The 56,661-nt window shown below is 42.2% G+C and overlaps 3 protein-coding genes across 4 annotated transcripts in view; 2 read left to right on the top strand and 1 right to left on the bottom strand.

Moving 5' to 3' along the window:
* The window catches only part of stap2a (signal transducing adaptor family member 2a), an 11,445-nt gene extending 1,345 nt beyond the window's left edge, over positions 1-10,100 (top strand). Inside the window, exons 2-11 of one of the 2 annotated variants that reach the window (XM_062987852.1) lie at positions 2,980-3,051; positions 3,325-3,444; positions 4,839-4,895; positions 5,952-6,103; positions 6,482-6,613; positions 7,460-7,529; positions 7,639-7,741; positions 7,830-7,922; positions 8,423-8,551; positions 9,364-10,100. In XM_062987852.1, coding sequence (XP_062843922.1) covers positions 2,980-3,051; positions 3,325-3,444; positions 4,839-4,895; positions 5,952-6,103; positions 6,482-6,613; positions 7,460-7,529; positions 7,639-7,741; positions 7,830-7,922; positions 8,423-8,551; positions 9,364-9,419 — 984 coding nt within the window. In that variant the 3' untranslated portion in view covers positions 9,420-10,100. Of the gene's footprint in view, positions 1-2,979; positions 3,052-3,324; positions 3,445-4,838; positions 4,896-5,951; positions 6,104-6,481; positions 6,614-7,459; positions 7,530-7,638; positions 7,742-7,829; positions 7,923-8,419; positions 8,552-9,363 lie in introns of both variants that reach the window. The other variant, XM_062987851.1, reaches the window with a different exon arrangement.
* A 6,031-nt stretch (positions 10,101-16,131) lies between these two features.
* sema4e (semaphorin 4e) lies at positions 16,132-40,436 on the top strand. The gene is made up of 14 exons (XM_062987260.1): positions 16,132-16,234; positions 17,378-17,523; positions 18,170-18,232; positions 19,805-19,903; positions 23,207-23,306; positions 24,837-24,947; positions 27,432-27,583; positions 27,890-28,062; positions 29,857-30,010; positions 37,127-37,349; positions 38,555-38,667; positions 39,190-39,359; positions 39,508-39,557; positions 39,946-40,436. Exons 1-14 carry the CDS (start codon positions 16,132-16,134, stop codon positions 40,434-40,436), a joined length of 2,148 nt encoding a protein of 715 aa, XP_062843330.1.
* Positions 40,437-43,463: 3,027 nt separating this feature from the next.
* cactin lies at positions 43,464-55,827 on the bottom strand. Its single transcript, XM_062987968.1, has 10 exons — positions 55,314-55,827; positions 53,542-54,178; positions 50,655-50,750; positions 50,395-50,540; positions 49,837-49,999; positions 48,698-48,812; positions 48,155-48,347; positions 47,898-48,014; positions 45,711-46,087; positions 43,464-44,238 (listed from the first exon to the last, which is right to left on the bottom strand). The coding sequence occupies exons 1-10, from the start codon at positions 55,604-55,606 to the stop codon at positions 43,748-43,750; spliced, it is 2,628 nt and encodes an 875-aa protein (XP_062844038.1). The 5' UTR covers positions 55,607-55,827; the 3' UTR covers positions 43,464-43,747.
* Between the last annotated feature and the right edge of the window lie 834 nt (positions 55,828-56,661).

A 56,661-nucleotide genomic window follows, 5' to 3' on the forward strand; every position in this document is an offset into this window, starting at 1 on the left:
ATATCAGTCTGTCACACAACTAGGCACACTTTAGAGCAGACAGACAGACAGATAGATAGTATTACAGACAGACAGACAATACAGATAGATAGATAGATAGATAGATAGATAGATAGATAGATAGATAGATAGATAGATAGACAGACAGAGAGACAGATAGACAGACAGACAGACAGACAGACAGATAGTAAAATTGATAGATAGACAGATAGATAGATAGATAGATAGATAGATAGATAGATAGATAGATAGATAGATAGATAGATAGATAGTATTACAGACAGACAGACAGACAATACAGATAGATAGATAGATAGATAGATAGATAGATAGATAGATAGATAGATAGATAGTATTACAGACAGACAGACAGACAATACAGATAGATAGATAGATAGATAGATAGATAGATAGATAGATAGATAGATAGATAGAAAAATTGATAGACAGATAGATAGAAAAATTGATAGACAGACAGACAGATAGATATGTATTTGGATACATATCTATCAGTCTGTCACACAACTAGGCACACTTTAGAGCAGACAATACACCTTATGCATGGGAGGAAACCTAACGAACACACAGAGAACATGCAAAATTCAAAGCCAGTGACAGGAGGTAAGGATCAAACCCAGGTTCTACTTTTACAAACTGCTTCATAAGTGCATCAGTCACACATAAATACAGAAGACTGGACATATTGACCATATTGGGTGGCACAGTGGTCACTTCACAGCAAGAAGGTCCTGGGTTCGATGCCCAGGTGGAGCGGTGCAGGTCCTTTCTGTTTGGAGTTCGCATGCTCTCCGTGTGTTTGTGTGACTTTCCTCTGGGAGCTCCGGTTTCCGTGACTGTGTTTAACATTAAACTGGTGAACTGGTGAATCTTGTGACAGTCACGCATTGCAGATCGAGCATGAGATCATGCACTGACTGATGGCGTGTCTGCATGATTTACGATTGACTAAGTGTTACGACTGAGGCATCAGCTGGCGCTTAAATAAAACATAATGGAGATGCTGCCAGGACAAAGAGAACCGGCGTCCGTAAACCGAATATTCAAGGGACCGAGGGGTTCAGGTGCAGTGGGGATGGTGCCTGTGGGTGTGTTTACATGTAGGGATAGAGGGGTGTGTGTCGAGGGGGCCTGATCGGTTTCAGGACAGCTGTGCTCCGTGATGCCCATGGGGGGTTTAATGCTCTTGAGAGCTATGGATTTGGTTGAACGTACTGGAGAGAATTAGGATAAGGAGGATCTCTGAGCTAGACATCACAATCAGGATTGTAGGAGGGCAGAAAACATTTGTTTGTATCATTTTATGTTTTCTTTCTAATTATTTTATTCATTTAATTTAAAATGTGCATTAAAAAGCTACAGGGAAGAGCCCAAAACAATGAATCTCTAATGAATAATGACTCTTAGCTGATCCCATTAAGGGTCACCACAGAGGATCATTTGTCTGCATATTTGATTAGGCACTGTTTTATGCCGGATGCCCATCCTGATGCAACTCTTCCATTTTTACAGGCTTGGGTCTGGCACTAAGAGTGCATTGATGTCACCCCCCAATATCTAGGCTTACAAAATGCCTTGTGTCTGCTGTATTTTTGAGCCTAGTCTGGCAATTCGAACCCCCAGGACTGCAGGACACCAAAAACACCCCAATATTTTAAGAAAAAGAGCTTCAAAACACTGTAGGACAGTGAAGTCCTAGACAACGTGACCCTAGCTATTCAGGGAGACACATATCAGTGCACCTTTAATGCCGGTTTAAGGTCTGGATAAATACTAGAGTTGCACTGAGATCCACTGAGGCGAACCCCTTAACCGAAGCAGCCAATAGGAATCATTTTTTAATTTTGCATTTGTCTGAATCGATCCTTTCTGGGGATGTAACGATGCACCACAATACAGTTAATAACCGATTCAAAAATTCCACGATTCAAATCGATTTGACATGTTAAATGAATCGATATTCACTTTAAACAGCAGAGGGCGCTGGCGCTATACACCTCGCCTGGTTGACGTCACTGGTGCTATACGCCTGGTTGCCAAATTCGGTGTTTTTCAGCCATAGTTTGTACCTACCTCAGAAATAAAAGGCGGCCGCTCAGGTGGCGCAGCGGTAAAAGCACACGCTGGAACCAGAGCTGGGATCTCGAATACATCCTATCAAATCTCAGCTCTGCCTGCCGGCTAGGCTGAGCGGCCACGTGAACGACGATTGGCCTGTTGTTCAGATATGGGTGGGATTAAGCCGGATAGGGTCTCTCTCTCATGACTAATGCAATTACGATTTTTTTGCTCTGCTGGCTGATTGATGGCGCCTGCACAGAGATGAGAAAAAAGTGCTGTCAGGGTGTGTCTCTCCGTACACAGTGCTGAGCTGCACTGCACTCGTCAAAGTGTAGGTGATAAGATGCATACGGCTGCTGCCCACGTGTCGGAGGGACGTTAAACGTCCTAATAAATTATAAAATAACAATTGGACTTTATCCCTACCTACATTTGAGCCAAAACTTCACCATGCTTCTTCAGACTTCTTTTGTTCTGTTTTATTTATGCATTTTTTTGTCTTCTGCTGCTGGGGGATCTCTGATTACAGTCAAGGTGGGTATACTGCTGCTCACACCTCTTTCAACCTGCGCACAGCCCTTAGCGGAACCTTTTTCACTTATGCGTACTGCACAGGTGCCTCTCTATCTGCTAATCAGGGTCCTAAACAGCATTTGAAGACCCCACCCATAAAGTCCGGTCATCCCACCCTAGCAGAAACGTGTCTGCTGCAGGCACTGCCAATTATGCCCGCTAGATGGCGCCCAGCCGACCCGTGGCAACAACGAGTTTCGAACTGAGGAGTTCAGAATCTCGGCGCTGGTGTGCTAGCAGAATATCCACAGACCTCTGAGTCTAGTTGGGCTTGTAAAAGTACAAAGATTTTCAACTGACCAGATTTCTTCTCTTGTTTTTATGCAGGTATCACGACGCCTGTGGACGTGCTTGTGCGGCAACACTTTATACTTCTTCAACAATGGGAAGGACACCCATGTAAGCACCGTGTGAATTTCCACAATGTTTTTATTACACTGCAGTGTAATTAGAGCAGGAGCATTAGAGAAGATTAAAACACCACTAGGTGTACTTCGTGTAATCTTCCTGATTCGTGCTTCTGGCAGACATACAAATACAAACATTAGTATTATGAGCAGGTAAAGATTAGATTACAGGAAGATTTATAGGCCAGGATGAACTCTCTCGTGGACAGGGCTGATATGGTGTTTGTGTCATTTATAAATGCATGTTTGTTTCCTTAATTTGCAGTATGTGGAGAAACTGGACCTGAGTGGGTTTGTGTCTCTGATTGATGACTGCAGTCGAGACAGAAATCTGGAGGCGGCCAGGATGAACCTACGCATGAAGGACGGCGAGATTAAACTTACCGTGAGTCTCGTTCAGTTAATTTACATACACTGATCAGTCATAACATTAAAACCACCTCCTTGTTTCTACACTGTTCATTTTATCAGCTCCACTTACCATATAGAAGCACTTTGTAGTTCTACAATTACTGACTGTAGTCCATCTGTTTCTCTACATACTTTTTTTAGCCTACTTTCACCCTGGACCTCCACAGAGCAGGTATTATTTAGGTGGTGGATCATTCTCAGCACTGCAGTGACACTGACATGGTGGTGGTGTGTTAGTGTGTGTTGTGCTGGTATGAGTGGATCAGACACAGCAATGCTGCTGGAGTTTTTAAATACAGTGTCCACTCACTGTCCACCTTATTAGACACTCCTACCTAGTTGGTCCACCTTGTAGACTTAAAGTCAGAGACGATCGCTCATCTATTGCTGCTGTTTGAGTCGGTCATCTTCTAGACCATCATCAGTGGTCACAGGAAGCTGCCCACGGGGTGCTGTTGGCTGGATATTTTTGGTTGGTGGAGTATTCTCAGTTCAGCAGTGACAGTGAGGTGTTTAAAAACTCCATCAGCATGCTGTGCCCGATCCACTCATACCAGCACAACACACACTAACACACAACCACCATATCAGTGTCACTGCAGTGCTGAGAATGACCCACCACCCAAATAATACCTGATCTGTGGTGGTCCTGTTGGGGGTCCTGACTATTGAAGAACAGCACGAAAGTGGGCTAACAAAGCATGCAAAGAAACAGATGGACTACAGTCAGTAGTTGTAGAACTACAAAGTGCTCCTATATGGTAAGTGTAGCAAACAAGACCCTGATCAGGATAAAGTGCTTGCAGTGGAGAATATATGATGAATATTCTAATATGCTAATGCAGTTTATCAGGGGGAGTGGGAGGAGGTGTGAGGCCGGGCTGGGTTTCAATTTGCATATTTATAGTATCTGGATTTCTTGATAAGAAATTGTAAATGGTTCTGTGTGTTTCTGTTGTATAATGATTTATTTTTCCAATCCGTGAATGTTTCTTCTAACACAGGGGTGCCAATACTTTTGTAGTTTGAGATCTGCTAAACAGTGTAGGTCACATAAGGAAAAATGCAAAAATTGTGCAAACTGGCTACTGATGAATGAAAACTTTCTAGATTTACAGTGCTTTAGGCAGGCTGAGGCATAGCTATGGTACCAAACAGCAATTTAAAGAAAGAGTGGCCACATTAATGTCAGTCATGTTGACCTGTTTGAATGAGGTGTGATCAATGTATTGGGCACCCCTGATCCAACACATTTTAGGTGTTTTAAAATCTGTAATTTAATTTTAAAGCTCGCTATTAAAAATAAGAGCCTAATAGTAGTAGATTCTTTTTCTTAGTGTTTTTGTTTGTCTTTATCACCTTTTGCAGGCTCCTAATTTGGAAGCACGTGAGCTGTGGAAAGGCTTTCTGTACTCTGTAGTGGATGTGAGTAAACACTGAATTATCTGACTGTGCAATGCTTTATATCCTGATTTTTTCATCACTCCTACTTGTTGGTTTAATACCTCATTAAAGGGTATTATTAGACATAGAAAAGTTGGGGCCGCTCAGGTGGCTCAGCTGTAAAAACACACACTGGAACCTGCCGGCTGGGCTGAGCAGCCACATGAACAATGATTGGCCTGTTGTTCAGATAGGGGTGGGACTAAGCCGGATAGGGACTCTCTCATAACTAATGCAATTACGACCTCTGCTGGCTGATTGATGGCGCCTGCACAGAGATGGGGAAAAGAGTGCTCTCAGGGTGTGTCTCTCCGTACACAGTGCTGATCCGCACTGCACTCGTCAAAGTGTAAGTGTAATGCTGCCCATGTGTCGGAGGGGGCATGGGTTACCTTCGTTCTCCTCAATCAGGCGCTTGGGTGGCAGAGTGCAAGCTTTTTACAAGATTTTAAAGTGTGTTTGTGGGGATTTGTGCCCATTCAGTGTGATCTGATGTGTTTTATCCCAAAGCTTGTCATTGGGGTTGAGGTCAGGGCTCTGTGTATTTTACTGAGGTCCTTTACACGCCTTTTTGGAACGCTCTTTGTGCACGGGGTGTACAGTCATGAGTCGATGGTGTAGTAGAATATCAGTAAATTTCAAATGCATTTGTATAGTGCTCTTAACGAAGACATTGTCTCTAAGCAACTTGGACAGATTTCAGGTCCAAAAACCCATAATTTAGCAATGAGGGTGACAGCGGCAACTCTCTAAATATTACAAGAAAGAAACCTGGACAGGAACCAGACTTGATCAGACAGTAGGAAACAATAAAGAGAATCCCTATCTGACTCCTTGCCCCAAAGACACGACCGAGACTGTCGAGCACCCACCCAGGTTGGAACAATGCTGACTTCTCCGAAATGATGGCCTAGCACCTTTACTTTGCCCCCTGTCTCAAATTTTTGGATGGAGAGAGCCATTATTTAAGCCAGTACTTTAATATTTGAGAATTCTTGTGCAGTCGTGACTAAATCATTGCATTACTCTGGTCCTCAGCTGAAAGTACCCACTACTCTTACCCTGCTGCCCGGGCAACTGCACATGCTGAGGGAGGTGGTGGTGAAGGAGAGGCAAAGAAGAAAAGCTCGCTCACTCTCCAGAGCCCCCTCATCCCCTCTCTCACTCCCTCTAGTAGGGGAGATACCAGCGTGAGTATTTTTGCTCCTTGTAAATTTTTTGCTAGGACGCCTAGGACACAGGTTTTTGGTAGGAAACACACACTAATAATAATATTAATATGAATCATAATGAAATACATTAACAAAAATATTAATTAGAGATGCAATAATTAAGTCTTTAGTGTCTTTGCACTGATAGTCAACCATCAATCACTGCAGGGCCTTGGCCGTTATTTATATTATTTATATTTTTTAATTCTCTTTATTTTCGTTCCTATTCAATTGCTGGTTTTAAGGACTATTTAGGGTCTCTTCGTTCACCATATCCACTGATAATAATTACAGTCTGCAACGAACTTCTTGCTTTGTTTTGTATATGCTGGTGAATCCATCTTTTCTCTGGACCAGGTGTTTCAGACCGGTTTCTCGTACGGAAGCTGAGGTCCTGTTAGAGCGTCACCCTGACTGCGGGAACATGCTGCTCAGGCCAGGCAGAGACGGGACGTCTCTCGCCGTCACCACACGACAAGACCTTAATGGGTACGATTAAAAAATTATCGAATTGATGCAGTCAGGAGCTGTGTGTGTTTGACCTGTGATGGACTGGCGACCTGTCCAGGGTGTTTCCTACCTTTCACCCTGTGAATTGTATCCACCACGACCCTGAATAGGATAAAGCTGTGAGAAAGCAGAAAATAAATGAATGGATGATTCCAAGGGTGATTAACAGGCTAACAGAAACCATTATATTACACGTAGGAGCTAGGGTAATGTTTGCTACTTCTGTCCTACAATAGCCTGATTGATTTTCTGTTTATTTTGCTTACATTAGGTTAACATTGGTGGAGCTTAAATTGAACCTTTTCCAACAGAAGACCATGTCTTTGGGTGCTCAGGTGGTGCAGCGGTAAAACACGCTAGCACACCAGAGCTGACATCTACCGGCAGGCTGAGCACCTACACAAACGACAATTGGCATGTTGTTCAAGGGTAGGTGCCTGGAGGAGATTCCTCATAACTGATGCAATTACGACCTCTGCTGGCTGATTGATGCTGTCTGCACAGAGACGAGGGATAATGTGATCAGGGTGTGTCTCTCTGCACACAAAGCTGATTCTTTCACCTCATGCAGGTGAAAAGATGCAGTCGTGTGCGGTACTGCACACGTGTCGGAGGGGGCGTGTGTTAGTCATGGCTCTCCTCAGTCAGAGTGATGATCAGCATCAGTGGAGAGGAAGCGTAATGCAATCGGGGAATTGGATACGACTAGATTGGGAGGAAAATTGGGGCAAAATGCAAAAAAAAAAAAAAAAAAAAGTCCATGTCTTTACTACACACTCACTGTCTTTGTTAACTACTTGTATCTTTCACACAATCTGTTTTTAGGTCAGTCTTCAGACACTATCGGGTTACCCAGAAGCCTCAGGGAGGCTACATCATTGACGTCGAAAACCCAGTATGTATGGATTCATGGCTCTGTCTAGTGAAAACAGAGCATTATGATAGGACAGTGAGATCAGTGTCCAGACTAGAGGAGAATAATGGCCTGGTCTGTCTCTCGCCAGATCCCGTGTCCAACACTTCATGATGTCATCAATGCACTGGTGGAGAAGACGGCCGGGACGCTTCAGCCTTTCTTACTAGAGGAGCCTTACGAAGAGAATATCAGTATGCCTGCTACACACACACTGTTATTGACTTAACCATCACTGCATGTGTTTATGTTCAATGCTGAGATTCCTTATCATTTGTCCAGCTTACATTTCATCTAACGATGAGAATGGAGAGCGAATACTGCACTGTGCACCCACCAGCACTTTCTCAAGTGGGCCATCATTACCCCCAAAAGGTAAAATACTACATAACAGTCTGACAGTTGCAAAATCTGGCATGTTTATTATGTTTATCATTTATTATAATAATAATTATGGGGGTTTATAAGCACAAGGTCTAGCAGCAGACAACAGGAACACTGAAGCTACTAAGGTTGGAAACGGACTCTCCATTGAATGGCATGACTGCCAACTCATTCGGGATATGCACTTGATCCCTTGTCGTGGGTATAAAGTGCATGAAAAGGATGGTTTGATACAGGCTCCTAGAGGCAGGGGTGAAGTGGTGCAAAGTTAGAAGCTAGAAGAAGTTTTGGACCATAGGATTGGACCGTAGACTACTGGAATAAGGTCGTCTTCTTTGAGTCTAGTTTTTAGCTTGGCCCAAACACCTTGTTGACTTAGTTAGACCAATCTATAAGGTGGCAATCTAGCACGTTGTAATAATACACAGTTAAATGATAATAATTTTCTTACAATGATTTCGTGTGTGTGTGTGTGTGTGCTTACTAAGCAGGAGCAGACAGATGGACACTAAGGTCACAATCAAAATCCCCCAGCCCGTCCAGCAGATCTCTGAGCCCTCCAGGTTCACCCTCCAGCCCTATGAGAAGACTGGTACTCGCACCCTCGCCACTCGCACAGAGTAAGAGTCGCAATGTAGAACCTGCATGCACACACTAACACACACAAAGATACACACAAATACACACACATTACAGCTTAATTTATTGTGAGATAAAATGTAACAGTTAAATGCTCAGCACTTAGTTCAGTCTATCAATAAACAATACGGAAATTATGAAACTACAGCCATACTGCCTAGGTCAGGTCATCAATCCAGCTGTCACTCCTGTCACAAGCTTCTTACATAAAGTTCCGAAAGTTTTGTGGTCTGACTGGATTTAAGTAGAAAATTTTAGCTTCAAGCAGAATGGTTAGCAGAGGTTTATATACATTCTCACAATTCCACCTAGTACCTACTAGTGCTATTTTTCTACAGCGATCATCCTCACATCTGACTCACCTACTACTAAGGTTAAAAATTGACTCTCCATTTTTTAATGGGTTGGGCCAACTCATTTGAGAGTCATTTATTCTCGTAGGACGACATCAAGTGACCTACAATGGTATATGCACTTGATCCCATGTCATGGGATAAAGTGCATGAAAAGGATGGTTTGATACAGGCTCCTAGAGGCTGGGGTGAAGTGGTGCCAAGTTAGAAGCTAGAAGAAGTTTTGGACCATAGGATTGGACCATAGACTACTGGAATAAGGTCGTCTTCTTTGAGTGTAGTTTTCAGCTTGGCCCAAACACCTTGTTGACTTGCAGTTAGACCAACTATATACAGTATATACATTCTCACAATTCCTCCTAGTACCTACTAGTGCTATTTTTCTACAGCGATCATCCTCACATCTGACTCACCTCTATTCATCCTTTTCTGTCCATCAGCTTTCACAGACGAGCTCAAACAGAAGCTGGAACAGAGGCGGACCAGTCAGGACTAATTCCCTTCTTTTCCTCGGACGATCAGCAGTGCAGCCTCACCACCTGGCCTTCTGATACTGCCAGTGCCTTGTGATACGAGTCGCTGCATACAGACTTTGTCTCATTTCTGTGGTGCTTCATTACTAAACAGAACAAAAAGTTCCTGCTTTGGAATGTCAGAATCGACCACGGGAACTATAAAAAATGGAATGGAATTTTGATTAGTGTTTCTGCTTACTGCATTTGCATCAGGTTTTTATGGGACTGGTCACTAAATGCATCAACACACATGAGCATCAGACCACTAAAAATGTCTTATTGGACTGACAGTGAAACTGTACAGTTATGTGTTTTCTGATGCACTGTACCTGTAATACATGTTTAGTGGGTTCCAGTGAATTTACTTCAAATCTTTACTGTTTGGTGAGTTCTAAAGAAAACTATATGTTTTCAAATTCGTATGATGCTACTTGAAATGAGATTGACTCATACTGTCAGATCTGCCACATGGTGAGATGTGTATAGTATTTGTGTAGAGAATAATGTATTTGTGTTAGTTTTCTCAGCTGACTACTGACCTGTAGTTGTCGTTACTGGGTTGTAAATGTGCATGGTGCTACTGTTTGTACATAGCTCTCAGTTCATGTGAGTATCACTTGGTTTTTGTTATATTTATTGGAAGTAAAGGGATGTTTTTTCAATCCAGGTGTCAAAAGAACTGTTTGTCACATGTTGCTACGTTCAATTCATTACATTTATTTTAAGTGTTGTTAAATTAATCTAGGGCGGCACGGTGGCTTAGTGGGTAGCACTGTCGCCTCACAGCAAGAAGGTCCTGGGTTCGATCCCCAGGTGGGGCGGTCGGTGTCCTTTCTGTGTGGAGTTTGCATGTTTTCCCAGTGTCTGCGTGGGTTTCCTCCGGGAGCTCCAGTCTTCTCCCACAGTTAAAAAACATGCAGTCAGGTTAACTGGAGACACTGAATTGCCCTATAAGTGAATGCGTGTGTGTGTGTATGTGTGTCTGCCCTGCGATGGACTGGCGTCCCATACAGGGTGTTACTGTGTGCCTTGCGCCCATTGAAAAGCTGGGATAGGCTCCAGCAACCCCTATCCTATAAGAAGCTAATTAGCTTAGCTTGTTTTGATCAGTGTTTAGTGTTTTTTATGGACATCATAAAAACGACTATGCAAACATCCAAAAATAAGTAAATAATAGAATTAAATCATATTAGAAGCATTTCTAATTTAGGGTGTTTTCTTTGTTTATGGTGTTTTCGTGTTTTATTGGCAATGTATTCTTTTATATAGAACATTTAAATAGATTCGGCTAATCTGGTTTGGGTTTTTAACGCAGCAACATCCTCAACTGTAATGTACAGCTATAACCACTAGATGGAGCCAGTGATCACAATGATAAATATTACTTTATACGTATTATTGATGTTTACCCTGTCACATTCTTGTTTAATTCAACCTATTTACTTAAATTTAAGTAGATTAGGGTATTTTGTACGTGTTTATTGTATATTTAGGGTAAAAAATTGTATGTATATGGTACAAGAAGTATTACCCCAGCCACAAAAAGGTGAATTTCACCATTGCTATTTTTGAAAGGGCAAAGATATACAGTAGGCGTCAGCAATGGATGCCTTCTTTGTATAAAGCATGAACAATTAATCTAATAAAAAATAGGTGCCCACACAAATACTACTTATGTGCCAATGATGATTTGATAAATAACTATATGGCAGTAACATTTAACAATCATTGGCTGGGTAAAGTGGGTAGCACTGTTGCCTCACAGCAAGAAGGTCCTGGGTTCGAATCCCCAGGTGGGGTGGTCCCGGTCCTTTCTGTGTGGAGTTTGCATGTTCTCCCCGTTTCCTCCGGGAGCTCCGGTTTCCTCACACAGACCAAAGACATGCAAGTGAGGTGAATTGGAGACACTAAATTTTCCATGACTGTGTTCGATATAAACTTGTGACCTGATGAACCTTGTGTAATGGGTGACTACCGTTCCTGTCATAAATGTAACCAGAGTGTAAAGCATGACGTTAAAATCCCAATAAAACAAACAATCATCAGCATTGGTAAATTGTGAGAACTCTACACTCCATTAATATTAGTAAATTATTCATTCACTTGGCTCCACCATTAATTAACCAAGTTAAGTTAAGAACGTCTTGAATTTCTCAACAGTACAGAGTACGTTGACCGAGGTTACGTCTTTTTGGTTAGATGTAATTCCATACATGAAACGGCTCTTTTTTAAGTACTGAAATTATCTATTTCCTTTTACACAGTAAAACCCAAAAGTTCTTGCAGTTCTCAATTCTGTGTCTCACTTCCATGTTCGTTTGGTTTAATATCTATTATTTAAAATCATTCTCTTTGTTGCAGAAAAGAGATCTTGTACAAATGAGCACCTGGGTATAATATAATATAATAAGGCAGGTTGTTAGGTAGCCCCCCACCACCACCACCACCACTACCCTTCTCTTTTTGTTTTTCTTTTTCTCCTTTCCTCGTGGAGTGACGTGTTTGTGTGTGTGTGTGTGTTTTGTGTGTGTGTGTGCAGCTTGTTGTAACGTGCCTATTCTCTTCAGTTTCGCAGGCTAAGGAATCTAACCGTAGCTCTTTCACACTTCACCAGGGCCCGAGCTGTTTGATTTCCACAGCAACAATGCAGCAAGCTGCATGAGCCACATTCACGCCAACCTGGAGGACAAACGGCAATTTATCCACATGACCTTGTAGTACTCACCCCTTCTTTAATCTTACTCAGATCTTTCTGTTTTGCATGAGACAAGTCAAGCGGAGTGTTTGATAGTGTATCAGGTGAAGAGCATCAAGAGGGACGAACTTAAGCTGATTTATATGGTAAGTCACTCATGCAAAATTAATGTTTCTTTTATGTTAACATACTGTTTCCATAAGGATTTCCAATTTTATTATTATTGTGCTTTTTTACTGAACATTTTGTTAAACTCTTCTTTGTTAAAAAGCTGCTATATGTATAAATTATATATATATATATATATATATATATATATATATATATATATATATATATACAGTATATATATAATTTTTGTGTTTAATTTCCACACGTTTAATTTACACATGCTTAGTCCAAACTCAAAGGAAGAGCCGAAGTATGATGTATGCATCAACATTATACATCTTACAGGCCCATAATTAAATAATACATATACTTTCAAGCTGTATTGAATTATTTGTGATTGATTAAAGAAGTAGAATTCTTTAGTAAGTAGAAACAATTATTCCCTAAAACACTGTATTCATGTTTTCAAGTCAATAAGAAACCCTTCAACATAAATAAATAAGTAGAGAATCATAAGTGCAGATTAAACATCTTAAACATCTGTAATGTCAACAACGTTTAACATGCTTCTGTCCCAACTACTGACATCCCAACTTCTCTAGAAACAGGGCCTGTGCGTTCTTGCTATTGAGGGTATTTCTGTAACAGCTGCTGTCTTGACATTTCATGGCAGAAAGGGTAATTTTGTAACATGACTACCTGTGTATTCATGCATGTGTGTGTTGTGTTGTGCAAGCTGGTGTACATGGTTTGTACTTGTAGTATGTCATAATACTTTATCATAATGACAGGGTTTGCTCAGTGTCTTCATCCCAGATGTCAGGACATTTTAGTCATTACACTCAACTTATTATTGTATAATTAACTCATTCTGTTTTAAATTATTTTAGCAGTTCATTTTTATATTAGTTTTAATTTCTAGATTTTATTTTCATCCTCTAACACATCTAAATTGTAAAACAATTAACATGAAGTACGTTATGTTGTATAATGACGAACACATTTTGAGACATTTGTATGTAGATGTTACATACAGATGTAGATGTAGCTCAAATTTGACCTGGTAAAATTTAAGTTTGTCAAGCTGACTATATGATCCCCACTGTTGACCCTGTATTAGTAAACCTAATACCAATTTTTTACACAGCGTAGCTTTCAGGAATGACTGTTATTGACTGGGTCCTTGTAAAAAGAACAAATGTACACATTTAATTTGGAAACTACCCTACGAATAACTGCTCTGGGCAATTCCACCTTAAAGTGCTTTCCGTAGGGATGATCATGACAGATTTCTCTGCAGCCTTTAGTTTACTTATATGTAGTTTTATAGTTTTTATATATGTAATTTTATTCAATAATATAAACCTCTTTCAAAACAATTCCACAAACAGTACAGTTCCACTGCCTTAAAAACCTTCCAGGGTTTGGTCAAATCTATAATATGAGCTCTTAAAGCAAACAAAGGTACAGTGAATGTGCTAAGGATTGTTTATTGGCAAGGCAAACAGACTAAAATTGACTGTAAAGGCCATCTAAATCACGATCACTTTTTTCAGTTCCTCTGAAACTGTTTCTGATCCACATACCAGATACAGTTTATACACATGCAGAACCCAACTTTTTTTTTTTAAACCGGGCTTGAGGCACTAAGAGCACACTGACAAGTGCATCTCCCACTGGCTAGGCTGTTTTGGCCATTCCATCCTCTTCCCCCATGGACATTATGTTTGTTCAGATGCTCAAACAACTGAGATAATGGAAAAAGGGAAAACTGCAATAAATATACATAATGTTGCAAAATGTCTTAGAATGTAAGACTTTGCCTTTAGCACTAGAATGGATTTTACAGTGTTTGGTTGCTAGGATTATCTAGGTGCACCTTACCAGCCAAATTGTATAACTGTGATGTTGTTCATGTGTTCTTATCCTAAAACTACAATATTTGCTAGAGGAATAAAAAGTTAAAAAAGTTTTTCATTGCTAATAAGCGACTATGGTTTGGAAAGTAGAAAGATCCCCCACCCCATTCCACCCCAAAAATATGCAGAAAATATTACACTTGGCATGTGAAAAATCCTTCTTCTCTCTGCGTTATGAAATGAGAAACCAACCAAGTGTTGAAATGTCACTGTGAGAGTGTGCACCAATGTGGTAAAAACCAAAAACTTAAAAGGAAATGTTCACAGTGCTAAGAATAATGTTACCAAGCTCAGGTTTAGCATTGTTTCCTAGTACTACTACAGACTACAGACCTCATTTCCAGAAAAGTTAGATTTAGATTTTGTAAACTGCAATCAAAAGGCCAATGAAAATATTTGTTCATTTTCTTGAATCTTTATTTAACTGAAGAAAGTAGAAAGAAAAGATCTCCAATGTTTTCTCTGAGCAACTTCATGGTAGTTTGTTAATATACATTGATGTCAGATTGATATGGTATGAGTGGTAGACAAATCTCGCTGTGTAGAATTCCATGTTTGCTGGGCTCTTTGCAGGAATCTGTCACTACAGCAGCCAATAAAAGGGGAGATGCAATAAAAACTCATAGACCTGTACATCTTCTTGCTGAGCATATCTAATTATAGATTGTTTAGTTAGATTGTTGCACTGTCCAAGGTGAAGTCCTGCCTTGTGCATCTAGCCTTGACCTTGGACCTACCGTCTCCCTGACCAAAAAAGGACTTACCAACGATGAATGAGTTTATTGACCTGTTTTGGCTTGCATACAAGCATGCATAAGAGCTTATTCATTGGAGACATCCCATGACTGGCAATGGTAGCTTTCCTGTAAAGATAACAGCAAGGTTGTGAGATCTCAGGACTTCAAGAAAGTCACTTTTTAGGGTCTTTGGTGACTCAAGAAAGTCACTTTTCTGGGTCTTTGGTGACTCAAGAAAGTCACTTTTTCTGGGTCTTCATTGACTCAAAAAAGTCACTTTTTCAGGTCTTCAGTAACTCAAGAAAGCCACTTTTTAGGGTCTCAAGAAAATAATTTTTCTGGGGTCTTCGGTGACTCAAGACAGTCACTTTTTGGGGTCTTTGGTGACTCAAGAAAGTCACTTTTTCGGGTCTTCATTGACTCAAGAAAGCCACTTTTTAGGGTCTCGAAAAAAATTTTGGGGGGTCTTTGGTGACTCAAGAAAGTCACTTTTTGGGGTCTTTTGTGACTCAAGAAAGTCACTTTTTCAGGTCTTCAGTGACTCAAGAAAGTCACTGTTTTAGGTCTTGATGAGAATCATTACCCTTACCTTCTGTGTTTTTAGAATTTTGGAATTTTTACTTGTGATTTAGTACTTATTCATTAACATTAGCTTCATTTGACAGTGACAGTGATAAATCTACAAATGTTCAGTTATCACCAACAGGTTTCAGATTTACACACCACTGCTTTAATTACTATTTTGGAACTCTTTTAAATCCTGTCATTAAATATGTTGCTTAAACATGCAAGGAAAGAACATCTAATACGATGCTTTAATTAAACCTGTATATGCATCAGCACAATCTTGTGTATGATCTGTTACCAGAGAGCCTTTTTACTTCCTGTCCTTTTTTTGTTTTCCACATCCTGTTACAGAAATGTTCACGCTTGCAAAAAGTCACAATTACTTCACACATGCAGCAACAGAATTGCTGTTGCCACTTTACTACCTACTACACTTTTTCCATCTCTCTCTCTCTCTTTTTATGTCTCTCTCAGATGGCCTCACAATGGTCCTGGCTCTTTGAAGAGGCAGGCTGCATGAATAAAGCCAGGTCATTTATCTCAGCATGGAGGCTGTTGTGTTGACGTAGTGAAATGTTGGAGTTTTGGAAGGCCAGAACAGTTCCAGTATTTTACAGAGATTTGACTGAGATTCTGACAGTAGAATTGTGGAAGAGCTACAAACATGTTGTTTTTTATCGTCCTGGTTTTCTGGGGTCCGTCTTTGTTAACGGCTGACCAGAACTGGCCTTTGTACAGTTTGCCGCGGAAAACCGTCCCACTTAGCAGTAAGTAAAGTGACTCTAATGTATTTTATGTGGCATGTTTAAGGATTTGCTTGCATTGTATTGTAAAATGATGTGCACAAATGTTGCTATGCAACTTTGTGTGTATTTGTTAAAGAAAAAATTTGATCCAGGTCAACAATATTCTAAAATCATGATGAATAAATAAATACTAAATAAATCAGTTGATGTTTTTTATGCAAATACTGTCAAACAAGTTAGTTTTACTTTTTAATGTTTAACATTTCGAGTTTCTTAATGGTAGCTTTTACTTGTTTAAAATTTTCATATACTTAAAAATAAAAGCAATCTAAGGACAAAAAAGTATATACAGTAATGAGAGACTTTAGGGTCACAGAGGTTAAAAAGAACCTTTGGCACCAGAATGGATGTTACAGAGTTTGGCTGCTATCTAGGATTATCTAGGATTATTAATTTTTTATATACTTTAAAATAAAAGCAGCCTAAGGACAAATAATTATATACAGTAAAGAGAAACAATAAAAAAATTGGTCACAGAGGTTAAAAAGAACCCAGTGGTGACTCAAAAAGAGCTCCAGGAGTCCGGTGGTAGGAGAACCTTCTTATTAATGTAAGACTGTGCCTTTGGCACCAGAATGAATGTTACAGTATTTGGCTGCTATCTAGGATTATCTAGGATTATTACATTTTTATATACTTAAAAATAAAAACAGCCTAAGGACAAATAATTACATACAGTAAGGCATAAAAATTGGGCATTGAGGCAAAAAACCTTGGCCACAGAGGTTATAAAGAACTCAGTGGTGACTCAAAAAGTTATGAGAACCTGTTGGACAGACAACCATCTCTGCAGCCCGCCATAAGTTAGGTCTTCATGGCAGTGCCAAGACGGAAGTCTGATCAGAGTTTGCCAAACCATTTTAAAATAGGAAGATAATGTTCTCCGCATGCAAAGTCAAACTGGGCCGACAGTTTACCTTTAAACACAACATTGACCCAAGAAACGGCTATGCCACAAGTCTCTAAATAGAGAACAGAGTCTCAGAAAGAGGAAGCGTGTTCTTAACTTTGGCTGTATAGTGATATGTACTCTGTGTGTGTGTGTGTGTGTGTGGTGTGTTAACTATTTTGACTTGTTACTATTTGTTGCATTGTTGCTGATAGGTATTGGAGGGAGTGTGTTTCAGGAGGATGGTGTGTGGAATTACACCATCATGCTGCTCAAAGAAGACATGGGTGTTCTTATCCTTGGAGCTCAGCAAACCATCTTTGCCTTGGATCTTACCAACATAACACAAAAGAAGGCTATGGTCAGGAGAATGCTGAATATTATGATTTTAACAGCATGGTTTATTTATTATTTATAAATTAGCAGGCACGGTTTCATTTAAAAACATTGGGTGAGAGGCAGGAATCCTTCACAGGGTTTCGGACATCCCCCACACCCTTAGACACAGCCAATCAGTGGTCCCCAACCTTTTTCACCCCACGGACCGGTTTTATATAAGATATAGTTTCATTATATTATATATAATGAAAGATATTTAAAATAGAATAAAAATACTACTCACAAATGATGGAAAATCAGTGGGAATCCTGAGCTTTTTTCGCTGCAGTGAGATGCTGCTCCCATCTAGTGGTGATAGGCAACAATAACACCTGAAGTGTGTTGGAAATGAAAGCAGTGTTTTCATTGCTTTTGTAGCGATCTCTAATTATTTGTTCTTTCTGTGCGGCCTGGTCAGTGGCCCAGTGGTTGGGGACCACTGGTGTAGATGCCTGGCTGGCCGATTGCACTAATGAGATTGTAATCTGGATCTCAGGAGTGGTGGGCTAATGTAATAGAATGCTATGCCACCCGAGCACCTTTATTTATTTATACTGTATATATGATTCTTTTTGTACTGTGTGTCAGTAAAATGTGTACCTTTAATTCTTGTTGTATACTTTTTATAGGTTAAGTGGCAGGTGCCCCAAGACATGCAAAGAAAATGTTCAGAGAAGGGAAAGAATCTGAAGGTGAGGTTTCAGTGGTTTTACAGACTAACAAAATGACAAATCAACCACATTACAAGACTAACAAGCACGACAAGATACTGTGTAGATAGTGTAGATACTGGTGGTAGATGGTATGCTGTTCTGGCATAAAAAATCAGAACTGTGAAGTGCAGCGTTGCACTGTAGTAAAGCACAACATTTCCTGTTTTCTTTTTTATTGACAAAGCAGCAGAGCAGTGTTGATAAGGACTATCATTTTATCGGTATTTACTCTGGCTGTATTTGATCCATTAACTTGCTACTGGGGTTGCGGAAGCACTTTGTTTGCACAACTCTGACCAGAATGAAATTTCCTGAATTTTGTCATGCCACAGGCCCCCAAAGTATTTAAATCTTTTTATTTGAATTTGCTTTACATATATAGAGTTAATAAGACAAATCAAATCAAATCAAAGGAAAATCATTTCCTCTTAACATCTTAATTTTAATGGACTGCTTAATCATTAGGTAGAGCTTAATTGGGTAAAAAATAAGCTGTATTTAAATAATCTTATTTGAGTCATATCTATCTTGGTTGGCACGTGTTAAACTAAAAAAATATTGATAGGGGATTTTAAGAAAACAGCCTTTCTAACCTATATGTACACTTGATCATCCATGAAAGTTGCATAATATTTGTGATCACCTCAACTGTTCCTTAAAAATACTGTGTGCACTAGTAAAAAATATTAATTGTTTGTTGTTAGTAGTGCAGTCCCAAGTAACTAAAAAATGATTTTAAAGATATTTTGACTGTTTGATAAACATTAATGCAGCGGTCCCCAACCATTTTTGCACCACGAACCGGTTTCACATAAGATATAAATTCACGGACCGGCAAAGGCAGGAGGATTTAAAGCAGAATAACTACAGAATGGAAAATCAGTGTGACTTCTGAGCTTTTTTCGATGCAACGAGATGCTGCTCCCACCTAGTGGTGAATGGAGACAATAACACCCGAAGAGTGTTGGAAATTGCTTTTGTAGCGATCTCTAATTATTTATTCTTTCTGGGTGGCCCGGTAATAAATGACCCACAGACCGGTACCGGTCCGCGGCCCGGTGGTTGGGGACCACTGCATTAAGGAACATTTTTATTCTGAAAGGAGTGGTGTCTTTCAGGGTGTCAATGCTTCTATCCTTGAGCGGTCACTACATAGTTTGATGAGTATGAAAGCAATGTAAATCTTATAATTAAGCTTTTACAGTCACCATAACTTAGCCAGAGGACCAAGTACCCAGAGGACCTGTTTTGTACCAACATGCTTGAAAAGCGCTGCCCACCATCAAACGACAAATCAGGAAATTTTATTTGGAGTGGTATTCCACCGCTCCAGTACAGTTCCTTACACTTATGTTGGTTTCCATTACATGTATTATTCAAATGTATATATGTGTGTATGTCCACTGGAATAAGCCCACATTATGTCTACATTATGTTATCGTTCAGCTTCTTATGCATGTCGTTCTCATCTTTTGACCTAAAATAACTGTTTAACTGTTTAACATTTGTTGGTCCTGGTTTCTGTCCTCCCTTTGTTTACTTTCCTTGCAGCTTGAGTGTCAGAATTACATACGGATCCTTCATGAAATGCCAGATGGAAGAATGTTTGTGTGTGGGACCTATGCTTTTAGCCCCACATGTGACTATATGGTACGTATCACTTTTATTTTTTGTTAATGTGTTAACGTGTTCTCATATTTTACTGGGACAGGTCTGAAGTACATCCAGTTAAAGTGCCACATTGAAGTGTAGGTTGGAGGTGCTGCTCTTCACAAGAAAGTTCTGTTTTTATGGAAATCTCTAAAGACGTGGGTGATACACAATTCTCTCCCTAGCTTTAAATAGAAACTGGTTTAAAACCTTTAAGCCCACATTTAAAGCCCTTGCTTCACTATGAAGAGTGTTACCAATGTTCCAGCAGCATTAAGTCATGACAGTCATGTTTTAGTGGCTTTTGGCTCTGGTACAGAATAGTCACCAGCTGTAGACTATCATAATCACTAACAGAATAAGTCAAGTTGGTATTCAATTGTATTTCAGTGTGTCTTATAATATATTCATGTTATTATCATTGTATAAGTGTCAAAAGCAACCCCATTAATTTACATTAGTTTAAAATATATGCAGTTCCAGAGGACCATGGAACACATTAACAGGTTTCCCATACATACGTTGAGTGTCAAGGTACCACTGTATGCATTTTTGTGACCAAGCAGATATGAACTTAATATAGATCTTCAATATATTTATTTTTAATTATTTATTATTTAATTATTATTATTTTAATTAGTTTGTATGGTTTCAAGCTTAAGTGGACCAAAATATTCATTGGTTTGGAACGGAAGTTCAGAACTGACAAGAAAATTGAATTCACTGTTGCTATTAGAAATATCACTGCTGCTAAAGGAAATTCTACCATTCAGGCCTTCACACACCCTTTTCATCCTGGACTGTTAATCATTAATGAGTGTGTTCAATAGACATAGAAGTACAATATACAGTGTATCACAAAAGTGAGTACACCCCTCACATTTCTGCAGATATTTAAGTATATCTTTTCATGGGACAACACTGACAAAATGACACTTTGACACAATGAAAAGTAGTCTGTGTGCAGCTTATATAACAGTGTAAATTTATTCTTCCCTCAAAATAACTCAATATACAGCCATTAATGTCTAAACCACCGGCAACAAAAGTGAGTACACCCCTAAGAGACTACACCCCTAAATGTCCAAATTGAGCACTGCTTGTCATTTTTCCTCCAAAATGTCATGTGATTTGTTAGTGTTACTAGGTCTCAGGTGTGCATAGGGAGCAGTTGTGTTCAATTTAGTAGTACAGCTCTCACACTCTCTCATACTGGTCACTAAAAGTTCCAACATGGCACCTCATGGCAAAGAACTCTCTGAGGATCTTAAAAGACGAATTGTTGCGCTACATGAAGATGGCCAAGGCTACAAGAAGATTGCCAACACCCTGAAACTGAGCTGCAGCACAGTGGCCAAGATCATCCAGCGTTTTAAAAGAGCAGGGTCCACTCAGAACAGACCTCGCGTTGGTCGTCCAAAGAAGCTGAGTGCACGTGCTCAGCGTCACATCCAACTGCTGTCTTTGAAAGATAGGCGCAGGAGTGCTGTCAGCATTGCTGCAGAGATTGAAAAGGTGGGGGGTCAGCCTGTCAGTGCTCAGACCATACGCCGCACACTACATCAAATTGGTCTGCATGGCTGTCACCCCAGAAGGAAGCCTCTTCTGAAGTCTCTACACAAGAAAGCCCACAAACAGTTTGCTGAAGACATGTCAACAAAGGACATGGATTACTGGAACCATGTCCTATGGTCTGATGAGACCAAGATTAATTTGTTTGGTTCAGATGGTCTCAAGCATGTGTGGCGGCAATCAGGTGAGGAGTACAAAGATAAGTGTGTCATGCCTACAGTCAAGCATGGTGGTGGGAATGCCATGGTCTGGGGCTGCATGAGTGCAGCAGGTGTTGGGGAGTTACATTTCATTGAGGGACACATGAACTCCAATATGTACTGTAAAATACTGAAGCAGAGCATGATCCCCTCCCTCCGGAAACTGGGTCGCAGGGCAGTGTTCCAGCATGATAATGACCCCAAACACACCTCTAAGACGACCACTGCTTTATTGAAGAGGCTGAGGGTAAAGGTGATGGACTGGCCAAGCATGTCTCCAGACCTAAACCCAATAGAACATCTTTGGGGCATCCTCAAGCGGAAGGTGGAGGAGCGCAAAGTCTCGAATATCCGCCAGCTCCGTGATGTCGTCATGGAGGAGTGGAAAAGCATTCCAGTGGCAACCTGTGAAGCTCTGGTAAACTCCATGCCCAGGAGAGTTAAGGCAGTTCTGGGAAATAATGGTGGCCACACAAAATATTGACACTTCAGGAACTTTCACTAAGGGGTGTACTCACTTTTGTTGCCGGTGGTTTAGACATTAATGGCTGTATATTGAGTTATTTTGAGGGAAGAATAAATTTACACTGTTATATAAGCTGCACACAGACTACTTTTCATTGTGTCAAAGTGTCATTTTGTCAGTGTTGTCCCATGAAAAGATATACTTAAATATCTGCAGAAATGTGAGGGGTGTACTCACTTTTGTGATACACTGTACACTGATTAAAACCACCTCCTTGTTTCTACACTCACTGTCCATTTTATCAGCTCCACTTACCATATAGAAGCACTTTGTAGTTCTACAATTACATCTGTTTCTCTACATACTTTTTAGCCTGCTTTTACTCTGTTCTTTAATGGTCAGGACCCCCACAGGACCACTACAGAGCAGGTATTATTTAGGTGGTGGATCATTCTCAGCACTGCAGTGACACTGACTTGGTGGTGGTGTGTTAGTGTGTGTTGTGCTGGTATGAGTGGATCAGACACAGCAGCGCTCCTTTTTAAATACTGTGCCCACTCACTGTCCACTCTGTTAGACGCTCCTACCTATTTGGTCCACCTTGTAGATGTAAAGTCAGAGATGATCGCTCATCTATTGCTGCTGTTTGAGTTGGTCATCTTCTAGACCTTCATCAGTGGTCACAGGACGCTGCCCATGGGGCGCTGTTGGCTGGATATTTTTGATTGGTGGACTATTCTCCACCAAAACTCCATCAGCGCTGCTGTGTCTTATCCACTCATACCAGCACAACACACACTAACACACCACCACCATGTCAGTGTCACTGCTGTGCTGAGAATGATCCACCACCCAAATAATAAAGCATGCAGAGAAACAGATGGACTACAGTCAGTAATTGTAGAACTACAAAGAGCTTCTATATGGTAAGTGGAGCTGATAAAATGGACAGTGAGTGTAGAAACAAGGAGGTGGTTTTAATGTTATGGCTGATCGGTGTATATTTGTACGTATATATTTGGTACATTTCATACAACATACCCTGTGTTGTGTTCTATCCTTCAGTTATATAAAGACGGCAAATTGACTCTAGAAAATAAAACAGAGGATGGAAAAGGAAAGTGTCCGTTTGATCCAGTCCAGAGATACACCTCTGAACTTGTTGGTATGTACTGCAGGTCTCTTAAATCTTTCCAATACATAACAAGACTTCTCTGAGACAAAACAGAACAAAGAACACACTGTTTATTTAGAGACATGCTGTACATGGATTTAAAGGAAAAGTGCTGCCACTGTACTCCATCTACCAAGACAAAACAATGCAAATAATGTGGGTGTTAATGACTGGTAATAAAATGATTCTAGTATTAAATATGACTGGATTTATTTACAATTTAGTACCCACATCAAATCAGCTATAAACTGTAGCCTGCATTATATAATGCATTAGTGTGTACTTCTACTTTTAGTTAATGTGTAATTACAGATTCAGATTGAAATCACTGGTTGGGTTTAACTATGATTATACAGCTGCATAATTGGGGGTTTATAGTCGTAACAAAGAAAGAAACACAACCTGCCTGAACTAATATCGCAAACAAAAAAGTCTTAATTAAAAGACTACATTATATACAGTCGCAAGAAAAAGTTTGTGAACCCTTTGGATTTCTCCAGTACTCATAAAATGTAGTCTAATCTTTATTCAAGTCATGATGATACACAAACAGCTTCTGCCCAAACATAAATAATAACACAAAGAATAGTACTTAAAGTAAGATGCAAAATGTATATACATTTTAATTAATTGTGATTAAAGAACCAAATTAATCAAGATTAATTGACTGCAAAAATAACTAAATAAAATTTGAACAATTATACACATTTTTATTGCAGGGAAATGTTTACAAATAAAAAATCAAATAAAAAATATGATAAGATTCTTAAATCTAGGCACCCAGGTGGCACAGCGGGATATTCCCCTAGCACACCAGTGCCGAGATTCTGAACTCCTCGGTCGGCTAGGCGCCATCTAGTGGGCATAATTGGCAGTGCCTGCAGGGAGGGATGGCCGGAATATGTGGGTGAGGTCTTCAATCGCGAGTTAACTTAAGCTACTCATCTTTCAGCCAGTTTGTACTGACAAGTCTGTTCACATCATCTGGCAAAAGTGAGGATCTTTTCCTGTTAACTATGAACCCTGCCACTGGAAACAGATGCTCACAGGGTACTAAATGAACCATTTCAACTGATTCAACCTTCTATAGTACCAATAACAGTTTCTGTTGCTGCTGACCAAACACACACAGCATTGAGAGGGAATTTTGGTTAATTCTAGTGTTTCTAATTTTGCTTAAATGGATTTTGATAAGTACATGGCCTGCATAAAAAAAAACCTTCCCCAACTTTTAGAGAATGTTACTCCTAAGCTAACATTGTAATTCTAAAGAAATAATCTATATAATTAAAATAGGCATTGAAAGTACATATTGTATGTGTTATTAGCGTAAGTACTATTTTTCTTTACTAAATGTCATTTTAATAAGTAATTTAGAAATTCTTACATTTCCAGTGAGTTTTTTTAGCACCTGCACATTGCTCCTAGACTGGTAATCTTTTTTATTGTTTTAAAGAAAGTAACAGGGCTTTTAGATTTACATCTTAACAGGCGATTTAGATTCCACCACTTGTTTTTCAGAAAAAGATTTGTACTCCGCGACAGCTATGAATTTTATGGGATCAGACATGGTCTTGATGCGTAGCTCCACAGAAATGATACGGACTGAATTCAAGCCCTCCTGGCTTAAAGGTTAGATTACATGCACACACACACACTCTCTCACACACACACTCACACACATGAAATGATACAATCTTAGCTTTGCTACCGGTCAGCTGGTTGCCCCCTAGCAGGCACTAGTCTGCTGTGTGGGAAATGACTGGACTAAAAGGGGGGTGGGGTCTTAAACGGGTCTTCAAGAGGACACTGGCTGGTGGCCCAAGGCACCTGTACAGAAGTGGTGAAACGAGGAGATGTGTGTGTGACTCTCCAAGCTCGAAACCAACCTCACGGGTCAGTGGACTGCTCATATGTCGAAGGGAGCGTGGGTCAGGTCATTACATCCTACTCTGATGCCATCAGGGTCCCCAGCAGTGGAAGACTAATTGGCTAAACAAACAAAAATACAAAATACAAAAATAAATGACATCCCAGTCCTATCCCTAACCCTAAATTTTGCGTTATCCTGTTCATTGGTACCATGCTACACAAAACACTGGGAGCAGGTGTGGGTAAGTGTGGATATTCATCACTGACTTACCTCCATGAATGACCATGGGGATAATATTCTTCTAGACGTAAGCCATGCTAGACAAACTGCTGATCCATATGGCTTAAGAGTTCCAGACTTGATTCGTCACACAATGTATATATATATGGGGGACAGTGGTAGCCTAGTGGGTAGGGCTTTGGGCTATCAACTGAAAGGCTGAGAGTTCGAGTCCCAGCTCTGTTGCCATGCAGCCCTTAATCCTGACCCTGCACTCTAACAAGCTGGGATATGCAAAGAAATTTAGTTGTACTGTATATGTATATATGATACATACAGTGTATCACAAAAGTGAGTACACCCCTCACATTTCTGCAAATATTTTATTATATCTTTTCATGGGACAACACTATAGAAATAAAACTTGGATATAACTTAGAGTAGTCAGTGTACAACTTGTATAGCAGTGTAGATTTACTGTCTTCTGAAAATAACTCAACACACAGCCATTAATGTCTAAATGGCTGGCAACATAAGTGAGTACAACCCCCAGTGAACATGTCCAAATTGTGCCCAAAGTGTCAATATTTTGTGTGACCACCATTATTATCCAGCACTGCCTTAACCCTCCTGGGCATGGAATTCACCAGAGCTGCACAGGTTGCTACTGGAATCCTCTTCCACTCCTCCATGATGACATCACGGAGCTGGTGGATGTTAGACACCTTGAACTTCTGCACCTTCCACTTGAGGATGCGCCACAGGTGCTCAATTGGGTTTAGTCCATCACCTTTACCTTCAGCTTTCTCAGCAAGGCAGTTGTCATCTTGGAGGTTGTGTTTGGGGTCGTTATCCTGTTGGAAAACTGCCATGAGGCCCAGTTTTCGAAGGGAGGGGATCATGCTCTGTTTCAGAATGTCACAGTACATGTTGGAATTCATGTTTCCCTCAGTGAACTGCAGCTCCCCAGTGCCAGCAACACTCATGCAGCCCAAGACCATGATGCTACCACCACCATGCTTGACTGTAGGCAAGATACAGTTGTCTTGGTACTTCTCACCAGGGCGCCGCCACACATGCTGGACACCATCTGAGCCAAACAAGTTTATCTTGGTCTCGTCAGACCACAGGGCATTCCAGTAATCCATGTTCTTGGACTGCTTGTCTTCAGCAAACTGTTTGTGGGCTTTCTTGTGCGTCAGCTTCCTTCTGGGATGACGACCATGCAGACCGAGTTGATGCAGTGTGCGACGTATGGTCTGAGCACTGACAGGCTGACCTCCCACGTCTTCAACCTCTGCAGCAATGCTGGCAGCACTCATGTGTCTATTTTTTAAAGCCAACCTCTGGATATGACGCCGAACACGTGGACTCAACTTCTTTGGTCGACCCTGGCGAAGCCTGTTCCGAGTGGAACCTGTTCTGGAAAACCGCTGTATGACCTTGGCCACCATGCTGTAGCTCAGTTTCAGGGTGTTAGCAATCTTCTTATAGCCCAGGCCATCTTTGTGGAGAACAACAATTCTATTTCTCACATCCTCAGAGAGTTCTTTGCCATGAGGTGCCATGTTGAATATCCAGTGGCCAGTATGAGAGAATTGTACCCAAAACACCAAATTTAACAGCCCTGCTCCCCATTTACACCTGGAACCTTGACACATGACACCAGGGAGGGACAACGACACATTTGGGCACAATTTGGACATGTTCACTGTGGGGTGTACTCACTTATGTTGCCAGCTATTTAGACATTAATGGCTGTGTGTTGAGTTATTTTCAGAAGACAGTAAATCTACACTGCTATACAAGCTGTACACTGACTACTCTAAGTTATATCCAAGTTTCATGTCTATAGTGTTGTCCCATGAAAAGATATAATAAAATATTTGCAGAAATGTGAGGGGTGTACTCACTTTTGTGATACACTGTATATGTATATAAATACATTTGACTTACAAGCCACCAGTTGAACACCAGTTGAAAGTGACTTTGGAAGACATAAGTTGTTTGTCTTTTTATTTTAGAGCCAACTTTTGTTGGTATGAAGCATGTACCCGAGGGAGAGGGAAACTCGGAGGGAGACGATGACAAGATTTACTTATTCTTTACTGAAACAGCTGTGGAGTTTGATTCCTACACCAAAGTGGAAGTGTCCAGGGTGGCACATGTCTGTAAGGTAAAAATAATAACAGCGACTTTTAATGAAAGAATTGTTTTTAGTGGAAGATAACAGTTATACAGCTAAATAAACAGATTTAGAGACACCTATTTCTTTAGTGTTTCCTCTTGAAGCTGTAGCCCAAGCTGTTCAGAACACCTTGTGCTGATTGGTTAAACCGTGCCTGCAACCTGTGCCTTATTTCTTTTATTTACACTTCTAAAATATACTGTATGTCCAAATTTATTTTAGCCAACAGGTCTATGTACCAAGTGGGCAACTAGTCTGCTTTTGGCTTATTTTCTCACTTCCATTGCTCTACAGGGGGATGTGGGTGGACTGCGGACACTGCAGAAGAAATGGACATCTTTCGTAAAGGCTCGACTGGAGTGTCCCGTCCCTCAAAGCAGACTTCCTTTCCTCATACAGGATGTGTTTCTCTTCTGCCCTGGAAACTGGACCAGCTGTGTCTTTTATGGTGTGTTCACTCCACAGGGGTGAGTATAGTTTCATTTAAATATGCCAAGAGAACAGGTTTTAATGGTTGTTACGAAAAGCAAGTCCCAGTAAGGCTGTTTTGGGGTTTCCGTTATGTAAGTATGTAATGGCAGGGCAGTTTCTTCCAGCATTTGTCAGCTTGATTACTAAAAGCAGCCTCATCCTGTTTGGTTCTGATTCTGGGCACCACAAGCTGACCGGTTCTTAGTGACTGAAGAGGTCTATTGAGTTTGAATATGTCGAGCAGATGTAATGCAATGTATTTTGTCCCAAGGCCATTTAGTGATTGAATATAAATCAGATGTTCTTTAAAGTTGGTTCTGTAGTTGACTGGTAGCCAGGGCATTGGCTTAGAAGATGAAGAAGATATACTTTATTTGTCATTTATACATATACAGATGTACAGTACAATGAAATTCTTTCTTCGCATATCCCAGCTTGTTTGGAAGCTGGGGTCAGAGCGCAGGGTCAGCCATCGTACGGCGCCCCTGGAGCAGACAGGGTTAAGGGCCTTGCTCAAGGACCCAACAGTGGCTGCATAGCAGGGCCTGGATTTGAACCCCCAATCTTCCGATTGATAGCCCAAAGCTCTACCCACTAGGCTACCACTGTCCCTACTTAGGATCTGGAATAATAGGCTTGAACCTCATAGCATTCTAGAATAAGCATGATAGGTAGCCTAGTGGGTAGAGCTTTGGGCTATCAACTGAAAGGTTGAGAGTTTGAATCCCAGCTCTGCCATGCTGCCACTGTTGGGCCCTTGAGCAAGGCCCTTAACACTCTCTGTTCCAGGGGCGCTGTATGATGGCTGACCCTGCACTCTGACCCCAGCTTCCAAACAAGCTGGGATACGTGAAGAAAGAATTTCATTGTACTGTACGTCTGTATATATATATGACAAATGAAGGCATTCTATTCTATAAAGTTACGTTAAAACCAAGCACACCATTGTTTTTCTTGTGAAATTCTCAATAAGTTTGATGTGTCACATGACCCTCTTCCCATTGAAAAAACTAAAGTTGGATCCAAAATGGCCGACTTCAAAATGGCCGCCATGGTCACCACCCATCTTGAAAAGTTTTCCCCCTCCCATATACTAATGTGCCACAAACAGGAAGTTAATATCACCAACCATTCCCATTTTATTTAGGTGTATCCATATAAATGGCCCACCCTGTATTGCGATTCAGCGGTAGCTATCTGACTGTTGTCTATGTCTTTGCATGGCATGATATTTTAAGTGTTTTATTTTTTGTTGCAGCTAAATGTATGTAGCAATTTAACCCAACAAATGGTCAAAAACATTACCAGAACTTAACAGAGTAGCAGGGTGACTCACACAGCTTTTTTTTCTCTGCGGTTCAACACATTTTTATAACTTTTAGGAACTTGTGGTTTGTCAGCTTGTGGTTTCAATTAATAATTTGAAGTGTTGTTTTTATTTATGAACCAACTTACATAGTAGTGGAACCAACAACATGGTGGTGGGAGTGTCGCACAGCAGTGTGGGTTAAAATCCTTAATAAAATAAAAATCCTTTTAAGTCAGAAGTGAACTTGCGGAGGCCTCAAATATTTTTAGCACTCAAAATGGGTCACATGCCGGAAAACCCCTGAAATAGTTCAAAACTTCAAAATTTGAATATCAAAATATTTTGAAAATTGTATTGCTTATATTTGCAGTGCTTTAGAATTAAAGTGCTTAATATCTGAATATACTTAAAAGTCACATGTCAGGCCAGAAAGCTCCATGTCATACATACATTCATCTATATGCTGTGATTTCGTCAACAGGGACAGTTCTCAGTATTCTGCAGTGTGTGCCTACACGATACAGGAGATCAGGAAGGTGTTCTCTAAAGGCAAATTCAAAGCACCAGTTACTGTGGGAACAGCTGAAAAATGGGTGACTTACACCGACAGCCTTCCCTTTCCTCGTCCAGGAGCTGTAAGTTTACTAAATATTAACTATTGAGTTAATCATTTAAACAAGTTAGCAATAGAGGAACTACATATATCCTGGTGATTAAGGATAAAAATACATACATACACACACATACATATATATACATAAATACACACATATACATACGTAAACACACACACATACATACAGTGTATCACAAAAGTGAGTACACCCCTCACATTTCTGCAGATATTTAAGTATATCTTTTCATGGGAAAACACTGACAAAATGACACTTTGACACAATGAAAAGTAGTCTGTGTGCAGCTTATATAACAGTGTACATTTATTCTTCCCTCAAAATAACTCAATATACAGCCATTAATGTCTAAACCACCGGCAACAAAAGTGAGTACACCCCTAAGAGACTATACCCCTAAATGTCCAAATTGAGCACTGCTTGTCATTTTCCCTCCAAAATGTCATGTGACTCGTTAGTGTTACTACGTCTCAGGTGTGCATAGGGAGCAGGTGTGTTCAATTTAGTAGTACAGCTCTCACACTCTCTCATACTGGTCACTGAAAGTTCCAACATGGCACCTCATGGCAAAGAACTCTCTGAGGATCTTAAAAGACGAATTGTTGCGCTACATGAAGATGGCCAAGGCTACAAGAAGATTGCCAACACCCTGAAACTGAGCTGCAGCACAGTGGCCAAGATCATCCAGCGTTTTAAAAGAGCAGGGTCCACTCAGAACAGACCTCGCGTTGGTCGTCCAAAGAAGCTGAGTGCACGTGCTAAGCGTCACATCCAACTGCTGTCTTTGAAAGATAGGCGCAGGAGTGCTGTCAGCATTGCTGCAGAGATTGAAAAGGTGGGGGGTCAGCCTGTCAGTGCTCAGACCATACGCCGCACACTACATCAAATTGGTCTGCATAGCTGTCACCCCAGAAGGAAGCCTCTTCTGAAGTCTCTACACAAGAAAGCCCGCAAACAGTTTTCTGAAGACATGTCAACAAAGGACATGGATTACTGGAACCATGTCCTATGGTCTGATGAGACCAAGATTAATTTGTTTGGTTCAGATGGTCTCAAGCATGTGTGGCGGCAATCAGGTGAGGAGTACAAAGATAAGTGTGTCATGCCCACAGTCAAGCATGGTGGTGGGAATGCCATGGTCTGGGGCTGCATGAGTGCAGCAGGTGTTGGGGAGTTACATTTCATTGAGGGACACATGAACTCCAATATGTACTGTGAAATACTGAAGCAGAGCATGATCCCATCCCTCCGGAAACTGGGTCGCAGGGCAGTGTTCCAGCATGATAATGACCCCAAACACACCTCTAAGATGACCACTGCTTTATTGAAGAGGCTGAGGGTAAAGGTGATGGACTGGCCAAGCATGTCTCCAGACCTAAACCCAATAGAACATCTTTGGGGCATCCTCAAGCGGAAGGTGGAGGAGCGCAAAGTCTCGAATATCCGCCAGCTCCGTGATGTCGTCATGGAGGAGTGGAAAAGCATTCCAGTGGCAACCTGTGAAGCTCTGGTAAACTCCATGCCCAGGAGAGTTAAGGCAGTTCTGGGAAATAATGGTGGCCACACAAAATATTGACACTTCAGGAACTTTCACTAAGGGGTGTACTCACTTTTGTTGCCGGTGGTTTAGTCATTAATGGCTGTATATTGAGTTATTTTAAGGGAAGAATAAATTTACACTGTTATATAAGCTGCACACAGACTACTTTTCATTGTGTCAAAGTGTCATTTTGTCAGTGTTGTCCCATGAAAAGATATACTTAAATATCTGCAGAAATGTGAGGGGTGTACTCACTTTTGTGATACACTGTATGTATGTGTGTGTGGTTATGTACAGTGTATCACAAAAGTGAGTGAAATGAAATGTAACTCCCCAACACCTGGTTCACTCATGCAGCCCCAGACCATGGCATTCCCACCACCATGCTTGACTGTAGGCATGACACACTTATCTTTGTACTCCTCACCTGATTGCCGCCACACATGCTTGAGACCATCTGAACCAAACAAATTAATCTTGGTCTCATCAGACCATAGGACATGGTTCCAGTAATCCATGTCCTTTGTTGACATGTCTTCAGCAAACTGTTTGCGGGCTTTCTTGTGTAGAGACTTCAGAAGAGGCTTCCTTCTGGGGTGACAGCCATGCAGACCAATTTAATGTAGTGTGCGGCGTATGGTCTGAGCACTGACAGGCTGACCCCCCACCTTTTCAATCTCTGCAGCAATGCTGACAGCACTCCTGCGCCTATCTTTCAAAGACAGCAGTTGGATGTGACACTGAGCACGTGCACTCAGCTTCTTTGGACGACCAACGCGAGGTCTGTTCTGAGTGGACCCTGCTCTTTTAAAACGCTGGATGATCTTGGCCACTGTGCTGCAGCTCAGTTTCAGGGTGTTGGCAATCTTCTTGTAGCCTTGGCCATCTTCATGTAGCGCAACAATTCGTCTTTTAATATCCTCAGAGAGTTCTTTGCCATGAGGTGCCATGTTGGAACTTTCAGTGACCAGTATGAGAGAGTGTGAGAGCTGTACTACTAAATTGAACACACCTGCTCCCTATGCACACCTGAGACCTAGTAACACTAACAAATCACATTACATTTTGGAGGGAAAATGACAAGCAGTGCTCAATTTGGACATTTAGGGGTGTAGTCTCTTAGGGGTGTACTCACTTTTGTTGCCGGTGGTTTAGACATTAATGGCTGTATATTGAGTTATTTTGAGGGAAGAATAAATTTACACTGTTATATAAGCTGCACACAGACTACTTTTCATTGTGTCAAAGTGTCATTTTGTCAGTGTTGTCCCATGAAAAGATATACTTAAATATCTGCAGAAATGTGAGGGGTGTACTCACTTTTGTGATACACTGTACATACATATATACATAAATACACACACATACAGTATATATATATATATATATATATATATATATACATAAATACACACACATACATATATATATACATATACAGTGTATCACAAAAGTGAGTACACCCCTCACATTTCTGCAAATATTTTATTATATCTTTTCATGGGACAACACTATAGAAAAAAAACTTGGATATAACTTAGAGTAGTCAGTGTACAACTTGTATAGCAGTGTAGATTTACTGTCTTCTGAAAATAACTCAACACACAGCCATTAATGTCTAAATGGCTGGCAACATAAGTGAGTACACCCCACAGTGAACATGTCCAAATTGTGCCCAAAGTGTCAATATTTTGTGTGACCACCATTATTATCCAGCACTGCCTTAACCCTCCTGGGCATGGAATTCACCAGAGCTGCACAGGTTGCTACTGGAATCCTCTTCCACGCCTCCATGATGACATCACGGAGCTGGTGGATGTTAGACACCTTGAACTCCTCCACCTTCCACTTGAGGATGCGCCACAGGTGCTCAATTGGGTTTAGTCCATCACCTTTACCTTCAGATTCCTCAGCAAGGCAGTTGTCATCTTGGAGGTTGTGTTTGGGATCGTTATCCTGTTGGAAAACTGCCATGAGGCCCAGTTTTCGAAGGGAGGGGATCATGCTCTGTTTCAGAATGTCACAGTACATGTTGGAATTCATGTTTCCCTCAATGAACTGCAGCTCCCCAGTGCCAGCAACACTCATGCAGCCCAAGACCATGATGCTACCACCACCATGCTTGACTGTAGGCAAGATACAGTTGTCTTGGTACTTCTCACCAGGGCGCCGCCACACATGCTGGACACCATCTGAGCCAAACAAGTTTATCTTGGTCTCGTCAGACCACAGGGCATTCCAGTAATCCATGTTCTTGGACTGCTTGTCTTCAGCAAACTGTTTGCGGGCTTTCTTGTGCGTCAGCTTCCTTCTGGGATGACGACCATGCAGACCGAGTTGATGCAGTGTGCGGCGTATGGTCTGAGCACTGACAGGCTGACCTCCCATGTCTTCAACCTCTGCAGCAATGCTGGCAGCACTCATGTGTCTATTTTTTAAAGCCAACCTCTGGATATGACGCCGAACACGTGGACTCAACTTCTTTGGTCGACCCTGGCGAAGCCTGTTCCGAGTGGAACCTGTCCTGGAAAACCGCTGTATGACCTTGGCCACCATGCTGTAGCTCAGTTTCAGGGTGTTAGCAATCTTCTTATAGCCCAGGCCATCTTTGTGGAGAGCAACAATTCTATTTCTCACATCCTCAGAGAGTTCTTTGCCATGAGGTGCCATGTTGAATATCCAGTGGCCAGTATGAGAGAATTGTACCCAAAACACCAAATTTAACAGCCCTGCTCCCCATTTACACCTGGGACCTTGACACATGACACCAGGGAGGGACAACGACACATTTTGGCACAATTTGGACATGTTCACTGTGGGGTGTACTCACTTATGTTGCCAGCTATTTAGACATTAATGGCTGTGTGTTGAGTTATTTTCAGAAGACAGTAAATCTACACTGCTATACAAGTTGTACACTGACTACTCTAAGTTATATCCAAGTTTCATGTCTATAGTGTTGTCCCATGAAAAGATATAATGAAATATTTGCAGAAATGTGAGGGGTGTACTCACTTTTGTGATACACTGTACATACGTAAACACACACACATACATACATACATACATACATAACCACACACACACATACATATATACATAAATACACACACATATATACATACATAAATACACACACACATATATATATATATACATAAATACACACACACACATATATATACATAAATACACACATATACATACGTAAACACACACACATACATACACAACCACACACACACATACATAACCACACACATACATATATACATAACTACACATACATACATATGTAAACACACATACATACATACACACACACATACATATATACATAACTACACATACATACATATGTAAACACACACACACACATACAGTGTATCACAAAAGTGAGTACACCCCTCACATTTCTGCAAATATTTTATTATATCTTTTCATGGGACAACACTATAGACATGAAACTTGGATATAACTTAGAGTAGTCAGTGTACAGCTTGTATAGCAGTGTAGATTTACTGTCTTCTGAAAATAACTCAACACACAGCCATTCATGTCTAAATAGCTGGCAACATAAGTGAGTACACCCCACAGTGAACATGTCCAAATTGTGCCCAAATGTGTCGTTGTCCCTCCCTGGTGTCATGTGTCAAGGTCCCAGGTGTAAATGGGGAGCAGGGCTGTTAAATTTGGTGTTTTGGTTACAATTCTCTCATACTGGCCACTGGATATTCAACATGGCACCTCATGGCAAAGAACTCTCTGAGGATGTGAGAAATAGAATTGTTGCTCTCCACAAAGATGGCCTGGGCTATAAGAAGATTGCTAACACCCTGAAACTGAGCTACAGCATGGTGGCCAAGGTCATACAGCGGTTTTCCAGGACAGGTTCCACTCGGAACAGGCTTCGCCAGGGTCGACCAAAGAAGTTGAGTCCACGTGTTCGGCGTCATATCCAGAGGTTGGCTTTAAAAAAATAGACACATGAGTGCTGCCAGCATTGCTGCAGAGGTTGAAGACGTGGAAGGTCAGCCTGTCAGTGCTCAGACCATACGCCGCACACTGCATCAACTCGGTCTGCATGGTCGTCATCCCAGAAGGAAGCTGACGCACAAGAAAGCCCGCAAACAGTTTGCTGAAAACAAGCAGTCCAAGAACATGGATTACTGGAATGCCCTGTGGTCTGACGAGACCAAGATAAACTTGTTTGGCTCAGATGGTGTCCAGCATGTGTGGCGGCACCCTGGTGAGAAGTACCAAGACAACTGTATCTTGCCTACAGTCAAGCATGGTGGTGGTAGGATCATGGTCTTGGGCTGCATGAGTGTTGCTGGCACTGTGGAGCTGCAGTTCATTGAGGGAAACATGAATTCCAACATGTACTGTGACATTCTGAAACAGAGCATGATCCCCTCCCTTCAAAAACTGGGCCTCATGGCAGTTTTCCAACAGGATAACGACCCCAAACACAACCTCCAAGATGACAACTGCCTTGCTGAGGAAGCTGAAGGTAAAGGTGATGGACTAAACCCAATTGAGCACCTGTGGCGAATCCTCAAGTGGAAGGTGGAGGAGTTCAAGGTGTCTAACATCCACCAGCTCCGTGATGTCATCATGGAGGAGTGGAAGAGGATTCCAGTAGCAACCTGTGCAGCTCTGGTGAATTCCATGCCCAGGAGGGTTAAGGCAGTGCTGGATAATAATGGTGGTCACACAAAATATTGACACTTTGGGCACAATTTGGACATGTTCACTGTGGGGTGTACTCACTTATGTTGCCAGCTATTTAGACATTAATGGCTGTGTGTTGAGTTATTTTCAGAAGACAGTAAATCTACACTGCTATACAAGCTGTACACTGACTACTCTAAGTTATATCCAAGTTTTATTTCTATAGTGTTGTCCCATGAAAAGATATAATAAAATATTTGCAGAAATGTGAGGGGTGTACTCACTTTTGTGATACACTGTACATACATACATACATACATACATACACCCATCATACACACATACATACATAACCACACACATACATATATACATAACTACACACACATACATATGTAAACACACACACATACATACATACACACATACATACACACATACATACATACATACATACATAATTAATACAAATTATTTAAACAAAAGAATAAATATTTACATATAAAAACATGCCTACTTCTTTATTTTCTTTTATATTCAATGTACATGCCTCCCCACACACTTCTCTTTAACTGATGGGAAACCACCAACCACTTCTGTATATTGGCCAGAGAGCTTTTACACAAATTGACGATCACCCTCATCAATCATCTCTTTTTTCTTTTGCTGTTTGTGCCTGCGCCTCTGCCACTAGTAGAATTTACTGTCACCCATCCTGTCTTTTCTCACCCAGATACAGCCAATTGTGTCATTTAAGTGCCTCACCAGGTCACTGAGAGTCAAACTCAGGTCTCTGCAGTGATGGACTGGTTAGTGTGTAAGAGTGCTGCACCATTAAATATTTAAGGTGAATCTTAGACTGATTTGTGTTCTTTGCTGCTGTTTTTCTTACTCTTTTTGTCCAGTGCATAAATAATGAAGCAAGACAGCGTGGGTTTAAAAAGTCCTCAGACCTTCCTGATAAAACCCTTCAGTTTATCAAAGACAAGCCACTGATGGACCAGGCAGTGCGGCCTATGTCTTATCGCCCCCTGCTGGTGAAGAAAGGAGCTGCGTTTACTCGCATAGTGGTGGCCAACACGACTGCACTGAACAGGAAGAGCCATCAGGTCATGTTTATTGGTACAGGTAATGAAGTTATTCTACTTTATGTCATTTTTAAATGAATAAATATTTCACATTTACAGCATTTAGCAGACGCTTTTATCCTAAGCGACTTACAGTTGTGACTGTACACATAATACAAGCAATACAATCAATTGAGAGTTGGAGCAATTGTAAAGTAATTCGCGTATCATTAAAGTAAAAAATGACATGAAACATGACAGGCTTGAAATTTTTATAATTTCTGCAGCTGCTTTTTCTGTGACTAAACAATGAAAAAAGTTTATAGTGTTTTTAAGTGGTGCAGCGGTATATTCCGCTAGCACAGCGCTTCCCAACCTTTTTTGCACCACGGACCGGTTTCATATAAAATATAATTCCATGGACCGGCCGGGGAGAATAACTATACTGCTCACAAATTAGCTTTTTTTTGCTGCAATGAGACACTGCTTCCACCTGGGGGTGATATGAGACGATAAACACCCGTGTGTTGGAAATAAGAGCAGTATTTTCATGGCTGATGTAGCGTCTCTAATTATTTATTCTTTCTGTGCGGCCCGGTAATAAATGACCCACGGACCGGTACCGGTCCGCGGCCCGGGTGTTGGGGACCTCTGCGCTAGCACACCAGCTCCCGAGATTCTGAACTCCTCGGTTCCATTGGTCGGCTGGGCGCCATCTAGCAGGCATAATTGGCAGTGCCTGCAGGGACGGATGACCGGACTATGTGGGCGGGGTCTTCAAAGGCTGTGTAAGAGTCAAAAAAGGTCAAAATATATGAATTTACAATAAATTAAGTAGATTATTAATTTGGTGCTGTAGAACATTCTATAATGTCTTTCAACTTTGTGCCAAGACCTCCTTATTCCTTGTTAGTGAACATGATTGACTATAGCTGGTGACTTCTTTGAGCCTATTTGAAGAGGGCTACCTTATAGGAATGATTACACCCCGTTAAAAATTAATGAAAGTAAATGCAACCACTTATGCTGCCAAAGTTAAGAAGAAAGCTTGAACTGACACCTTATACTGAAAGAGATTTGTCTGGCTAGTGAGATGTAGCTCACAAAGAACCACAAGCAGGTCTGCTATGAGTTCCCCCATTCAAGAACCAAGATTTAACATTTGCTTATTGTCCACCACAAATCCAGGAGCAGGCATACTTAATGAAAAGTCATATAAACATATGTTTAATTGTGTGTGTGTGTGTGTGTGTGTGTGTTTTGCAGAAAGCGGTTCAGTGTTAAAAGCAGTTAACTATGATGGAGAGACGATTATAACAGATGAGGTACAGCTGTTCAAGCTCTCGGAACCAGTAAAGACACTTCGCTTGTCCACCACGGTGAGATTTCTGTAAACAGCACAAGCGCCCACTGCTCATTTAGAACCGACTATCAGGGTTTTATAATGTAACTGCTACAGGGGAAAAGGCACCCTTTTATAAACATGCAGGAGGTGGATTGGCTAGTCTTAAATTGCCCTTGGGTTTAAAAAAACCTGTCAGGCTGTACTCGTCTTGTCCTCAGTGGTATTAGGCGACACCTGGTTTTTGGAAAGGTGTCTAGCACCAATTATTAACATGAATCATTTTCTTTTTTCTTGTCATTTTGTACTTATATGTATATATCAAAAAAGTATGTATTTAAAAGCCTAAACAAGGAAAAACTAAAATAAAAGGGGGGAAGTATTCAAATACCATAAATACATTTGTTGTCAATTACAGCTTTAATAGTAATAATTCACTTTTTGCCGCATTATAGTTCAATTTTGGCCCATTCCTTTCTTATTCAGCAAACCATCTTCCATTCCCCCACTGTGAATGAATAAACTGATTTTAATCATAACTATCTGTGTGTTCTATTAGGGTCAGCTGTACATAGGTTCAGAAGTGGCTGCAGTGCAAATGCCACTGAGTTTCTGTGGTCAGTACCGCTCCTGCGTGGACTGTGTGCTGGCCAGAGATCCGTACTGCGGTTGGGACCTGACTGCTAACAAATGCACTGACATAAGCAACATAAGCTCAGATACACACAGGTACTGAGTTGATTTGAAGTATTATTTTGAAAGCTGTATGATAATTCTGCACCATGTCTAGTTGTTGTATGTTACTTTAATTACTGTGCTTTAGCTCATACTGTGAAGCTGCAGATTTTTTGGATTTATTCTGTCCTGTCTCCTACAGTGAAGTGATTCAGAATCTGAGTGGTGATGCTACACGGTGCCCTGCAGCTGGTATGTTCAGCAATGTCTCAGCTTTGTACATCCATCCATCCATCTATCCATCCATCCATCCATCCATCCACCCATCCACTCATCCATGCATCCACCCATCCACTCATCCATCCACTCATCCATCCATTCATCCATCCACCAAATCTATCCACCCTCCCACTCATCCATCCATCCATCCACCCATTCTCCCATCCACCCACTCAATCATCCATCCATCCGTCCATCCAACCACTCATCCATCCATCCACCCAACCCATCCACCCACCCATCCATCCATCCACTCATCCATCCACCCATCCATCCATCCATGCTTTGTACATATACAGTACACATAAGTATATAAAAACATATTTTTTAATCTCTGTCATTTTGTGTACATTTGTTACAGAAAGCCCTAAGCCCACGAACATCTCCTTCCACCTGGGCAGCACAATCAGGCTGATGTGCCAGCCAGACCTGGTCCAGGTTCAGTGGCATGTAGATGAGCGCCTAATCGAAAACTCAGAGACGTACCACATTCAACCCAACAGCCTGCTCATCCTTAACGCTTCAGCTGACGCAGCCGGCCACTACACCTGTAGCTCTGTAGAGTCCTTTCGTGGAAGACGTTATGTTATCCAGCATGCCATGTACGACCTTACAGTGGATGCTGGAGAGACTTTGCTGCTGTCACAAGAGCAGAGTCAACAGCAAACATTTTTAGCCCTCCAGGTCATGGTGGTCCTCTTGGCACTGATGTTATTTGGGTTAGTGATGTGGAACTGCTACAAAGGGCATTGTAACCTACTGGGATTCAGCAAAAGAGCGCAGAACACAGAAGAAGGGCAGGAAACTTTAAAAACTGAATACGCTTCTGTTTCAGTGCCGGAAAAAGCATGAGTGAGAAGGAATTCCAGATATTGACTTGATTAAGGAAGCGTCTTCCACTGTAGTAGACATATGGACCTTTGAGGCAAATTATAATAATACAGATTGTCCTAACTCACCAGACAGTATGATGTTGCAACCAGTTGTTGTTCTATGTACTTCTAAAACAGCTGGTATTCAGTGTAGGATTTATTTGTCATGGTTGTTTAAAGCAGATGTGATCTTGTAATAGGTATGTATTGGAAAATGTCAAAATTTGAAGAACTCAAGCCGCTCAGGTGACGCAGCGGTAAAAAGACACGCTGCAACCAGGGCTGGATTCTGAGTACCTCGTATCGAATCCAGCTCTGCCTCCCCGGTTCGAGGCTGAGTGGCTGTATGAGCAACGATTGGCCGGTTGCTCAGTTGGGGGGTGGGACAAAGAAGCAGATGTGGGTCTCTCTCTGTCAGAATGCAATTACGACCTCTGCCGGCTGATTAAAGGCGCCTGCACAGAGATGAGGGAAAAGTGCCCCTAGGGTGTGTCTCTCCGCATGCAACGCTAGGTGGCGCCAAACTCATCAATGTGCGGGTGGCAAAAATGCATCCGGCTGCTGCTCATGTTTTGGAAGGGGTTATGGGTTAGCTTCGATCTCCTCGGTCAGGGCAGGGTTCAGCATAGACAGAGAGGAAGCACGATTCAAATTGAACAATTGGATGCGCTAAAGGGGGAGAAAAAGGGAAAGAAAGAAAAAACTTGAAGATCTCTGCTACCGGTTGTCTGGGCGCCATCTAGCGGGCATAATTGGCAGTGCCTGCAGCAGACAAAATTGGCCACTGTGTCTGCTGGGTGGACAGAATATAAGCATGATAAGCCTCATGTGTGAATCCACAGAAGCATGGGCATAAAAAGAAGGGACTGCGCCCGAGTCGGAAAGGGCTCTGGCTTCACAAGTCTTCTCTTATCATAGGACTAGTGTTGTAGAAACTGTTGTGTGTCTTTTCTGCACGTTGGGTACTGAAAATGTTTAAATGCACTGTAAAATGCAATGTAATCTAATAACGAATGCACTGATAATGTCCCAAGCTGTTATTTCTTATCTAGTATACTGATAGGAAAGTATGGGTTTAGATGGCCATTGAACCACTGAGCCATTGAGCCCTTCTGCTCATGCTCATGGCGGCCACTTGTATGGTCGTCCCAGACTGAAATGAGGACAGGTGTTTACAATTAAGTGTCTTTCTTGAATGGAACAATGTATGTTTAGTTTAGTTTTCACCCTGCCAGGGTTGTATAGAGTTCTTCTGTGAATGACTGATGTCACCATTAACTCACCTGTAAATGCAGTTTTAGTTCTGAACTTTACTGATGTCTCTACTGCAGTACTGTTAAACTGCAGCTAATTTGAGCTAGAGATACTCGGTAACATTCAATGGTAAGTAAATTTTTCTGAATCGTCATGGTGGGGTCTGCAGCAGTAGAGGCGACAAGAGGAGACCATTTAACAATCGATTGCTCACACTGTTTAGGGTAAAAATGTAAGTGGCTTTGAATAGAAATGTCTGTTAAATACCATAAATGTAAAAATGCTTTTTGTTTTTTCGAAATTTGTTATTAAAATTATATTATTCAATGAGTTTTAGCAAGTTCCATTACTGATTAATAGCTTTTTATTGTGAACCTGGAGTAGCAATATGTATTATTAGTGTTATAGACCGATCAGGCATAACATCATTGTTTCTACATTTACTGTCCATTTTATCAGCTCCACTTACCATATAGAAGCACTTTGTAGTTCTTCAATGGTCAGGACCCCCACAGGACCACCACAGAGCAGGTATTATTTAGGTGGTGGATCATTCTCAGCACTGCAATGACACTGACATGGTGGTGGTGTGTTAGTGTGTGTTGTGCTGGTATGAGTGAATAAGACACAGCAGCGCTTATGGAGTTTTTAAACACATCACTGTCACTGCTGGACTGAGAATAGTCCACCAACCAAAAATATCCAGCCAACAGCGCCCCGTGTGCAGCGTCCTGTGACCACTGATGAAGGTCTAGAAGATGACCGACTCAAACAGCAGCAATAGATGAGCGATACTCTCTGACTTTACATCTACAAGGTGGACCAACTAGGTAGGAGTGTCTAATAGAGTGGACAGTGAGTGGACACTGTGTTTAAAAACTCCAGCAGCGCTGCTGTGTCTGATCCACTCATACCAGCACAACACACACTAACACACCACCACCATGTCAGTGTCACTCCAGTGCTGAGAATGATCCACCACCTAAATAATACCTGCTCTGTGGGGGTCCTGACCATTGAAGAACAGAGTAAATGCAGGATAAAAAGGTATGTAGAGAAATGAATGGACTACAGTCAGTAATTGTAGAACTTCAAAGTGCTTCTATGTGGTAAGTGAAGCTGATAAAATAGACAGTGAGTGTAGAAACCAGAAGGTGGTTTTAATGTTATGGCTGATTGGTGTAATTATTATTAGTGTTATAATAGTGTTATAACAGCCAGATTATTACTCTGTATTTAATAAGTGGATAAGTAAGGCAATTTATTTAAAATTAAAAACAATTTGGTACAATGCTCAGGTGGCGCAGCTGCAAAATACGCTAGCACACCAGAGCTGACATCTCAAACTCGTTGGTTCAAATCTCAGCTCAGCTACCAGCAGGCTGAGTGCCTACACAAACAATGATTGGCTCACTTGCAGGCAGACAGCCTTAAGGGATTCCTCATAACTGGTGCAATTACTACCTCTGCTGGCTGATTGTTGGTGCCTGAACAGAGACAGGGGATAATGTGATCAGGGTGTGACTCTCCGTACATAAAACTGATCCACATATGAACTCGCCTCGTGCAGGTAAAAAATGCAGGCGGCTACTGCACACGTGTCGGAGGGGGCGTGTGTTAGTCACGGCTCTCCTCGGTCAGGAGTGGAGGTCAACATCAGTAGAGAGGAAACGTAAAGCAATCAGGTAATCGGATATGTCTAGATTGGGAGGAAAATTGGGGGGGAAAACAATCAGTACACAGACACACCATGTGAAGAAAGATAGTTTAATTATTTAAACAAAATAGTAAAAATACAAGCACTGGCAAATCAGTTTACAGAACTGAAAACTAGGCAACAGGTAGCAGGAATGGTTTACTGATCACCAGAAATGTACAAAATGATATCATCATGTTTGGTGCAGCTTTCTGTGTTACTATTACTTGAAGTTTTAAACCACATACACTCGTACGTTGAGGGTTTTTGATGTAATGATTATACACACCAAAAAAACAACAAGTATGCAGCACGAAGGCTTCACCCTCACGCCCGCGCCCTTATCTCCTGTAACGATAGCGCTTAAAGTGGAACCACAGCTGAAAGATCCCGTTAGCGAACTGGCAGCGGAAGCCGTGCCGATGCGAGTACTCCCACTCTCGGTTGACGATCTTAAACGCGATATCTTCATACGGTGGCCCGGCATGGAAGCGCAGAACTCCGAAGTCCTTGTTGTCGGGGCTGGGCTCCAGGAAGTACTGTGGTGTGGAGCGTTTGTCGATCAGATCCGGGTAGAAGATGTTAAACTTGTAGCCCTGGACGATTTTGGGAGGCGGGTTGTCGAAGTCGTAGTGAGTCTGATTGTATTTGTTCCACTCGAAGCCCGTGTGGACGCGGTTGAAGAAGCGAGGCTTGCGCGGCCGATACTTGTCGGCCCACAGGTACATCTTTCCGGTGAGGGGCAGCTCCACGCTGAACTGGGCCTCGTCGCCTCCCATGCCCTCCTTGGCGCGGCGCACGAACGCGTCCTCGGCACTTTCGCTGGCGTCACCTGCAAACAACAAACAAATTATAGTTAAAAACAACTAAACAGTACAAAATGTGAATGTGCTAGTGCTACATCGACTGTATTTACCAGGACGTTCTTATTTCCACAACTCATTCAGTGTTCAGTGGATAGCTGTTTATTTATTAGAATATTTAGCTGTAATGGACCGCTAACTACCAATACAAAGATGTAGACAGCATTGCCCAGCAATCTGTTAGCAACAGAGAAATAGTATTGCTAGTGGGTTGCACAGCATTAAAATACGCTAGCTCAGGGTTTTTCAAGCGACCCTCATTTCGTCCATGATTTTTACCGCGACCCAGGCAACACAATTAACACGTCAAAACGAAACACAAAACGAAATATACTTAGTTAATAAAAATTTTGCCAATCTGGTCCCACTGTGGTTTACAAGACTAACGTAAAGCCTCCACATGGGGCATATATGGGACAAGTTAATTTCACGTTAGTGCCTGTTAGAATTTGTTTATTTAATTATTATTATTTGGGCGGCACAGTGGTTTGGTGGGTAGCACTGTCGCCTCACAGCTAGAAGGTCCTGGGTTCGATTCCCAGATGAAGTTTGCATGTTCTCCCCATGTCTGTGTGGGTTTCCTCCAGGAGATTTTTTTTAAAAACCCTGCGCTAGCTCACGAGTCTAAATGCTGTACTGCTGGCCTGACCTATTGCGTGGCTAATGAGAAAGGGCTCATCAGGACAACAGTGTGAGTGGTGGAGCATACACATAAGGCATAGTATGTCTCTCCACAGGCAGAAAAGCTTAATGTGAGAAACAACTGCTGTGTGTCTAATGAGAAAGAAGGTAGGCCACAAAAATGCAATCCCTGTTGTCTCATCAGGGCAACAGTGTGAGTGGTGGAGGATACACATAAGGCATAGTATGTCTCTCCATAGGCAGAACAGCTTCCTGTGAGAAACCACTGCTGGCTAGAGTAAACATACAAAAAGACAGCCAGCACCCACACTAGACAAAGGAGGTGGGTGACAGTCTGTGGCTCTTCTTGGCCGGTGTGGAGGTGGTGCATGTTGTAAAGGATTAAGTGGAAATTACTAAACTGGAAAAGTCAAAATCTTGGTGACGCCTTTTTTTGGCCACTCCCCACCAAAAGCACAGCCAATCACGTCTGTAGATGCCTGCCTGAGCAAAATACCACTGGGGATTTGAACCCTGTACCCTAGCAGTACTGGGCAAATGTAATTTAGCACTGTGCCAGGGGGCTGTAACACTATTAACTATTATATACTACTCAAAGTGGTGAGTGGTGGAGGATACACATAAGGCATAGTAGGTCTCTCCATAGGCAGAACAGCTTCCTGTGAGAAACCACTGCTGGCTGGTGTAAACATACAAAAAGACAGCCAGCACCTACACTAGACAAAGGAGATAGGTGAGAGTCTGTGGCCAGCGTGGGGGTGGTGCAAGTATTTTTTGCAAAGCAATTTTTGACACCTACCCGTGACCTGCAGCTGTCTGCGTGCGAGCCGTAGTCGCTGTAGATCCTCCTCCACATCCACAACGTGCGAGTCGAACGGGAGTTCAGAGGTCTGCAGGAGCGCGGGACTGTAGCGACCCGAATCGTACTCAGCCTGACTCTGCTGGATCAGATCCTCCTCCGTCAACACCGCCTCCAATTCTTCACTCTTCTCTTCCCCTTTACCCTCCTCTCCTCCCTCGCCCTGCTGGTCCTCCTTAGATGGACCAGAACTCGGTCCCGGTCTCTCGTCGTCACTCTCATGGTCTGCCTCGTCGTTCTCCTTATTCATCACCTGATCGGAGGGAGAGCTTGTAGACGACGCCCCTTTTCGTGCAGCTGATACTACATCTTGTGCGCTAAAGAGAAGTGGAAGACAAGAGGAAAATGTCTAGGCAAGAAATAATGAAAGACGAAACAGCCAAATGTTTATGGACACCTAAACCAATCACATTTGAAGCTTTTAGTTTTATAGAAGGTATTCCATGACATTGTTGTGCTTCAATTCAATTCATTGCCAAAAACTGAATGTAACAGTGACACAGATCATCAGAGAGTTTACCAGACCTTCATTTGCTCTCAACCCAATGTTACACTTGGTAGGATCTCCTGTAGCTAAATCTTGCTGGCATCTTGCGTCTCCTAGCTTCTGCCAATCCCAAATTATTAATTATCCAACACGTTGTGTTTGCTCTGCCTAGTTCACACTACACGATTTTTGCCCTGACTTTCGCTCGCCGACTGGTCGCCGCTAGATGTGGCAGCTCGGGAGCAACTCGGCGTTCGCTCGGCGATCTAAACTCGGCTTTCAATCGCTATGTGTGAACTACTCAACAACTCGATCCGAGCGGCTCGCCGAGCGCTCGGCGACCGAGGAGAGATATCTAGCATGTCGAATATCTGGATCAGTCGGTTGCGACTGGCAATGAGTGTGGTGAGGGGGATATTATAGTTTCTATCAGAATACATCGGCACACACACAAATTTTACAGTATTTGTGAACTTATCGTCCACGCCGAACCATAATACCAACACTTCATTACAAATAAATATTTATTAACCTCCAGCTCACTACAGAACCAAACAATCCCTGCTGGTCGCGTTGCCAAATCCACTCGGATTCATTTATTTTTCTCTTTGATTTTACGCTGCACATCAGCACAAACAACTTCGATCGCTCGTTACTTGTTGACGTGCATTTTTGGACGTGGTATCATTAAACTCCTCTTTACTTCTCACGTTTGTTTTCGTGACAGAACGTAGTTTGATAGAGCAGAGAAGCTCGCCTACGATGCCAGTTGATGATAGATTGGTAGTGTGAAACCCCCCATCGCCGATCCGTCGTGTTGTGTGAAATACACACCGACTTGAAAGACTCCCGATTACAAGAGATCCAGTTGTGTAGTGTGAACTGTATAGCGACCTGACGACTTGGAAAGTCGTGTAGTGTGAACTTGGCATTATAGATCGATTGGCAACTCACAAATGCGCCTAGACTGTGTCTGCTTGTGAATAATTATGACCCTGACTAGGGTGGAAATGACTTCTGCATGAGTAACAATCGCCAGTTAACATGTAAGAACAATGCATTAACATTACTGATGTAGGCGCCCAGGTGGCGCAACGGGATAACTCCCGGGTTCGAATCTCGGCTCTGCTACCGGTCGGTTGGGCGCAGGCACAGTTGGCTAATACCTGCAGCAGACCAAACTGCCCTCCAGTCTGCTGGGTGGGAAAGACCGGACTAAGGAGTGGGGTTATCAACGCTGTGTGAGGACCTTGGTTGCCCAGGGAGCGCAGATAGGGGCGGGGTCTCTCCGTACGCAAAGCCGACCTCACTGTGATACCGGTTACAGTGTATAACTACAAGGACATTAAAGTCTGTCTTATCTTAATCTTGTATGGCTTCCCTGGAGCTGAGAGAGTTAAGGCTTTGCTCACGGCCCCAACAGTGGCTGCATGGCAGAGCCAGGATTTGAACCCACAACCTTATGTTAAACAGTCGAAAGCTCTACACACTAGGTCATTTAAACCCTGCACATTCAGCACCATAGACCCAGGTGCTAACCACTCCCACTGTAGAGGGGTGTAATACAGCATTGTGAGCAAGTTGTGGATTTAACACTGATGTTTCAGAAACGCTGTGGGTGTGGCCGTGCTCGATTTTACCTGATTTCCTCAGGTTCTTCTTTCATGATTGGGAAGAGTGGTTCACTCTCCACTCCCTGCTCCTGCTTCAGCTTATACAGTTTCTGTCTCAGCACATCCTGATGCCTCTCCCTCAGTCTGCAAAACAATCGAGTACCACACACTTACACCAGTAAAACCATTACAGTGTAAATAACTACAACATACACAGAATACAAATTTCGTTATGTACCAAAGAAACACATCATACAATACTGCAATCAGTGCAGCGGGTATACCTGGCTCGGGCCATATAGACCCGCACCTGCTGCAGCAGGCTCTCCCAGTAGCCGATGTCCAGATTGGAGCCACCGGCCTGGATCTTAGTCTCGATGTTTATGTGCAGGGCCTGGAGCTGGCTGTACGTTTTGCCTTTGAATACTGACTGGACGTCCGTGCTGACCGAAGTGTTGATGCCCTCACGACGGTCACCTGGTCATTGACAGAGGGAGGTGGTTTTAAAAATGTGAATTACTGTACTGTTCAGATGTCCAAGTAGGATACATGGTGGACATAAGAAATTTGAATGTAATATAATATAATATAAACTTGATATACATTTAGACATGTCTTATTCCCCCACTGAACCGTCAACCTCAGCATCTTGCACAATATCCTTGCTGGCTATAGAGGGAAATAGGCACACGCCTTATCCAAAGTGTGAAGCCATCAGGCTCTCCTTTCAGCACCCACCACAACCGCAACCAGGGGTTAATAAATAGAATAATAGTCCAGGCAGACCAGACCAGGACTATAATGGTAGTGTAAAATATGTGCTTTACCTGGTCCTTTTCCTGTTGCCTCCAGCTTGCGCAGTTTGTTGATCTCGTCCTCCGTGATGGTGGTCATGTCTCTCCAAAAATCCACATTCTTCCCCTGTTCTAACTCCATATACACCTACAGTATAAAACAGGGTTTTTTAACAACACAAAAAATACGTCTCATTCCCTCTGCTCTGCACAATCTGGTCCCACTGTGGTTTACAAGATGTAACATAAAGCCTCAACAAGGGGGCGTTCGCGTACAGGTTTTTTTATTATTATTATTTTTCTCTGCAACCCATTTTTTTTGGCTCGCGACTCACGACAGATCTGAACCAGATGTGATCCTAAAGCAAATACAGCTGGAAAAGCATGACAGACAATCTGTTTCAAAACAGGGTGAGGACATATTCAGTCATGATACAGCTGAGTGAATCCCAAACCAGACATCGTCAAACCTCAATGAGCTCATACACAAGAAAAATGGGCGAAGATTCCACAAAAGAGGCATCAGAAGGCGCCCAGGTGGTGCAGCGGGATATTCCACTAGCACACCAGTGCTAGGATTCTGAACACCCCGGTTCGAATCTCGGCTCTGCTACCAGTGGGCCGGGTGCCTTCTAGTGGGCATAATTGGCAGCCAAGTCTGCTGGGTGGAAAAAGACAGGACTAAGTGGGTGGGGTCTTCAAACGCTGTGCAAGGACCCTGGTTAGCAGGCCGAGGCGCCTGTGCACAAAAGCATGAGCCTCATGTCCTTGCACAACGAAGCACGGGTGAAAAAGAAGGGGTTGAGGGATTGCAAACATGAAAGAAGGGGTGTGGATCAGGCAAATACACCCTTGATCCCCATCAGCGGAAGACTAATTGGCACCAACTGGCACGAAATCTGCTTACTAGAGGTTATCAAGGCAAATGATGTTCCACCAAGTACTGAGACGTATTGTTGTATATTTTTATTTCATTATTATTTAATACCATAATACTTTTAAGGTAGGAGGTTGAATATTTCAGATTGCAGCTGAACATAGATGGGAACAAAGTAGGGAACAGTTTTGTTTACCCGAATGAAAAGCCTGTTATTACTATGTACCTAAGCTTATATTGCAGAACAAAATCTGACTGTAGTAAAACAGGGACATCATACTAAACAAACTCATACCTTAATGTCCTCCAGCAGATCATCCATGTCAGTAACAGTGAGTCCATTGAGGAAGGTGTACGGCTCATGCATCTCTACAGCTAGGTCATCATCTTCAGCACTGATGTATTTAGCCAGCAGGTCAATGGGCTTGGCTCGACCGTCTCTGATGCGGATCTTAGACCTGCACATGCAGAGAAAGATTAAAATGTATTTACTGCTCTCAAACGTTCTAGGAACTGCTCCACAATGTAAACTTCATACAAGGTTATATAGTCACCCCACACATAGCCACAACATTTATTACATAAATAACATTAAAAAAACCCGCTATAAAATACAATATAAATAAAGAGATGGTTTGGTGAGAAAAAACTGCAGTGGCCTGCACAAAGCTCTGACTCAGCTCCATTAAACACCTTTGGGATGAAGTGGATTGTCAACTGTGATTGAATAAAGCAGAATGAACTTTTATATGTTCATGTGTCATGTGCATGATATGCCAATCAGGAAAAAATATCATCCCGGGAGGTGTTCCAATAAGGTAACTGTTAACTACTGATCACAGTAGGTTCACACCTGAGCTTGGCCTGATGCAAATGAAAGCTGTCCTCTTGTTCTGCCCAGGTTTTAAAATGCTCCGCTTCCTTCTCCCTCTGCAGCATCTCCAGCTCTTGCTCCCTCATTGCCTTCTCCCTCTCCCGCTCCAGACGCAGCTGCTTTACCTGCACATAAACCCGCACCGTTACCATCTACCAGTCTTTCAAATGCTACAAATACTGTATATAACAACCTCATTCTGCATGCGGTCACAATAGCAAACTTCATTTGCTGTTTACCTTCTGTAGTTCTCTGCGATTGTCCTCCTGGATACACTTGTTCCTTTCTTTTAGCTGCTTCTCCCCCAGATGTCCAATACCCTTCTTCTCAAGAGCCTTTAATAAACAGATAGATGTAAAAACAATGAGTGTTTGTAACAACCATGATTCAGCCCCATATACTTAAGTAATGGAAAGGAAACAGGATCAGGTGCACCACAGAACACAGACTGTGACTTAAACCTCATCCATTTGTTAAATAACTGGATGTTTTTTACATCCTACATACTACACAGTCATCCCACCATGAACCAGTAAGGACTTAGGTTAGATTTATCCAGTTTTGGAAGCAAAGGCAGGAGGTATGGCTCATTAGAATTGATTTATACACCTGTTTGCAGTGGGTGTGGCTGAAAATGTCAATAATTAAGTGTCTACATATATTTGGTTATATAGTGCAGTGTACGTATAGGGCAGTTGTAGCCTAGCAATTACTAAACTAGTGACCAAAAGGTCACTGGTTAAGCCCCACCACTGCCAGATTGTCACTGTTGGGCCCTTGAGCAAGGCCCTTAACCCTTTAATTACTTAGAAAGTAGACAGACAGTCAAAGTTCTGTAAGTCGTTTTGACTAAAGCTTCTGCTAAATGCCTAAAAATGTAAATGTATTTGTATATACAGTGTATCACAAAAGTGAGTACACCCCTCACATTTCTGCAGATATTTAAGTATATCTTTTCATGGGACAACACTGACAAAATGACACTTTGACACAATGAAAAGTAGTCTGTGTGCAGCTTATATAACAGTGTAAATTTATTCTTCCCTCAAAATAACTCAATATACAGCCATTAATGTCTAAACCACTGGCAACAAAAGTGAGTACACCCCTAAGAGACTACACCCCTAAATGTCCAAATTGAGCACTGCTTGTCATTTTTCCTCCAAAATGTCATGTGACTCATTAGTGTTACTAGGTCTCAGGTGTGCATAGGGAGCAGGTGTGTTCAATTTAGTAGTACAGCTCTCACACTCTTTCATACTGGTCACTGAAAGTTCCAACATGGCACCTCATGGCAAAGAACTCTCTGAGGATCTTAAAAGACGAATTGTTGCGCTACATGAAGATGGCCAAGGCTACAAGAAGATTGCCAACACCCTGAAACTGAGCTGCAGCACAGTGGCCAAGATCATCCAGCGTTTTAAAAGAGCAGGGTCCACTCAGAACAGACCTCGCGTTGGTCGTCCAAAGAAGCTGAGTGCACGTGCTCAGCGTCACATCCAACTGCTGTCTTTGAAAGATAGGTGCAGGAGTGCTGTCAGCATTGCTGCAGAGATTGAAAAGGTGGGGGGTCAGCCTGTCAGTGCTCAGACCATACGCCGCACACTACATCAAATTGGTCTGCATGGCTGTCACCCCAGAAGGAAGCCTCTTCTGAAGTCTCTACACAAGAAAGCCCCCAAACAGTTTGCTGAAGACATGTCAACAAAGGACATGGATTACTGGAACCATGTCCTATGGTCTGATGAGACCAAGATTAATTTGTTTGGTTCAGATGGTCTCAAGCATGTGTGGCGGCAATCAGGTGAGGAGTACAAAGATAAGTGTGTCATGCCTACAGTCAAGCATGGTGGTGGGAATGCCATGGTCTGGGGCTGCATGAGTGCAGCAGGTGTTGGGGAGTTACATTTCATTGAGGGACACATGAACTCCAATATGTACTGTGAAATACTGAAGCAGAGCATGATCCCCTCCTTCCGGAAACTGGGTCGCAGGGCAGTGTTCCAGCATGATAATGACCCCAAACACACCTCTAAGACGACCACTGCTTTATTGAAGAGGCTGAGGGTAAAGGTGATGGACTGGCCAAGCATGTCTCCAGACCTAAACCCAATAGAACATCTTTGGGGCATCCTCAAGCGGAAGGTGGAGGAGCGCAAAGTCTCGAATATCCGCCAGCTCCGTGATGTCATCATGGAGGAGTGGAAAAGCATTCCAGTGGCAACCTGTGAAGCTCTGGTAAACTCCATGCCCAGGAGAGTTAAGGCAGTTCTGGGAAATAATGGTGGCCACACAAAATATTGACACTTCAGGAACTTTCACTAAGGGGTGTACTCACTTTTGTTGCCGGTGGTTTAGACATTAATGGCTGTATATTGAGTTATTTTGAGGGAAGAATAAATTTACACTGTTATATAAGCTGCACACAGACTACTTTTCATTGTGTCAAAGTGTCATTTTGTCAGTGTTGTCCCATGAAAAGATATACTTAAATATCTGCAGAAATGTGAGGGGTGTACTCACTTTTGTGATACACTGTATATATATATATATTATTGTGTAATGCTCTAGCACACCACTGTAAAGTGTTTAAACTGGCGAGTTCGAATCTCAGCAGAGCCACTGACCTTGTCGGGCATCCACACAAACACGATTGCCCATGTTTGAGGGAGGGAGGGTCGTATGGGGTCTTTTAACACTGCCACTGCAATATGTGATCTCCTGAATGCCCACATTTATGCATTACTAGTTTGGATAATCCACTGGCGCACCCTCTGGCGGGCACAATTGCCAGTGCCTGCAGCAGACAGAATTGGCCACCAGTCCAGTCTGCTGGGTGGGAAAGACCGGACTAATAAGTGAGTCTTCAAACCCTGTGCAGGGACCCTGGTACATAAGAAGGGATCGAGGCACTGCGCATGTGTTGGAGGGGGCATGGGGTAAGTGAATATACCCTCCTCTGAGGCGATCGGGAAAATTATTAGGATTCATAAGCACTTAGTGAGTAGTGGGTTTCGGGACACTTAAATATCAGGTACAGGAGGGTATATGCTTAGGGACCATCAATAGTGCACCCCTAAACACAGCCTGTATTAAACACAGTACTGTGTTAAGAAATCTTTTTACCTTCTGCCATTTGAAGGTGCCCAGCAGGTTATTGTCTCCAAACGGGTTGTCTGCATTCGTGTAGCCCATGTACTCTTCACTCCATCCCATCTTCTCTCTCTTCTTCCTCTCTTTGGCCTCTTTCTTAGCCAACCGACGAGCTCTTTTCTCCTCTGGCGTCTCCAAAGCCTTCATCATTTCCTTCTTCTTTTTTCGCTCATCCTTCTGTGACACCCCGGCTTGTCCTCCACTTTTATCGTCCCGCTCAGAGCCCTCCGACTCAGACGATTCAGACGAAGCCGAGCGTGACCTCCTCCCGTGCCGTCTGTCCCTGCTGTCATCGCTATCGTTCCTCCTCCTGGTCCGGTCCCTCTCCTCACTTCTCCCATCTCTACCTTTGCTTGTCCTTCTCGTGTCATCTCGTTCCCGACGTCTGTCTCTGCTGGGGCTGGGGCTGGGGCTTCGGCTTCTGCGATCAGAACTCCTCCATCTCCTCCTCTCTCTGTCGCTACTGCTCCCGTCCCTCGCTCGACGTCTCTCCGCGCTGGAACGGGTGCTGGAAACGGAGGAGCTTCTACTTCTGCTTCGTCTGTGCTCGCCTTTCTTCATCTGGCTTTTCTTTTTGTGTTTCTTTTGATTGCGCTCAGCAGATGATGAACTGAAAGGACAAAAAAAATATATATATTTATCGAGGACCAACATTTAGGTTAATTACTTTAAATGGGCAACTCATATTAGGAAGGTGTTTGTCAAAAGTTTGCATAACACTGTACCTACATGATATACGTAATATTATGCTCTGAAGCTATTTGCTACAAATGTGCAGAATGTGGGTGGAATTATAAATACAGCACAATGACCCAAATGCAAAAACTCTGGAATGTTCAACCCAATGTTCTTTTAATCCATATGGACTACATTTATAAGTAAAATGAGGAAAGAACTCATTTGAAAGGTTTGTGGCCTAAAAGGACACAACACGACAGGTGTATGTAAACTCGTTGTATTGTTGTAGTTCTACAATTACTAACTGTAGTCCATCTATTTCTCTATCTTTTTAGCCTGCTTTCACCCTGTTCTTTAATGGTCAGAACCCCCACAGGACCACCACAGAGCAGGTATTATTTAGGTGGTGGATCATTCTCAGCACTGCAGTGACACTGACGTGGTGGTGGTGTGTTAGTGTGTGTTGTGCTGGTATGAGTGGATCAGACACAGCAGCGCTGCTGGAGTTTTTAAACACCGTGTGCACTCACTGTCCACTCTATTAGACACTCCTACCTAGTTGGTCCACCTTGTAGATGTAAAGTCAGAGACGATCGCTCATCTATTGCTGCTGTTTGAGTTGGTCATCTTCTAGACGTTCATCAGTGGTCACAGGACGCTGCCCACGGGGTGCTGTTGGCTGGATATTTTTAGTTGGTGGACTATTCCCACCACCCAAATAATACCTACCCTGTAGTGGTCCTGACCATTGAAGAACAGCATGAAAGGAGGGCAACAATGCATGCAGAGAAACAGATGGACTACAGTCAGTAATAGTGGAACTACAAAGTGCTTCTATATGGTAAGTGGAGCTGATAAAATGGACAGTGAGTGTAGAAACAAGGAGGTGGTTTTAATGTTATGGCTGATCTGTGTATATTACAGTAGCTTGACAATGTCTTATGCGGTGCCATCCAAGGCCTCATGGACTGAGATCTGTACTCTATCTATTCAGCACATAAACACAGCAGGTGTGTGTGTGTGTGTGTGTGTGTGTGTGTGTGTGTGTGTGTGTGTGTGTGTGTTACCTGTCTGAGTGTTTAGATGTTCCACGTGGTTGGTGTTTTCTCCCTCGGTTCTCTCTGTCTGAATCACTATATTGATCGGATCTCCTGCCTCTGCTCACACTGCCTTCTCCTCCTGATCCACTGCTCTCTGATCGAGCTCTCCTCTCATAACCTTTCACCACAGATCGCTTTTCATCACGTTTCTCCTGCGGGGGTCTGTCTCTGGATCTGTCCCTGGATCTGTCTGGATCTTTCCTGCTCTTATTTCTCTCTCTGGAGCGACTTTTGGATCTGCGATCTTTGTTCGCTCCCATGGCTGATCGTGTTTACCCTCAGGTCCTCCGTCTACCAGGGCGCGTAAATAGCTAGTCACGTATGCTAACAGTATGTCAAAAAATACCACATAACACGAATGTATTCTTTTATACGTGTACTACTCTAGTTCATAGTTCTCCATCGTGTGAAATGCCCTTTATTTGGGTTCGAGTACCACTTTTTTGCTTCGATTACAAAATATCTAAGAATATATTTTAACAGGCTAATGCTAAGACGTCGCTTTCTAAGGACCAAATGACGCTCTAAGGACGTACGTACGCGCATGCGTCATGTTTAGGCTGGGTGTCAAACCGCAAGATCCTTCACTGAATAGTGTGACTATGTAGTGTCGCAGTGTGCAGTTTGAAACGCAGCCATGTACAAAAATGGTTTTGCTCTTTCAAAGGTTTGGTGTGAAGGAACTCTCTCTAAATAAAGAGCTTTGGAATGCAAGCACTGGAGCATTCAGTGTAAACCAGGCCTCTTTAATTAAGAAATCATGTAGATTATTAACTGTTTTAAAGCACCTTAATTTTATATAAAGATAACACATTTTCTAAGGTGGATTTTACTGTCTCTTATTTTACATGTTATGTAATTGGAACATGATTTCTTGAATGATTTGTTATTCCTCTGGCTTTGTTTTTTGTTGTTATTCGTCATATACATATACATACACTTTCTTAACCGGTTATCCAATTGGGGGGATGGGGGATGGGGGATGGGGGGGGGGGGGGTGCTGGAGCCTATCCCAGCTTTTCAATGGGCGCAAGGGCCCCCAGTAACACCCTCCATTGGTGGGTAGACACACATACACACACACACCCATTCTCACCTATAGGGCAATTTAGTGTCTGGACTGTGGGAGGAAACCGGAGCTCCCAGAGGAAACCCACGCAGACATTGGGAGAACATGCCTTCAAGACCTTCTTGACCTTCTTGACCACCGAGCCACTGTGCCACCCTACAGGTGTACAGTACAACGAATTTCTATCTTTGCATATTCCAGTTTGTTTGAAAGCTGGGGTCAGAGCACAGGGTCAGCCATTGTATG

The sequence above is a fragment of the Trichomycterus rosablanca genome, chromosome 25 (assembly GCF_030014385.1).
Source record: "Trichomycterus rosablanca isolate fTriRos1 chromosome 25, fTriRos1.hap1, whole genome shotgun sequence".
Taxonomy (NCBI): Eukaryota; Metazoa; Chordata; class Actinopteri; order Siluriformes; family Trichomycteridae; genus Trichomycterus; species Trichomycterus rosablanca.

What these genes read in the sequence shown, in the direction of transcription:
- sema4e (XM_062987260.1), top strand. Translation starts at nt 16,132, where the DNA reads ATGTTGTTTTTTATCGTCCTGGTTTTCTGGGGTCCGTCTTTGTTAACG. An exon ending in GAAAACCGTCCCACTTAGCA is followed by an intron (nt 16,235 to 17,377) that starts GTAAGTAAAGTG and finishes TGTTGCTGATAG; the next exon opens with GTATTGGAGGGAGTGTGTTT. An exon ending in GGTGTGTTCACTCCACAGGG is followed by an intron (nt 28,063 to 29,856) that starts GTGAGTATAGTT and finishes TTTCGTCAACAG; the next exon opens with GGACAGTTCTCAGTATTCTG.
- cactin (XM_062987968.1), bottom strand. Translation starts at nt 55,606, where the DNA reads ATGGGAGCGAACAAAGATCGCAGATCCAAAAGTCGCTCCAGAGAGAGA. An exon ending in ATCGCAGAGAACTACAGAAG is followed by an intron (nt 50,541 to 50,654) that starts GTAAACAGCAAA and finishes GTTTATGTGCAG; the next exon opens with GTAAAGCAGCTGCGTCTGGA. An exon ending in GAAGAACCTGAGGAAATCAG is followed by an intron (nt 46,088 to 47,897) that starts GTAAAATCGAGC and finishes ACTTCTCTTTAG; the next exon opens with CGCACAAGATGTAGTATCAG.